The 72,089-nt window shown below is 45.4% G+C and overlaps 1 protein-coding gene across 3 annotated transcripts; it reads left to right on the top strand.

The window, feature by feature from the left end:
- Positions 1–34,282: 34,282 nt before the first annotated feature.
- CFAP36 (cilia and flagella associated protein 36) lies at positions 34,283–71,720 on the top strand. Of its 3 annotated transcripts, none has more exons than XM_068232428.1 (10): positions 34,283–34,465; positions 38,213–38,277; positions 41,460–41,561; positions 47,463–47,577; positions 54,672–54,759; positions 57,503–57,545; positions 57,627–57,702; positions 59,609–59,769; positions 65,386–65,538; positions 67,856–71,720. In XM_068232428.1, the coding sequence occupies exons 1-10, from the start codon at positions 34,285–34,287 to the stop codon at positions 67,943–67,945; spliced, it is 1,074 nt and encodes a 357-aa protein (XP_068088529.1). In that variant the 5' UTR covers positions 34,283–34,284; the 3' UTR covers positions 67,946–71,720. The 3 variants fall into 3 exon arrangements, with proteins under 3 accessions (XP_068088529.1, XP_068088530.1, XP_068088531.1); XM_068232429.1 differs by having other exon boundaries at positions 34,284–34,465; positions 59,612–59,769; XM_068232430.1 differs by lacking the exon at positions 34,283–34,465 and adding an exon at positions 34,617–34,692.
- Positions 71,721–72,089: the final 369 nt, after the last annotated feature.

Genomic DNA, 72,089 nt, shown 5'->3' with positions numbered 1-72,089 from the left:
ATAGAGCTGGTGGAGAGAGTAAAATAAAATACCGAACATCTTTCAGAAATTTACAGACAAGACATTTTTTTTCCCCAATAAGAGACAAATGACGATCACACAAAACATTCGTCAAGGTGTTGACTTGCATGCGGACCTGAACTCAGTACTTCCTCTTTACTGTAAAAGATAAGCAATATCATCATAACCTTTAAAGAAAAAGATTTCTTTGGAACAGCTGATATAAATCCTGTAATAAATCTGCAGTGTGTCTTCTTCCTGTTTCCATGGAAGCAGACATAGTGTTAACATTCTGTGTTTATAAATTAGCTGCTCTGCCGTTGCAGAGGAGATTCCTGATCTAACACAGCTGAGAGATCAAATTACAGTTGTGATTAGTCACAGATGAGAAGGGATTAGACAGACTAAACTCTCTAAATACATACAGGGTGCATTTCTCTATGTTTTCCTTTTGTCCTGTGCAAGAGTTCAGGTCCACTTTACTCAGGCATGGATGTCCATACCAGTCATGGCGGGTCATAAGAGCATACATGTAAAAATGGGTGACAGTTAAAATATTGGTAATCTTACTATCTTCCCTAACCTACCATATCTCTCCCACTAACCCTTCCCTACCTACGCTAGACACTAGACTCCCATCTTCCTACTCCTAACACTATCATTGTGCTACAGCCGATTGCTACTCGGATGGGAACCCTGAATGCCGCTTACTTACCACCACTGCAAGTTCCACCATTATCCAAAGTTTAGCTGCACAGTAGCCTGATGCTGGGAATACACCACACAATGTTCTGTTAGATTCTTCTGTTAGATTTTCTGTTAGAATGCATAATTAGATTATTTTCTGTAGAGACTGGTCATTATCTCTGGTGCATTGTCTTCTGGTTATCTCCTTATGAGTAGAACAATGCCTAATTGCTAGGCAGATCGATGGTCAGATAGATAATTTCCAACATGTTGGAATTTATCTATCTGGCAGGTAAATCTAACAGAAAATCTAACAGAAAATTGTATAGTGTATTCCCAGCATAACTTTTTATGCCGTTTAGGCCCCCCCCCACCCATTGCTGCCATTCGTAGTTTGGCTATATATTAGCCAAACCCCGAAGCCCTAATTACCACCGCTAAGCCTAATTTCAGCTATATAATAGCTGAACCCCAACGTACCTGACGCCACAATGACTCAGTAGACGCCACCATAGCTGCTAATTACATTTGTGGTATATGGCAGTGCCAAATGTTCTGAACGGTCCACGGGTCAAATGTACCTGTTTTGTCATAAAAACACATAACACTATACAACATGAATTGCAATAACTATTGTAACTATGGGGATATTTTAACCTTTTCCATCCTGTTGTTGGATAAAATATGGCTCAGCGTCAGCCCCTTTAGGTCAAATTGTCAGACTAAGACCGACACTTTGATCGCCGCTGGCTCCATCCTCCGCTGCTGTACCACCAGTGGCGTAGCTAAGAAGCTGTGGGCCCCAGTGCAAGTTATACATGGGGGCCCCCACAAGCAGGGGTGCCTCTAGTCATTTTGTCACTCCAGGCAAGAAAACCTTCTCCGGCCGTCCCTCGGCGCCTCCCACGATGCGTTCCACTCGGCGCTCACGTGACTTCAAACACTTCCTCCTTCAACCCGGAAGGAGGAAGTGTTTGAAGTCACGTGAGCGCCGAGTGGAACGCATCGTGGGAGGCGCCGAGGGACGGCCGGAGAAGACGTCAGAAGGGTAAGCTTGATCCTCCGCCCAGCCCGCACAGCACAGCATTACTGGGTGTCATCCGGATAACTACTATCCGGATCACCCGAAGATTGCCCGCCGCTGCCCAGACACTGCCCGGACTTAGATTTAAGGCGGAGGGGAGCGCAGAGGGGAGAGCCCCGAGGTGAGGGAGGGGAGGGACCTTTCCCCCTCCCCGCCGAATTGCTGCATGGCTTTCCCCTCATGCTGCGTCCCCTCCAACCCCCACAAAACGGCCCCGAGCGGGCACCAGGAGGGGGGCCGGGCCCCCCCCCCGCGGGTGCAGGGGCTGCAGGCCCTATTGTTACGCCAGTGAGTACTGGGATTCTACACACAGGACAGGAAGTGTTCTTAGCAGCCTGCCTGCATACCTTCTCTTCTGCCTGTGCATGCAGCTTATCATCTCTGGAGTAGTGATGAGTCGTTTGCGAACGAGCCGGCTCTAAGAGCCGGCTCTTTGCTGCGAACGACAAGAGCCGGTTCTCAGTTTTGAAAGAGCCAATGCCTCAGCCGCCCCACAGAGCTCTGCTTTGCTCTGCAATAAAGGGCGCTGAGGCATGTTGGGAGATGTAGTCCTCCTCTTGCAGCTTGTAGGAGTGTATGGGGCGGAGCAGAGCAGTAGCAGGAGGGATTGCCCCAGTCAGAGAAGCAGTCTGGAATTGTCATGGAGACGGGGGTGGGGCTTTTACTCCGATTCTGAGTGGTGTTTAGTGATATTTAATGAAGAACCGATTCAGAGCCGTAAGAGCCGGCTCTTTAATGGGAGCCGATTCAGAAGAGCCGATTCTCTGAAAAGAGTCGGAATTCCCATCACTACTCTGGAGCAGAAACTTCCCTTCTCCCGGGCTGTGTTGCTGTCTTGTGCGGGGGCGGGGCTTCAACACGGACACATCACATTCTTCTCTCTGTGACTGCATCTGTCCCCTGGCTGTCTCGCTCCAGTGTCTGTGTGCAGCCAGTGACACAGGTGGGGGGTCAGACTGTCGGGGGCATAAGCTGGCTGGCCGCTGGCTCCTGGTTTGACTGGCGTGGGGCGGAGTTAAAGGCTGGGCCACACGAGGTAAACACTTTACCTGTGTGGCTACTGAGAAGAAGGTGCACGGCTTTAAAGAAGGAGCCTGGCAGAGAAGAGCAGTATTGATTGCTCTATTGGCTGGGGAGAAGTGGAGGTGGAGGCACTGCTGAGCACATGGTAGCGTGCCGAGCACCGGGGACTGAGTCGGGAGGTAATATAATATAAAAAAAAAAAAAAACATGGTCATGGTAGCAGCACCACCTCATGGCGCTCCACCACCTCATGGCGCCCCAGGCAACCGCCTATACTTGCCTGGTGGGTGAGTCGCCCCTGCCCCCAAGCTCTCTATACATAACAATTGATACACCACACCAAAACCAATCAAGGACAACCACATACTGTGGTTGATTGTGGGCCCCTCGGGGTCCCTCTGGCCCAAGGGCTCCGATGCGGTGGCTACCTCTGCACCCCCTATTGCTACGCCCGTGTACCATATAATTTCAATCACTAGGTGTAGATTAATTAACCAGCAGCTGTGTTAGTCTCCAGCCAGCTAATCCATTGTGAGCTAGTGGCTTTTATTTGATAGAATGGCTTCCATTTCCCAGGAATGGACTCATCTCAGCCTATACATTACCTTTCCTTTGCTTATTTTTTTACAATATTAATTGATCAACTATTTAGTGAATGTTTTTTTCCCATCTGTGCAGTGAGGAGGAATGTCAATTGATCTCCCTGAGTGCTCTGGGGCAGAGGGCTGTGTGACATCATAGCATTGGCTAAATATCACTGGAAAGGCGGGGTTACCTACCAATAAACAGCTATATATAGATATAAGAAGTATTTCTGATGCTGAAACCGGGGTAATCAATGTAATAATGGGTATTCTAAATATTTTTTTATGTTCTGCTATTAGTCGTTACAGGTACTCTTTAAAGAGACTCTGAAGTCTCCCATAAATGAGGTTTTTACTTTAAAAACCTCATTAACATTATTGCCCCTCTTAAAACGCTGCAGAACCGCGGCTGAAAACACCCTCAATCACCCCTAACTCACCCCTTACTTGGCCGACAAAATCCACGACTTTCTTGGTTGTGGATTTTGCGGCTGCCTCTATCCGCGTCAATCAGCGCGTATCTTCGCCTCTCCCCCACCCCTCGCAGTGAAGGAAGACAGAGAGGGGCGGGGGAGAGGCGGCGATCCGCGCTGATTGACGCGCATAGAGGCAGAGCTGCTCTGCCTTTATGCGGAAGGAGCCCGCGATGTACCCCTGAGAGTTTGGGGTTATTGAGGGTGCTTTCAGCCGCGGTTGTGCGGCGTTTTAAGAGGGGCAATAATGTTAATGAGGTTTTTAAAGTAAAAACCTCATTTTTGGGAGACTTCAGAGTCTCTGTACATCCTTTCTGGTTGCTCTGGGCAGTTGCTCCACTTTCCTTTGCACCATTTCTTGTAAATCAGCCCCTTTTTAAGTTTTTAGTCTTCTCCCTTTCACTAATACACTTCTCCAAACATGATCCGGTATTGCTGCATTCAGTAGGATAGCTTACTTGACCTTAGTTGTCTTGGCGATCTGTGACCTATATCATTACATCAGCTCTTCTCGGGACTCTCGCAATGGCTGCTACGCAGTTTCCTTATTCACTCCTACCTTCAAAACAATCTACTTGACCCTTTTAAGTCTGGTTTCGACCTAAAACACTCCAGTGAAACCACTTTTGCCAAACTGTGCAATGACCTGTTCCGTGACATGTCTAATAGACGTACACTTTTCAGCAGCTTTTATGCTGGGCACTAGAATCTCCATTCTGCTGATATCTGTGACACAGAAATTCCTTCTATTTCTTTCTCAGGCTGACAGGCGAGTATTGTACTGTGTTAGCCTCCAATGAATGCAGAAAGCTTGGAGTGGGAATGATGTCATCTACTGCGGGCTCACAAAACCTGCAATGTTTCCATCAGACTTGGCATTTGACGGAGAAACCTAGTGTTCCTTGAAAACTGGTCCTACCACTCTATAAAGGGAATGTATAGTATAGTGTCAGTGTGTTTGATTCATTTGTTTATTATCTTTACCATTAAATAATACACATCAAGAAATTTTCTTCAGAAAAAATCTAATTAACAATGAAAGGACAACCAAAGTGAGAAGAATATGGAGGCTGCCATATTTATTTCCTTTTACACAATACCAGTTGCCTGGCAGCCCTGCTGATCTATTTGGCTGCAGCAGATTTTGAATAACACCAGAAACAAGCATGCAGCTAACCTTGTCAGATCCGACAATAATGAGCATGATTCACAAAGCTTTTTCACCTGTTTTCCTCTGTTTTCACCTTAAGCTATGTTAGCTTTTTAAAGGATACCCGAAGTGACATGTGACATGATGAGATAGACATGGGTATGTACAGTGCCAAGTACACAAATAACTTATGCTGTGTTTTTTTTTCTTTCTCTTTCTGAAAGAGTTAAATGGCAGGTATGTAAGTGGCTGACTCAGTCCTGACTCAGACAGGAAGTGACTACAGTGTGACCCTCACTGATAAGAAATTCCCCTTGTTATCTCTTTCCTGCTCTCAGAAGCCATTTTATGCTAGGAAAGTGTTTTATAGTTGGAATTTCTTATCAGTGAGAGTCACACTGTAGTTACTTCCTGTCTGAGTCGGGACTGAGTCAGCCACTTACATACCTGATATTTAACTCTTTCAGGCAGAGAAAGAAAAAAAGGAACACAGCATAGATATTAGTGTGCTAGGTACTGTACATACCCATGTCAATCTCATCATGTCACATGTCACTTCAGGTATCCTTTAAGATCACAAAGAGCAAAAATATAATATAATTAAGGCACAAAAAGTAATATTGAAATGAATGTAATCAACAACAAACGTTGAGTGATTATTTTGATTGTACATGTGCTGAAAGGTTATTTTTATCAGTTAGGTGATACGTAATTTATGAGAAGTTTTGTGAATAGAGCCCAATGTCAGAAACACCTGATCTGCTGCATGCTTGTTCAGGGTCTATGGCTGAAAGTATTAGAGGTAGAGGATCAGTAGTACAGCCAGGCAACTGGTATTGCTTGAAAGCAAAGAAATATGGCAGCCTCCATATACCTCTCACTTCATTGTCCTTTAATGGCCCTGATTTACTAAACTTTATTGTATGCTTACAACGCACATAAAGTTTAGTGACCTTATAATTTTATAGTGTAAGGGCCCATTTCCACTAGATACGAATGAGTGTGGATTTGCTGTACTGGAATTCGCATATCAATGCATTTCAATAGGCCTGTTTCCGTTATTTGCGAAATTAGCAGCCAGGAAAAATCTGGACAGCAGTGCTGTAAGTTTCTGGACAGTACATGAGGTTTTCGCATCCATTTGGCATTCATGTTTTTTGTTTTTGCAAGCATTTTTGTTAATGTCAATAAAAATGACAATAATAAATCAGCGATTACACATGTGAATTCATGTGTAAAAAATGGACTTAAACGTATGCAAATTCACATTTGTATGCGAATCTGCATGCTGCTAGTAGAAAGAAACCATAAATCAATTTATGCAGAACTAGTTAAATGGCCCGCCGGATAAAAAACGGTGCTAGGTCACAGCTGCTACCTCCCCTTGCAAATGTTCATGGCGCATCCCTCACCGCTGTCCAAAGTCCACCTACAGGGGCACAGCGACAGAGGAGGACGCAGGGACAGGCTTTTAATTATATAGGATAGGTATGTCTTACAGCTATTTCATGTGTTATCGGTACTGTATAGCTTCAGCTAAAAGTGGAGAAATGTAGGTCTGACTCACTAAAGAAATGTAAAGGGGTTGACCTATCTGTGAGACAGACAAAAATATAAACATTTCTGACTTATAGCCAAGTGGTTGGGACATCTCTCTCTCCTCCTAAGCAGAGCTACATATACATGGGCACATAGGGTCACTGAGAAATAGGCGGGCATGGGGGGGGGGTTAGTTGAAGGAGAAATACTAAGAGAGAGTGAGGTGGGTGCCATGGTGGGGGGTGGGGGACAATCCTGGCTGCAATTGGTTACTAAGATGGGTTACAATGCTGGTCACAACTGGTTACTACTAAGGGGGGGTGAGAATAGTAGCCACAATTATTACAAAGGGCGGGGAGGATACTTGTCTTATTGATCACCAAGGGAGTAAGGGGGGCAGATACTGGCTGTTCTTAATACCAAGGAGTGTGCTAGGTGGACAGTAAGAGGTTACTGGCTGCATTTGGGAACCAGGTGGGGTTAATGTCTTCAACTGAGGACCAGGAGGGTATTAATGGCAGCATTCGGAGACCAAGAGGGGTTAAAGGGAACCCAAGGTGAGAGGGATATGGCTAATCCAGCAACACCTGAGTCAGCTCAGTCATGCTGCATGCCTGTTCAGGGTCTATGGCTAAAATTATTAGAGGTAGAGGATCAGCAGGTTGGCCAGGCAACTGGTATTGTTTAAAAGGAAATAAATATGGCAGCCTCCATATCTCTCACTTCGGTTCCCTTTAAAGACTGCATTACTTGTCACAAGTGCAGCCAGTAGCCCTCATGGTCCCCACTTGCAGCCAATACTTTCCTGGGCTGACTTGAGTCTCCAGATTGAGAGGGTCTAAATCTGGGGTTGACTTATATCCAAGAATATACGGTATGTATAACACGTGACAGCAGCAATATGTGCGCTACATGTATAATGAGGGTTCCGCTATTTGAGTAACACTTTGCAGAACGTTCATTAATATTTAAATGTCAAGAAAAGGCAAATAACATTTATATTGCGCTTTTCTCCTGGCCTTTTCTCAAAGCGCCAGAGCTGCAGCCACTAGGACACGCTCTATAGGCAGTCACAGTGTTAGGGAGACTTGCCCAAGGTCTCCTACTGAATAGGTGCTGGCTTACTGAACAGGCAGAGCCGGGATTTTAACCCAGGTCTCCTGTGTCAGAGGCAGAGTCCTTAATCATTACACTATCCAGCCACTTGGCACTATCCAGCCACTGCAATTAATGCACAACAAAGATTCAGATCAGGCAGTTGTTTTTTTAAAACACACGATTGGTTCACACGATGGCCAGGGGCCCCGAACCTCTCTCACTGGCCGGGGCCCCAAGGCCAACACGCGATACCTGGAGAGGAGTGCAGGTGGGCCTGGACCTCTCACACCCAGGCTCTGGACCTCTCACATCCAGAAAACCCACCAACACTGCCTCCATACTGAATGCTAAATTCAACACACACAAGCAATAGAACACAGCAGTACATGCATCCAGCTACATTTAAAAGTGGTCAGCAGGTGCTCGTCAGCCAATCAGGATGCACTGTCATACACCCTTTACCTGCCATACCACATCTAGCAGCCATTAGCATTCAGGTGGGAGGCTTCAGTTGGACGCCATCGCAAGATTGCGTCGCTAGCAGGACCGCCCCATGCAGGTATCCCTCCCACAGGGGTCCCTCCCTAACCGCTCACCTGTCCACCATGTCCTAGAGCTGAAAGAAAACGTTTAAAAACACACGATTGGTTCACACGATGGCCAGGGGCCTCGAACCTCTCTCACTGGCCGTTTTTCTATTGCGTTTTATGCAAATCACTAGGAAGACAACAGGAAGCGGGAATACATTATTATTATTATTTAGTATTTATATAGCGCCGACATATTACGCAGCGCTGTACTGTATATACATATCTTGTCACTAACTGTCCCTCAAAGGAGCTCACAATCTAATCCCTACCATTGCCATATGTCTATATTATGTAGTGTAAGTACTGTAGTCTAGGGCCAATTTTTAGAGGGAGCCAATTAACTTATCTGTATGTTTTTGAAATGTGGGAGGAAACCGGAGTGCCCGGAGGAAACCCACGCAGACACGGAGAGAACATACAAACTCTTTGCAGATAGTGCCCTGGCTGGGATTCGAACCAGGGACCCAGCGCTGCAAGGCGAGAGAGCTAACCACTACGCCACCGTGCTGCCCATCAGCGTTATTAAAAAAGGCATGTTTTAAAACACTTACAAAACGGGATTTGCAAATCACACAAATCCTGTATTGAACTAAAAATAGTAGAAAAAAAACACAACTTTTTAAAAAGATTTTGCTGTCTTCAATTTACCTCCAGATTTCAAAAGTTTTAACAGTCAAGACCAAACATTTTTTAGCTCAATTATGAACACAAATGAATTGCATAGTTGAATCAAAAAACCTTTTTAGTGCCCTCTCATGCATGGCTTAGAAACTGAGTTTACACATGTATACAGCAGCAAGGCCTATATGCAATTAAAGTTTTCTCTTGAGTTTTCTCCCAGGTAATATTTGCATTATTAAGAAAATACTCAAAATGATTTCTAAGGTACTTTTTCATCTACTTTTTGGTACTTTTTCCATTAAAAAAAAGAAGTTGAAAAATTATCTCCTAAGAGAAAAAGTTTATTGCATGTGGGTTGGCGCTTCCCCCAGGGTCCCGTGAGCGCTACCAGGACGCCCCCCCCCCACCGAACTTTATAATGTCTCACTGCAGAGTCTTTATTCTTTATACTCACTGGCAGTCGATTTCGGCTGCATGCCTGATTTGGGCACCCGGAGATTTAGCCAAGATTCAGCCAAGCGCTACACAAATTAGTAAAAAGAAAAGGGTAATTCGGCCGCCAGCAATAGCCAGTGCCCGAGTTGTTACAACTTGGATGGGGAATAGTGATCAGCGCGGGCCCGCAGTTTGTGCAGGAGCAGGGTGAGCCATTTGCAGTCACAATAACATAATGCATGGTACTGTCACTACCTATGTTGTTAAATGAGGAAATGAACAGAGGCGCCAGGCTGAGTCATAGACACTTGTTGCTGTATGCTCCATTCCCTATTGCCTGAAGAAGCGTGGCCACACCTGTGAAACGCATTGCTTTGACCCTTTGGAGTGTATATATAAATAAATGTGCTTGTTGATATAATATCAAGCTGTATTTGTGTCTGTTTTGAGGAGGTAAGTCCACCACTGCCTCCCCCGTTGTTGTTTTTTTCAAAATTTTAGCTACTTTTATCCTTTTGGCTCCTCTGTTCATTTCCACATTCTTCGAGTCCACCCCTAGGTGCTAACCCCTTGTTTCCAGATCTACAGAAAGTGACTTCTTCATCCTGAGTGGGGACAGGTCTAATCTCCCCACCTGCATTTACAGTGGTTGCCTTAGTGGTAACCCATGTTTGTGAGTATTACTGTAGATACTTACCTCTCAATACCTACATCAATCCAGTACATACTGCACTATATTAGGCTCCCGGTGTTCTCTCTCGTTTACATGTCGATAAATGTGTCAGTTCACACTATCCATGTTATCACACATTGCATACTTCTTGCATACTGCTGCATGCATTCTCCTCAGGCACGTGCCCAGAGAGGAGCTCTGGGTGCTGAAGCCCCCCCCCCTTTTTGTGTCCCACTATCCCACTACCCAGGCCTTTCCCCCGGACCTTCTCCTTATTAGGAGTGTGGAGTCTGTGGACTGTTGCAGGCTTGCAGCAGACTTGCATTAAGTTATATTCTCTGGCCGCTGCCACTAGTGCAGGGACCCAGGCGCCAACAAGTAGGACCTTCCTCAAAGCTTTGGCATCTCCATGGCAACCATATCAAGTAATGTTGTTGCCATCCTGACGTCAAGTAACAGTGGAGATGCGGCTGCCAGAGGGAGAGACAAGGAAACCAACAGAGGAAAAGGGATCACGATGGGGGTGCAGGTGCATCCGGTAGGGCCCCTTTTTTAAATTTGAGCACCCCCTACTTAAGGATCCTATGCACGGCTCTGATTCTCCTGCACAAAACATAACTTACAATGAAAATGGCTGTAGATACATTACAATGTACACATGCATGTTTTAAAAAGTACAGTAGAAAAGGAAGGTCCGCAATGATGTCTCTTCAAAAAATGCTCAATATTTATTTAGGACATATCCTCAAAACAGTAAAAAGTACATAGCTGGCATGTTTCGGGCCAAACTGCCCTTAATCACAGTTAAAAACACAGCTCATCTCATCCAGTTTTATGGGTAATCACCAGCCAGAGTGAAGCATGGACCACCCCTCTCATGGGAGTGGCCAACAAACAAATACCAAGCCCCGACCCTGCGAATGCTACCATCCCACACATACATAAACATGCATTTAAAACTTATACAAATTGCATAAAGCAAAAAAACAGAAATAAGAACAACGTTACAAGATCGCCCAATAAAGGATGCAATAAATGAAGGTTGCATGTACTGTAGAAAAGAGAGAAATCGAGAGCCCAATATGGTGTAGTATGTCAGAGATATGAAGGGAAATGAATAAGTGAGATGTTATACTCACAAACATGGGTTGCCGCTCAGGCAACCACTGTATAGGCAGGTGAGGAGATTAGACCTGTCCTCACTCAGGATTAAGAAGTCGCTCTCTGTAGATCAGAAAAAATGGGGTAGGGTCACCCCTCCACCTGGGGTGGACTCAAGTATACTGGTAGGTGATCAGAGGCGCCAGCAGAATAAAATTAATAAAAAATTGTTAAAAATTGCCGGGAGGGAAAATGGTGGACTTCCCCTCAATAATTAGACACCAAGGTCTGTCATCAAATCAAACGAATACATTTATTCAATAGTACTAATAATAGTGGGGTACTATTGAATAAATGTATTCGTTTGATTTGATGACAGACCTTGGTGTCTAATTATTGAGGGGAAGTCCACCACTTTCCCTCCCGGCAATTTTTAACAATTTTATATTAATTTTATTCTGCTCGTGCCTCTGATCACCTACCAGTATAATAAATGAAGGAGCTAGATAAACCCCCTCTCTATGCCCTGAAACAGAAAACCGGACATATCACCCCCATGCACTTCACGAAAGTGTTTCGTTACGTTTGAGAAATTCCCGGTAGACCACGAAGCCCCTAAATAATGTTCTGCTATTCTCGCCTTCAGGGGTCTGGTGGTACAACCCACATATTGGAGAGAACATGATGTGCATGTTACCAGATAGATAACATTTTTCGTATTACAGTTGGTCTCGATAGATGATGTACAGCCTGTTAGGATCAGGAATCCTGACTTCTACCCATTAACGGCTAGGATGTCCCCAGTTGAAATCTTTCAGGACATGGTGGAATCAGAGATGTTAACCCATTCAGGTTCCGTCGTTTTCACGTGAGAAATGTTCACCTCCCATTAATTAGCCTATAACTTTATCACTACTTATCACAATGAACTGATCTATATCTTGTTTTTTCCGCCACCAATTAGGCTTTCTTTAGGGGGTTCATTTTGCTAAGAGCCACTTTACTGTAAATGCATTTTAACAGGAATAATAAGATAAAAATGGAAAAATTCATTATTTCTCAGTTTTCAGCCATTATAGTTTTAAAATAATACATGCCTCCATAATTAAAACTCACGTATTGTATTTGCCCATATGTCCCGGTTATTACATCATTAAAATTTTGTCCCTATCACAATGTATGGCGACAATATTTTATTTGGAAATAAAGGTGCATTTTTTCCATTTTGCATCTATCACTATTAACAAGTTTAAAAAAAAAATATAGAAATATCTCATCTTTACATTGATATTTAAAAAGTTTAGACCGTTAGGTAAATATTTACATGTTTTTTTTTCTATTGTAATGTTTTTTGTTTTTTTTTATAGTAAACATTTTATTTGGGTAGTTTTGGGAGGGTGGGAGCTAAACAATAGATTTATAATGTAAATGTGTGTTAATTTTTATTTTTTTTACATACAGTTGTAGTATTACTTTTTGGCCACAAGATGGCGGCCATGAGTTTGTTTACCTGACGTCACTCTAAGCGTAACACACGCTTAGAGTGACGCATCGGGGAGGGAACAGCCAGAAAAAGCACAGCTTCCGAGAGAAGCTGTTGCTTTTTCAGCGGCAGAGAGGAATCAGTGATCAGGCACCATAGCCCGATACAATGATTCCATGGCTACCGAATCCGCGGCCGGGAGTGCGCGTGCATGTGCGCGATCGGCCGCAGGAGCGTGCGGTAGCGCGCATGGTTCCTGGACGTAGTTTCTACGTCCAGGAACCAAAATAGGTTAAGGTTAGCTGCCACATCATCAACACAACATAAGTCCAATTTAACTAGAGCTGAAAATCAGGCTATTAAAAGTTTACAGAGCAATGAAAATGTCATCATACGTAATGCGGATAAAAGGGGGGCAGTGGTCATCCTCAATAAATCTGATTATAAGGCAGAGGCCCTGAGACAGATTGAGGATTCGACCACATACACCCGGTTAACAGGAAACCCCACACAAGAATATCAGAAACAACTACTCAGCCTTCTCAGGTATGGAGAGAGTCTTGGGGTATGGGAACACAAATTAGCGGGTTATTTGGGTGTTTTACACCCTACCATTACTGTGTTTCACCATCTCCCAAAAATCCACAAATCAGGCGCTCCCCCTGAGGGCAGACCAATTGCATAGGGGGAGCGCCTGAGTGACTGGGTTGACTCCATGTTACAGCCTCTAGTCAGGAGACTCCCTGGTTATTTAAAAGACTTTAAAAAATTGCTGACAAGTTTGGAGAGAGCTAGTTGGGAGAAGCATTGTAGTTGGCTCACCATAGACGTGAAGGCCCTGTATTCTTGTATTCTGCATCATTTAGCTCTGACGGCTCTACAGTACCACCTTGAGAGGTATTCAGATTATTCTTCTGACCTCCACGTGTTTATTTGTGCGGCCGTTGAATTCTTCTGACCCGCAACTATTTTATGTTCAATTGCGTCTTCTACCTCCAGAGGTGTGGAGCATCCATGGGAGCTAAGTTTTCCCCATCCTTGGCCAATCTTTACATCGGATGGTGGAAGGAGTTCCATATCTTTGGGGGTGGGGGTCGCCTTCAGGACTGTGTTGCGTGGTACGGGAGATTTATAGACGACATTCTGGTCATCTGGAAAGGAGATCCATCTCTAGTGGACACTTTTATGACATCTTTGAATGACAATCAGTGCACCCTGCAATTCACACGTACCTGGCAACGAGATTCTATCGACTATCTGGATCTCACACTTATGGGCGACATTGATTCTAATACCATCTACACGAAAACCTACAGAAAAACATGTGCAGGTACCCTTTCCCTGCGGGCTAACAGCTGCCATCCGGGGCACACCATCCGGGCAATTCTGGTGGGAGAATTCATTCGGGCCCACTGGAATTGCTCGGATGAGGAAACTCTAACACATGAGTTTTCCATAGTTGAGGGTCGCCTGCGGGAGAGGGGTTACCCTAAGTGGATCATTGAGAAAGGTAGACGACGAGCCCTATCGATCCCCAGAAGCCACTTGATACGGGGTTCTGCCTCTAGAACCAAGTCTGTTGATAAGCCTGTTTTTCTCACCAGCTACAGTTCAGAGTTTCAGGATGTTAAACGCATCATCGAGAAGTTTTTGCCCATTTTAGAGGGCGAAGGTGACATACAGCCTTTTCTACAGGAGGGTGTAAATTTCGCTAGTAGGCGAGCCCCTACGCTCGGAAATGTTTTATCCCCGAGTCTGTTTGGCTCTGAAACCAGAAGCACCACCTGGCTTACGTCAAAAGGGTCGTATAGGTGCGCAGTTCCCACCTGTCATTATTGTATAGTTCATAAAAGAACAGACAGTAGAATCGCTTACGAATGGTTATAGGTCCTCTCTAAAACATTTTATCAACTGAAATACGAAAAATGTTATCTATCTGGTAACATGCACATCATGTTCTCTCCAATATGTGGGTTGCACAACCAGACCCCTGAAGGCGACAATAGCAGAACATTATTTAGGGGCTTCGTGGTCTACCAGGAATATCTCAAACGTAGCAAAACACTTTCGTGAAGTGCATGGGGGTGATATGTCTGGTTTTCTGTTTCAGGGCATAGAGAGTGTCTTTTTACCCAGGAGAGGAGGCGATCTACTATCAATAATTCGTAAAAGAGAGGCCTTATGGATATTTCGCCTAGGGACTAGAGCCCCAAAAGGACTTAATGCAAGGTGGGATCTGGCTCTAGTGAAAGGTTAAATTATAGTTAATTTCATTTTTGTATCTTGGGAGGAATTCTGTGCATGCCTGTGTTTATCTAGCGCCTTAATTTATTGCATCTTTTATTGTACGATCTTGTGACGTTGTTCTTTTTTCTGTATTTTGGTTTTATGCAATTTGTATAAGTTTTAAATACATGTTTATGTATGTGCAGGATGGTGGCTTTCGCAGGGTTGGGGTTTGGTACTTGTTTGTTGGCCACTTCCATGAGAGGGGTGGTCCATGCTCCGAAAGCAGGAGATTTGGGCGCATGAGACAAGTGGACAAAAAGGGCGCCCCATTCACTCCCATTATAAATATCGTTTAATGGGCGCCGAACAGGGAAAATAAGGTGCCGGAGATTATGAACGTTTTACAAACGGCGCCTGGAGATTTTTATGGTTTTATAACTGTGCTTGTGATGATTTAACTTTACAAAATGAGCCCGTGACGAATAACGTTTATAAAGATACTAAATCACTATTTCTAAAACATTTCTAAAACATTATTATCCACCCCAAAAAATTATTTTCATTTTTTTATTTACATTTTTTATTTATTAATGTTTGTAAAACATTATTATCCATAGAGGGTCTTAGGTTTAGGCACCACCAGGGGGGTCTTAGGTTTAGGCACCAACAGGGGGGTCTTAGGTTTAGGCACCAACAGGGGGGTCTTAGGTTTAGGCACCAACAGGGGGGTCTTAGGTTTAGGCACCAACAGGGGGGTCTTAGGTTTAGGCACCAACAGGGGGGTCTTAGGTTTAGGCACCACCAGGGAGGTCTTAGGTTTAGGCACCAAAAGGGGGGTCTTAGGTTTAGGCATCACCAGGGGGGTCTTAGGTTTAGGCACCACCAGGGGGTCTTAGGTTTAGGCACCAACAGGGGGGTCTTAGGTTTAGGCACCAACAGGGGGTTTAGGGGTTAGGGATAGGTACAGGGTTTTTTTTAACAAATGTAAATATAAGTTTCAGTTTAGAAACAGGGAAGATTAACGTTTTAAGAATTGCCGATCTCATACACATTATTTAATGATTTATAAATTCTTAAAACACTATTTGTAAACGAAATTCTACACAATATTTTTATAAACGATAATACTGCTTATCGTTTACACCACGCACCCTTTTTTCCCGACGCCCTTTTTTGATGTACGCCCATGCTCCACCCTGGCTGGTCATTACCCATAAAACTGGATGAGATGAGCTGTGTTTTTAGCTGTGATTAAGGGCAGTTTGGCCCGAAACATGTCAGCTATGTACTTTTTACTGTTTTGAGGATATGTCCTAAATAAATATTGAGCATTTTCTGAAGAGACATCGTTGCGGACCTTCCTTTTCTACTGTATTTACCTTCTGGGCCAGGCAACCAAGGGTCCAGCACTGTCTCTTACAATTGCAGTAGAGCGGTGAACTTTTTTTGTATACATTGCAATGTTTTAAAAAGCATGCACTATACTGAACCTGCATATTGTGAACGGGTCCTAAAACACTATCGTCCTTGTTTCACCCAGCCCCTCTATGTTCTAATATTCTGCTATTGCTATCCTCCCAAAGCACTAACGGCAGCAGAAATAAGTTCTTACCCCTCCACAAAACCTCTCAGCACCACTGATCTGATTACTAGAACAAAACACAATGAAGTGACTCCTAGATCACAAGACTGCTCTTCTACAGGGCCTGGCTGATGTTTATACTTGATGATCAGGAGCAGGGCATCTACTATCCACAATATGCTTTTCAGAGTCCATGGCTTGTTCCTGATTGGGGGAGTAGAGCATTGTAGGTTAGCCCGACAAATATGGATGATAGTGATAGCCCTATTCCAAAGAGAGGCACTTGTAGCAGTTAAAAACATGCATGAAATTCCAATGCTGTTTGTGCCATCTAGTGGATAAACTTCATACTACAACATGTTGTAAAATAATGTACGCCTAGCCAGCAATGTATTAGATAGAAGAAAGATGATGGATGGAACTGCATACCTCCCAACTTTTTGAGATAAGAAATAGGGACGCTTAAGTCATTCCCATGCCACACCCCTAATCACGTCCCCAGCAAATCCCTAGTCATGCATATGATAAAGATTTCATAAGAAAAAATATGTTTTGAAACCACACTCATCCTTTCTATCCTGGTTCATTTTCCTCCACATTAATATTTGAAAATAAGAAATATATCAATTTAAAGGATGGTAATAAAGTTTAGAGTCAATTAAACACATATTTCAGTAGATAAAATACATATATTTACATAGATCTGTACGAGTCCTGAAAGAGGGACAAATGAGGTAGAAAGAGGGACAGGGATCCCAAAGAGGGACTGACCCTCCAAAAGAGGAACAGTCGGGAGTTATGGAACTGGACGGAAAGACAGATATATAAATATACCTGCCACCCTTCTTTCTGAAATGGGTAGAAAAAATATGCTTGTTGAAGTTGAAGGACATTAAATGCTGTATTCTTATTTATGGACTGTTACAAGAAGTCTCAGAAAGACAGAATTACTTTCACGTTGGCCAAAGTGAGAGGTTGAGAGCCTATTACAATTATACATTTTTCTCATTACTTTCTGATATCTTTTGTTACATTGCTGTATAAATACCTTTATGCACTAAAATAATACAACATTTTTCTTATGGCTGTTAGCTTTTCAATCATGGGATAAAGTGAATGTAGCAAAAGGCATTAAAGGCACTGATTAAAGAGAACCCGAGGTGGGATTTAATTATGTTAGTGGGGCACAGAGGCTAGTTGTGCACACTAACGCCAGCCTCCGTTGCCCCATGGTGTGCCTCCAGGACCCCCCTGCGCGCCGATATCCCCTCCGCAGTGCTAGCGACACACAGTGTGTCGCCAGCACAATGTTTACCTTTGCCGTGTCTGTTAGCGCCGCTCCCCCGCCTCCGTCCCTTCCCTCCCGCTGATTGGAGGGAAGGGACGCAGGCGGGTAGCGCCGATACAGTGGAGGCGGGGGAGCGGCACTGACTGACACCGCATAGGTAAACATTGTGCTGGCGACACGCTGTGTGTCGCTAGCACTGCGGAGGGGATATCGGCGCGCAGGGGGGTCCTGGAGGCACACCATGGGGCAACGGAGGCTGGTGTTATTTTGCACACAACCAGCCTCTGTGCCCCACTAACATAATTAAATCCCACCTCGGGTTCTCTTTAAGTTATATGGTTATCTCATGCATTAGCTCTCCTTACAGTTAAAGAAAAAAGTGACACCCATGATAACCTAAAAAAAAAAAAAACACATATAGAAGTAGATAAATACTAGTTATACTTACATAACGTATTCCTGTGAATTTTATAAAGGAAAAGCAGAGAATCCTATTCTAGACAGTTTTCATCTAGGTTACCTTTGAATGAAGCTAATCCTGGCTTAATTTCCTCCCTCAGGCTCTGTTCACATCTAAAATCGAAATCGCAAATCCAAGCGATTTGCAATTTTGTGCGCAATTTTTTTAGCGCCTCACTGCACTCCACAGCGCGCTGCATTTTTTAAAAAAAGAGCTTCTTCAGTTCACTCCCTGACACAAGTCAGGAAGTGAACTCTTTGGCCCGGAAAATAATAAATACAATGTATTTATTCTTAAAAACGTGAACGCAATCGCTGCACAAAATGATTTTGTGAGTGTTTTGCATTTTTCCTATACCTTCCATTGAGGCAAAATCGCTTCAAAAATGGTACAGGCAGTGCTTTGCTGAGCGGATCGGAAACGAACCGTTTAGATGTGAACTCTCTCATAGGGAATCATTGCACAAGTGTTTTTAGGGCAATTTAAAAATCGCGGCTGCGCTTGAAAAAATGTCAAAAACGCTCTAGATGTAAACAAGCCCTCACTCTTTTTTTTCTCCTCTTGCTAATTGTATATTCATTAGCTGCCCTCCTCCCAGAGTCTTCAGACACTCCCACTGTGGTCTATACTAGGAAGTGCACTGTCTTATGTCATTAGAAGGAGGGGGCAATAAAGGGAAGAGGAGGAATATATTATAGATAAAAAGACTCCCCCTCCCCCCCCCCCCCCCCTTCCCCCCAGCATGCAACTGTTTTGCCAGCCAATGGCAATTATGGCAATTAAATGGCCAGTGCTCCTAAGTTATATGATAACTCCAAACCATAACAGTAGAAAAAGTTTTGAAAGAATTGAATGCAGGATTCGCATCTTTATCACTTAATACACTCAGACCAGATGCTGTTGAAATTTGATTTTTTTTTTATGGGGACGATCCCACTTTAAAGTAAACCTGAGACGAGCAAAAGAAAAATGGAGCATGGATCCTCCAGCAGGCGACACAATAACTTTGCAATCTGGGGCATACTGCGCATGCACAGTCAGTGCGCACTCCCGTCACTGGCAGAGTACCAGCAGCAGCACTTCAAGGGAGCATGCGCGTCCAGACTGCTGCGTCTGCACACTGACTGGTGAAATTACCGGGCTGCCTAGTGGACCATCCAGGCAGCGAAGGTAAGGGACTGATCAGCCTGAAGAGGGCAAGTGGAAGGCCCAGGTATGTATACATGTGTATTTTTTTTACTCTTCTCTCTTCTTTTCAGGTACCCTTTAACTGCTTGATGACCGTGTCACGCCGATGGGTGTGGCCGCGGCGGCAGCCCCAGGCCCGCCTAACGCTGATCGGCGTAAAGTCCTGGGGCAGCAGTGCGCAGGCTGCGCGTGCATCTCCTGCTCGGGGGGCGGAGCTCCGCCCTGCCTTTAGTCTCTGACTGGCAATCGCCGCTCGGGAGACTGTTAGATGGCAAAACTGACGTCTAATTGCATAGTACAGTGCTGCGATCAGCAGCAGCGCTGTACTGGGGACAGCCGTGTGACATGGCTGTCCCCCTGGGAGACCTGAAGGTGATCGGCTGAAGCCTATGACAGCTGATCACAATGATTGGCTGGCGGGGGAGGGAGGGTCCAGGATAAAGGTAATAAAAAAAATAGTACAATGTATTAAAAAATAAATAAAATATTTACATAAAAAAAAAAGAAATAAACACGGGGGGCGATCAGACCCCACCAACAGAGAGCTCTGTTGGTGGGGAGAAAAGGAAGGGGTGGGGGGAATCACTTGTGTGCTGAGTTGTGCGGCCCTGCAGCTTGGCCTTAAAGCTGCAGTGGCCCATTTTACATAAATCTGTTTAAACTGCACCCTGCAGACTACCGCTATACCGCTGCACATCTAACTATTAATATGTACCACTGAGTATACTGTGTGTTTTTGTATGACTATGCCTTATAATGTATGATTGTATGACTACGTTTTGTTTTTGTTTTTTTTCTCTTTTGTTGATACTATGCAAATTTCTTATGTTGATACTACTCTCAATCTCTCTCTGAGCATTTGTATGTGCCAAACCCAATTCCGTGCACGACCCAGTCGTGCGTGGCGATTAAAAGATTTCTGATTCTGATAAAATGGCCTGGTCAGTAGTGGGTTTAACACTGCAGTCCTCAAGAGGTTAAGGAGAAAAATAAGTCAGCTTTGTAATAAAACCCCCATTATTCTGCATTGTTCATAGGCTAGTGTGCAGATGGTCATGTCAGCTTGAACACAATTATTGCTATCTCACCTTTTCAGTGGATCAAGTCAGAGCAATGCTCTGCCTGATTCACCTCTAAGTAACATTTGGTTTTTTTCTGCTCCTCTTTTGCTATGTCTGTGATAAGTCTTCTGAGTTCTTCCAAAGGAAAATAAGATTTTCAACTTCAGCTGGAGTTTCTGTCTACAAGATGTTTTTTCACTAGCACAAATAACAAGGTGAAGGGATACTCAGATATTTGTATGTACAGAGTACTCCATTTAGTAAGCTGTTTTGCCAACTGAAGCTAGGTAAATGGGTATTGCCTGCCCACTTTGATTCTACACATGCAGCAATTCCTTTTATTGCTCAGTATTCCATTTATGATTATGATAATCCCCTTTAGGAGGCAATGGCAATACCTTTGTCGTCAAATAGATATTCCTTCAGGAGTATCTTCCATTCAGGATACAACTAATGATATAACCACCCTTACCTCAGATGGAATTGCGCATACATGGAAAGTGTGTGGCAGAATGAGCAAAAGGAGACTACAGTTCTGCTACAGCTGAAACAGATATTGAAGGGGACACAGTGGCTAGGCTAAAATCCAATGTACTGCTACCACGTATCAGGCACAGGGACAAGAAGGGTGTTGAGCAGAGGTGAGCTAAGCATAATGTATGAGGCCCCTTTTACATTAGGGCACTTTTTTGCATGACGTTTCCTTTTCTGCACGCAGGGAAACAGAACACTACAGAAAGTGTATGAGGCCTAATACATTAACGACTTCGCAAGTTCCCAATTCACCACCAATAGCATGTTACCATGCGACTTCAGTGGCGATGTAGCGGCAGCAGAATGCATGGAAGTCAATGCGTGATGCAGAAATGTTAAATTTGTAGGCAGCGGTGGTGCAGCGTGCATGCGCCGAACAACGCTAATATGATGGGGAAACATAGCTCGATTCATTTTTGCTCAAATTGCAATCGCCGGCCTTCTACACCTTACGGTTCAAACCACAATCATGCCAAAAGCGTGGTAGTGGTGAAGGGGGCAGAGTTTCTGCCATTAATGAATTATAGGAAGGCAAGTAAGTGATTAACCTTACCACCCGCTGATCCCTGCAGTAATAATAGACAGCCTTACATTGCAGAAAGTAGTATTTAAAAGAAACCTGTTAAATTAATTTAAAAAGTTACTAAACAGATATTTAGCCAAGTAGTGGGAAGCCTCTCGATGCTCTCTACACCACACCACTGCTGCCTGGGACCCGCCTCCTGATGACAGCCATGCTCCCATCCAAGCACAGGCCCAGGCCATGCATGCCCAGCAGAACAAAGCTACTCGCGCAAGCAGCTGTGTTCTACTGGGCATGCAGCACCTGTACTAATATATGGACCGGAGCATGGCCACAAGAAACGTATTTGATAATTTTGCCTAAAAATATGTTTGGGGAACACAGCGCTGAAACAATCCGTAACGGACTGCGCAGAACGGCTACACCCATCTTCAGAAGCACTCCTGCATGCCAGTACTTCCGAAGGCTGTCTGAGGAGTACCGAAGACACAGCTGTTTGCATAAGCGCTGGAGTGACGGGACAGACCGAGACGGCTCTCTGGTATCTTGAGCCTTCCCTCTGCATAGGTATGTATCTAACCTAAAGTGAGTTTCTTCACTTCAAACACACTTTAAACATGTAGCAATTGTATAGGTCAGAAAAAACGGAGCTCTGCAACAGAATAAAGAGTTACAAATAAAGGTAATAAGATTATAACGTTTTCCTCTAGCAGGTAATAAGATTATCACTTAGGCGCATCAAGTTAATATTAGAAGTGCTTAGAAAAAGACTTAAACAAAGGAAAACTACGCCATCATTAGAACCACTACACGCTTTCGCTTTGAGGAGCACATCTGGGATATAGTTGTGAATAGAGATGTCGCGGACATCAAATTTCCATTCGCTAATGTCGAATCCAAACTTAAAGAAAAAGTTTGGATTCGTGCGAACTGGGCAAACCTCCATAGACTTCAATGGGCAGGCGAATTTAAAAACATACAGGGACTCTTTTTGGCCACAAGTGATGGAAACTTGTTTCAAAGAATCTAACACCTGGATAGGGGCATGCCGGAGGGTATAAATGCCAAAAGTCCCACCACAAATTACGGAGTGAATACAGAGTCAGGTTTTAATCCCCAATGGGCAGAAATCACAGTACATTCCTACGTTTGAGGAATGAAGGGCTGCTTTTAAATGTCCAGGGTGGTAATGTAAGAGTTATGCCTGATTCACACTGCCAGACCAAATGCTGCATTTACCAAGATTGAGCGCTAACAGGTCTGTAAGGCCCTTAGGTGTGTGTGTGGTGCTGCATGCGCGCTCAACTGAACCGACCAACGTGGCGTATAGCAGAGGCCAGGATGGGAAGTTAATAATGGAGCTATATGATGAAAACAGACTGACAGGCTCAGTGTACAGCCTAAATTTATTTTACTAGGGGTCAGACTGCTATAGGATACAGAACTAAGGGTCAGGCTGCTATAGAATACAGCACTAGGGGTCAGGCCGCTACAGGATACAGCACTAGGGGTCAGACTGCTATAGGATACAGCACTAGAGGTCAGGCTGCTATAGGATACAGAACTAGGGGTCAGGCTGCTACAGGATACAGCACTAGGGGTCAGGCCGCTACAGGATACAGCACTAGGGGTGAGGTTGCTATAGGATACAGTACAAGGGGACAGGCCGCTATAGGATACAGCACTAGAGGTCAGGCTGCTATAGGATACAGAACTAGGGGACAGGCCGCTACAGGATACAGCACTAGGGGTCAGGCCGCTACAGGATACAGCACTAGGGGTCAGACTGCTATAGGATACAGCACTAGAGGTCAGGCTGCTATAGGATACAGAACTAGGGGTCAGGCCGCTACAGAATACAGCACTAGGGGTCAGGCCGAAACAGGATACAGCACTAGGGGTGAGGCTGCTAAAGGATACAGTACTAGGGGACAGGCTGTTATAGGATACAGCACTAGAGGTTATCTGCTATAGGATACAGAACTAGGGGACAGGCCGCTACAGGATACAGCACTAGGGGTCAGGCTGCTATAGGATACAGAACTAGGGGACAGGCCGCTACAGGATACAGAACTAGGGGTCAGGCCGCTACAGGATACAGCACTAGGGGTGAGGCTGCTATAGGATACAGTACTAGGGGACAGGCCACTATAGGATACAGCACTAGAGGTAAGGCTGCTATAGGATACAGAACTAGGGGTCAGGCTGATATAGGATACAGCACTAGGGGACAGGCCCCTATAGGATACAGCACTGGGGGTCAGGCTGCTATAGGATACAGCACTAGGGGACAGGCTGCTATAGGGTACAGCACTAGAGGACAGGCTGCTATAGGGTACAGCACTAGGGAACAGGCTGCTATAGGGTACAGCACTAGAGGACAGGCTGCTATAGGGTACAGCACTAGGGCATAGGCTGCTATAGACAAGACACAGAACATTTATATCACGCTTTCTCCTGGTGAACGCAAAGCATCAGTGCTGCAGCCACTAGGGCGCACTCTATATGCAGTATCAATGTTAGGGAGTCTTGCCCAAGGTCTCCTATTGAATACATGCAGGCTTACTGAACAGTACACCTGCACTAGGGGACAGGCTGCTATAAGATACAGCACTAGGGGGCAGGCTGCTATTGGATACAGCATTAAGCCTCATGTCGCTATAGGATACAGTGCTAGAGGTCAGGCTGCTATAGAGTACAGCACTAGTGGACAGGCCGCTGTAAGATACAGCATTAAGGCTCTGCCCACTATTGGATAAGGCAGTAGGGGAAAGGCCGCTACAGGATAAAGCACCATGGGACAGCCTGCGATAGGATCAGTGGCGTAGCTACAAACCTATGGGCCCTGATGCGGAATCTGGATGTGGGCCCCCCTCCCAGCAACACTCGACGCACACAAATCCCTATAGCCAGCTATAGGTCCCTTCAGTATAGGTAGCCAGGCATAGGTAAGCCAGTATAGTTGCCCCCGGTATAGGTTAGCCAGGTAGGTGCCTCCAGCATAGGTAGCCAGTATAGTTGCCCCCAGTATAGGTAAGATAGGCAGGCACCCCCGGTATAAGTTAGATGGGTAGGTGCCCCCAGTACAGGTTAGCTAGGTGGGTGCCTCTAATATAGGTAGCCAGAATAGTTGCCCCCATCATAGGTTAGATAGGTAGATGCCCCCAGTATAGATTAGTTAGGTAGGTGCCTCCAATATAGGTAGCCAGTATAGTTGCCACCTGTATAGGCTAACTAGGTAGGTAGGTGCCCCCAATACAGGTTAGATAAGTAAGTGCCCCCAGTATAGGTTAGATAGGTAGCTGCCCCCCAGTATAGGTTAGATAGGTAGCTGCCCTCCAGTATAGGTTAGATAGGTAGGTGCCCCCCAGTATAGGTTAGATAGGTAGGTGCCCCCCAGTATAGGTTAGATTAGGTAGCTGCCCCCCAGTATAGGTTAGATTAGGTAGCTGCCCTCCAGTAAAGGTTAGATTAGATAGCTGCCCCCCAGTATAGGTTAGATTAGGTAGCTGCCCCCCAGTATAGGTTAGATTAGGTAGCTGCCCCCAGTATATAGTTAGATTAGGTAGCTGCCCCCCAGTATTGGTTAGATTAGGTAGCTGCCCCCCAGTATAGGTTAGATTAGGTAGCTGCCCCCAGTATAGGTTAGATAAGGTAGCTGCCCCCAGTATAGGTTAGATAAGGTAGCTGCCCCCCAGGATAGGTTAGATTAGGTAGCTGCCCCCAGGATAGGTTAGATTAGGTAGCTGCCCCCCAGGATAGATTAGATTAGGTAGCTGCCCCCCAGGATAGGTTAGATTAGGTAGCTGCCCCCCAGGATAGGTTAGATTAGGTAGCTGCCCCCCAGGATAGGATAGGTAGGTGCCCCCCAGGATAGGATAGGTAGGTGCCCCTTAGGATAGGTTAGATTAGGTAGCTGCCCCCCAGTATAGGTTAGATTAGGTAGCTGCCTCCCAGTATAGGTTAGATTAGGTAGCTACCCCCCAGGATAGGTTAGGTTGCTGCCCCCCAGGATAGGTTAGGTAGCTGCCCCCCAGGATAGGTTAGGTAGATGCCCCCCACGATAGGTTAGGTAGCTGCCCCCCACGATAGGTTAGGTAGCTGCCCCCCACGATAGGTTAGGTAGCTGCCCCCCACGATAGGTTAGGTAGCTGCCCCCCAGGATAGAATAGGTAGGTGCCCCCCAGGATAGGTAGCTGCCCGCCAGGTTAGGTTAGGTAGGTGCCCCCACCCCAATAATGGAGGGGGGAGCCGGAGCCGCGGGGAGGGAAGCCCGACCTCTCCCTCCCTTCCTCTCCCCGGGCTCCCCCCTCGAAATTCTGAGTGAGCGTGCAGGGTAGCGGCGCTATACTAAACTACTCACCTCCGTCCCAGGTTCCAATCGTCGCTGACTCGCTGGTCTCCTCCCGCTCCGCATAGATGCTGATACACACGCTGCTGCGTCAGCGTGTACGCAGCGTGTGTATCAGCATCTATGTGGACTGGAGCGGGAGGAGACCAGCGACGATTGGAACCTGGGACGGAGGTGAGTAGTTTAGTATAGCGCCGCTACCCTGCACGCTCACTCAGAATTTCGAGGGGGGAGCCCGGGGAGAGGAAGGGAGGGAGAGGTCGGGCTTCCCTCCCCGCGGCTCCGGCTCCCCCCTCCAATACAGCGCACACCAACAGGGCAGCGAGCGGCACAGGCAGCACGGGTATGTGCCCCCCGGGCCCCTCCTCCGCCTCTTCAGGAGCCGGGCCCGGTCGCGAAGGCGACTGCTGCGACCCCAGGCCCTACGCCCATGGATAGGATACAACACTAGGGTTCAGGCCACTATAGGATACAGCACTAGGGGTCAGGCTGTTATAGGTAGAGTTGGGCCGAACGGTTCGCCGGCGAACGTGGTTCGCGCGAACTTAGGTGGTTCGCGTGCGGGTGTCGCACGCGAACGTTTTGCGGCAAAAGTTCGCAAAAAATCGGTTCGCCCCATAATGCACCTGAGGGTCAACTTTGACCCTCTACATCACAGTCAGCAGGCCCAGTGTAGCCAATTAGGCTACACTAGCCCCTGGAGCCCCACCCCCCCTTATATAAGGCAGGCAGCGGCGGCCGTTATGGCCACTCGTGTGCCTGCATTAGTGAGAGTAGGGCGAGCTGCTGCAGTCTCTCATAGGGAAAGATTAGTTAGGCTTAACTTCTTCCTGGCTGCATACCTGTTCTGTTCAGTGAGCCCTCAGCCCACTGCATACCTGTACTGTGATCCTGCCACTGCATACCTGTTCATTGATCCTGCCACTGCATACCTGTTCAGTGATCCTGCCAGTGCATACCTGTTCATTGATCCTGCCACTGCATACCTGTTCAGTGATCCTGCCAGTGCATACCTGTTCATTGATCCTGCCAGTGCATACCTGTTCATTGATCCTGCCACTGCATACCTGTTCAGTGATCCTGCCAGTGCATACCTGTTCATTGATCCTGCCACTGCATACCTGTTCAGTGATCCTGCCAGTGCATACCTGTTCATTGATCCTGCCACTGCATACCTGTTCAGTGATCCTGCCACTGCGTACCTGTTCAGTGATCCTGCCACTGCATACCTGTTCATTGATCCTGCCACTGCATACCTGTTCAGTGAACCCGCCACTGCATACCTGTTCTGTTCAGTGAACAGTTTGGTGTGTCAGTGTGAAGCAGTACCTTAATTACACTACCTGATTGATGTATACACATGCAAGATGTTTTAAAGCACTTTAGGCCTGTCATTTAGCATTCAATGTGATTTCTGCCCTTAAAACGCTGCTTTGCATCAAATCCAGATTTTTCCCGGGGACTTTTGGCATCTATCCCACTCCGCTATGCCCCCCTCCAGGTGTTAGACCCCTTGAAACATCTTTTCCATCACTTTTGTAGCCAGCATAATTTTTTTTTTTTTCAAAGTTCGCATCCCCATTGAAGTCTATTGCGGTTCGCGAACTTTAACGCGAACCGAACCTTCCGCGAAAGTTCGCGAACCCGGTTCGCGAACCTAAAATCGGAGGTTCGGCCCAACTCTAGTTATAGGATACAGCACTAGCGGGCAGGCTGCTATTGGATACAGCATTAGGGCTCAGGTCGCTATAGGATACAGCACTACTAGTGGTCAGACTGCTATAGGATGAAACATTTGGGGACTGGCTGCTATAGGAGATAGCACTAGGGATAAGGCCGCTGTGGGAGACGACACTAGTGGAAATATACAGCATTAGTGCTCAGGCTGCTATAAGATACAGCAATAGGGGTCAGGCTGGCTGCTGTAGGATACAGCAATAGGGGTCAGGCTGCTATAGGATACAGCAATAGGGGTCAGGCTGCTGTAGGATACAGCACTAGGGGACAGGTTTTATTTATTTATTGTATTTATAAAACTGGCAGCATGGGGGTGGATGGTTAAGGGACTACTATCGTGAAAAAAGTAGGCAGTTAAAATCTGACAGAATCGACAGGTTTTGGGCCAGGCCATCTTCTCATGGGGTATTCTCAGTCAGCTTTCGTGTGCGTTTTCTGCACAGAAACACTGATTTCAACTAAGAACTCATGTTAATCAATGGGCCAGGTGACACTTGAACGCAGATTTGTCGCGCAGAAAAAAAACTGACATCTTGCACAATTTGTCAGGTTTCTCTATTAATTACATTAGCTGCTATAAAGCAAGGGTCACTCCTGTCTTTGAGGCAGGGAACACACTTGACTGTTTTCGTGCGAGTTGTAGGCCCCATTCACACTAGAGCGTTTTGCCGGCGATTTCAGCAAAACGCTCAAGCGCTAGCACTTTTTAAAGCGCTAGTGCTATAATACCCTTCTTACTTGGGCGATTTGCGCAAATCGGCAAGCGTGTAGCCTGCACCATTTTCAGGCGATTTCCCGGCGATCGCGTTTCAGTGGTATAGAAGCGCTTAACGCGATTGCGGGAAAATCGCTGCAGTGTCCAGTGATTTTCCCAGTGATTTTTCCATGTTAAATCGCGGAAAAATCACTCCCGCAAAACGCCAACGGTAATCGCTGGCGTTTTGCGCTTTTAAGTGTGAATGGGGCCTTAGGCACAGAAAAACTGAGAACTCATGTTAATCAATGGGCTAGTTCACACTTAATACGTTCAGGCGCAGAACAAAAACTGACATTCTGCATGATGACTCCGCACATTTTGTCAGTTTTCTCTATCAATTACATCAGCTGCTGTGAAAAAACGCGCGTTTTCCTGCATAGAAACACTTGGTATGCAGAGAAAGTATGCAGAAAACTGCGTGCAGAAAAGCTTAGTTTTCAAAAAAAGTGTAGAAAACTGAGACAAGTGTGACCCCTGACTCAGGGTTTTCTTTGTTTTCAACAGCATTTCCTGAACAGCAGTTGCAAAGTCTAACTGACAAAATAGTGTGCAAGTGAGTAGGGAGGCTGGCTGGTATCTACTATTTTGGCAGTTAAACTGCTGCTCAGGAAAAGCTGTTGAAAACAAAGAAAACCCTGAGAATCCACAAAGCCTGGCCCAAAGCCTGTTGGTTGTGTCAGATTTTAACGGCCTACTTTTTTTTGAGATAGTGGTCCTTTAATGTTAGGCATGGGGGGGGGGGGGGGGGTTAAAGGGGAACTGATGAGAGAGGTATATGGAGGCTGCCATGTTTATTTCCTTTTAAGCAATACCAGTTGCCTGGCAGCCCTGTTGATCCTCTGCCTCTAATACTATTAGCCATAGGCCCTGAACAAGCATGCAGCAGATCAGGTGTTTCAGACTTTAAAGTCAGATCTGACAAGACTAGCTGCATGCTTGTCTCTGGTGTTTGTCTCAATTACATCAGCTGCTGTGAAAAAACGCGCGTTTTCCTGCATAGAAACACTTGGTATGCAGAGAAAGTATGCAGAAAACTGCGTGCAGAAAAGCTTAGTTTTCAAAAAAAGTGTAGAAAACTGAGACAAGTGTGACCCCTGACTCAGGGTTTTCTTTGTTTTCAACAGCATTTCCTGAACAGCAGTTGCAAAGTCCAACTGACAAAATAGTGTGCAAGTGAGTAGGGAGGCTGGCTGGTATCTACTATTTTGGCAGTTAAACTGCTGCTCAGGAAAAGCTGTTGAAAACAAAGAAAACCCTGAGAATCCACAAAGCCTGGCCCAAAGCCTGTTGGTTGTGTCAGATTTTAACGGCCTACTTTTTTTTGAGATAGTGGTCCTTTAATGTTAGGCATGGGGGGGGGGGGTTAAAGGGGAACTGATGAGAGAGGTATATGGAGGCTGCCATGTTTATTTCCTTTTAAGCAATACCAGTTGCCTGGCAGCCCTGTTGATCCTCTGCCTCTAATACTATTAGCCATAGGCCCTGAACAAGCATGCAGCAGATCAGGTGTTTCAGACTTTAAAGTCAGATCTGACAAGACTAGCTGCATGCTTGTCTCTGGTGTTTTTCAGATACTACTGCAAAGAAATAGACCAGCAGGGCTGCCTGGCAACTGGTATTGATTAAAAGGAAATAAATATGGCAGCCTCCGTATACCTCTTACTTCAGTTCCCCTTTAAGGTTAGGCGTGAGGGAAGGTTTGCTGGGAGAGGGGGAGCAGTTAGGTGTCAGGGGGTGGGTTCTGTATAAGAGTAGGGTAAGGGCCTGTTTTCACTTGTGACGCATGCGTCACTTCCTGGTGTGCGAATACTGGGACGAATCCCATCAGCTGTGCACCGCTATGGGATTTCACAGCCTCCCACACCATTTTGGATGGCAACGTCGGCCAAATCGCTAGTGTAAGCGATTCGGCCGGTGGTGCCATTATACCCTATAGAATTTGGCGATTTGCCTGCAGGGAAACTCTGCGGATTTGGTGCGGTGACCGCACCAGTGGAAACGGGCCCTTAGGCTTAGCTACAGTACAATATCGGTATTAAATAGATATTTTACAATCCTTCTTTACACTTTAATGGTAGAATATCAGTCTGTAAATTAACCGATATTCTACTGTCAAGCTTTCCTGGGTGCCCAAATGTCCATGTGCCCTTTTTACCTACGCCATCACTAATGGGCAGGTTGTAAGAGAAGTAGTATTAGTAGTACAGTAATAAGAGTAAGCATGAGAAATAATACAGGCCATAGCACCGAGCTAGAGGTTGCAGGAACACGCAGCAGGCAGTGGCGTAGAAACAGGGGGTGCAGAGGTAGCCACCGCATCAGGGCCCTGGGGCTAGAGAGTAGTGTTGGGAATTCCGGCTCTTCTCAGAGAATCGGCTCTTCTGAATCGGCTCCCATTAAAGAGCCGGCTCTTACGGCTCTCAATCAGCTCTTCATTAAATATCACTGGACACCACTCAGAATCGGAGTAAAAGCCCCGCCCCCGTCTCCATGACAACTCCAGACTGCTTCGTTGACTGGGGCAATCCCTCCTGCTACTGCTCTGCTCCATACACTCCTACAAGCTGCAAGAGGAGGACTACATCTCCCAGCATGCCTCAGCGCCCTTTATTACATAGCAAATTAGAGCTGTGCGGGGCGGCTGAGGCATCGGCTCTTTTAAAACTGAGAGCCGGCTCTTGTCATTCACAGCAAAGGGCCGGCTCTTAGAGCCAGCTCGTTCGCGAACGACCCATCACTACTAGAGAGGCCCCATGGGGCCCACTCTCAACTACAGTATTAGCCCTTTATTGGTCCTGTGCTGATAATATTCACTTATATAGATGATATGAATAGTAGTGATAATTAACAAACTGTTTCCCATCCCCTTCTTGCACCTCTGACACTGCGGTTGTCCTTGATTGGTTTTGGTGTGCCATATCAGTTATGTATAGCATGCTTGGGGGGCCCCAATGCAAAACTTGCACTGAGTCACACAGCTTCTTAGCTACCCCACTGGCAGCAGGGATAGACAGAGCAGTAGGTAGCAGGGTGCATAGCCGGCCTTTGATATGAGCGACCGGAGCGGTCGCTCAGGGCGCCAGCTTCCAGGGGGCGCCTATAGCTGGTTACCTATACTGAGGGCACCTACACCTGATTTCCTATACTGAGGGCACCTATAGCTTTACTGAGGGCTCCAACACCTGGCTACCCATACTGGAGGCACCTACGCCTGGCTACCTATGGGGAGGGTGGAGACCTTCAACTGACTTCCTATACTGGGGGCATCTATGCTTGGCAACCTATATTGAGGGCACCTACACATGAGATCCTATACTGGGGGCACCTATACCTGGCTACCTACCTATAGTGAGTCTGAGGGCATTTTTTTTGGGGGGGGGGGGTGCACTGTGGCTATAACGTGTGGCGCAAATTGTCAATGCTGTGCTATCATTCTAAATGGGGGGAAGGCAGCTAACTGTCCCACTGATTGTTTTTATTAATATTCCTGAAAGGTTCTAGCCTTCATTTTTAAAGAGAACCCGAGGTGTGTTTAAAGAATGTTATCTGCATACAGAGGCTGGATCTGCCTATACAGCCCAGCCTCTGTTGCTATCCCAAACCCCACTAAGGTCCCCCTGCACTCTGCAATCCCTCATAAATCACAGCCGTGCTGTGAGGCTGTGTTTACATCTGTAGTGTCAGTCTCAGCTGCTCCCCCGCCTCCTGCATAGCTCCGGTCCCTGCCCCCGTCCCTTCCCTCCAATCAGCAGGGAGGGAAGGGATGCAGGTGGGGACTGGAGTTCTGCAGGAGGCGGGGAGAGCAGCAGACTGACACTATAGAGATAAACACAGCCAGCTCTGACAAGCTGTTTGTCAGCAGCGTGGCTGTGATTTATGAGGGATTGCAGAGTGCAGGGGGGCCTTAGGGGGGTTTGGGATAGCAACAGAGGCTGGGCTGTATAGGCAGATCCAGCCTCTGTATGCAGATAATATTCTTCAAACCCACCTCGGGTTCTCTTTAAGTGTATTCAGGATAATGCACTCTTTCCATCCATTCGTGGTTATTAATAGTATTTTTTCTATTATACATGACACAGAGATCTGAGCATTTGGCGTGATGTGTCACAACGTCAAAAAGGTTGAGAACCACTTTTCTAGGAGATATCTCAGGAGAAAAGGGGAATTGCATATGGGCCTGAGTGTGTGTATACGTGCGTGTGTGTATATGCACGTGGGAAGAGGATGGGGGGGGCACAAAAATCAGGTTTCGCTCAGGGCGCTGTGAAACCTAAGGCAGGTGTTCCAACATTATAGCATACCCGACAGAATAGCATACAAATGCTACTGAGCATGTGCAAAGTCATGCAGGGCAGACATTAACCCCATAATAGGCATTAGCAGCATTAACCTTTTCAACCCCAGTTAGCTGCCTGTGTGCTGATGTGCAATCTCCACTATCCAAGTGGACATAGAGTTAGAATAAAAAGTTGTCCGAGCGAAGCGAGGATCGAGCCCGCAGCCCAGCGAGCGAAGCGAGCGGGCAAGGGGACACTGATTCTACTAACAAGGGGTGTATATCACTTTAAATGTATGCTGTTTTGTCAATGTATGCTAGTTAGTTGGAACACCGGCCCTGGCAGGGTGTAACAGGCACATCACTGATGGGCAGGTGACAGAGGGTTTAATTGACAGCAGAAGATAGCAGCGTTACACGAAAGCAAACTTTTGTTTTTCTTAACATCTTAGTAAGGGGGCTTTTAGGACCATTGTAGTCCCTTACACACCCCAATGAGTTCTGGGTCACCATGAGCTTGCTGGTTAGTCTGTGCCTCTCGGATTTACAAGCCCTACTCCATAGAGCCAAATTAATCCATGCCATGCACTGATGAGGATCAAACAATCTGAAACAGTCCGTATGCATGTTGGATTATTATGGCTCTGTACATATTAACAAGCTGACACATCATTGCATTCCAGCGGTTCTGGAGGTGTGTTTAGCTTCTAAGGGTACAATGGTTAATTTGCATATATTCAGCAGTGGTGCCTGGGAGACATCTCGAGCTCACTCCAACCTGAATTATCGCAAATTCTTTCTGTTTTAGGAAAGCAAATTTTTGTTTTTCTTAACATCTTAGTAAGGGGGCTTTTAGGACCATTGTAGTCCCTTACACACCCCAATGAGTTCTGGGTCACCATGAGCTTGCTGGTTAGTCTGTGCCTCTCGGATTTACAAGCCCTACTCCATAGAGCCAAATTAATCCATGCCATGCACTGATGAGGATCAAACAATCCGAAACAGTCTGTATGCATGTTGGATTATTATAGCTCTGTACATATTAACAAGCTGACACATCATTGCATTCCAGCGGTTCTGGAGGTGTGTTTAGCTTCTAAGGGTACAATGGTTAATTTGCATATATTCAGCAGTGGTGCCTGGGAGACATCTCGAGCTCACTCCAACCTGAATTATCGCAAATTCTTTCTGTTTTAGGAAAGCAAATTTTTGTTTTTCTTAACATTTTAGTAAGGGGGCTTTTAGGACCATTGTAGTCCCTTACACACCCCAATGAGTTCTGGGTCACCATGAGCTTGCTGGTTAGTCTGTGCCTCTCGGATTTACAAGCCCTACTCCATAGAGCCAAATTAATCCATGCCATGCACTGATGAGGATCAAACAATCCGAAACAGTCTGTATGCATGTTGGATTATTATGGCTCTGTACATATTAACAAGCTGACACATCATTGCATTCCAGCGGTTCTGGAGGTGTGTTCAGCTTCTAAGGGTACAATGGTTAATTTGCATATATTCAGCAGTGGTGCCTGGGAGACATCTCGAGCTCACTCCAACCTGAATTATCGCAAATTCTTTCTGTTTTAGGAAAGCAAACTTTTGTTTTTCACAAATAATAATAATCAGGACACAGCAGCGGTGAGGTTGAGCCTGCTGCAGGCACAGCGCTAGAGGGCAGACAGGAGGCAGCAGCAGCACCGCAGTCAGCACACAGCAGTGATTGCAAGGCGCGTGCCCGGTAGTGTCCCACATATTGCCATGACGTCGGTTTCCAGGGAAACGTATTCCTCCCCGACCCCCCTGCGCGCTCCCGCGTCTCCCTCTATCCGGGCCAGCATGGCGGAGGATGCGGAGTGGGTGCTGGAGAGCGTCCTGGCCTTCCTCGGCTGCCCGGTGTGGACGGAGCCAGTCACCGACTTCATAGAACAGAAGTGCTCAGGTAGCGTCACCGCACATCCCGCACATCCCGCACTCCGCTCCCAGAATGCTGCGCTCACCACACACGGAGCATCATGGGGGATGCGAGGCTCAATCTCAGCAGCAAGAGCGGGGCATGCTGGGACGGCTCGTTACACTCCACGGGCCCCGTAACTATAGTCTTTGCTAGGAGTTGCTGTATGATCTATATGGTGGGGGCAGAACATTGTGGGCGAGTGGGCAATAAAGGTACAGCTGGGGTACAGGTATATATACATAGTTATAGCTAGTGCAGAAAAATGGGTAATAATAACTGCTAAAGCCAGGTTAGCAGTGGTTGCTTTAGGAAAGTACAGTGAAGTTGATGGGTATTAGCCTATTAGGAGGGAGAGGAGGGGGATTGAAGCTAAGTAAATCCTGGTGCACGCTTTCTAGGGCCTCGTCCACATCTACTCAGCGCAGATGGCAGTGCGATCAGAACGTAACGCGTACAATCGCACGCCATCTGCACTGCTACCCGCTGCATTGCTGATCCCATCCATTGACAGTGATGGGATTAGCTCTGCGCTTGCAGGCAAAATGCAGGCAGCAGTACGCAAGCATCGTACTGCTGTGCAGCGCAGTATGCCGTTCCTGCATGTCACCACGTCATACGCGCTTCCAAATGCGCATGACTCATTAAATCCAGCTTGCACCTTAAAGGGAAGGTGCAAGCTGGATAAAAAAAAAAAGATCTACTTACCTGGGGCTTCCTCCAGCCCCTGGCAGCCTATAACTTCGCCAGGTTGGCATCTCCTGTGCCTGCGAGAGTGCAGGGCCGTGCCCCTCACGATCACACTGACGTGAGTTGGAGCGTTCTGCGCAGGTGCAGAAGATGCCAACCTGGCTAGGGACACATAGGCTGCCGGTACTAGAGGAAACCCCAGGTAAGTAGATATCGGTACTTATCCGTTAGCCGGGCGCATCCTCTAGGTGGCGACAAAACTCCACCAGAGTTGCATCTTTTCCTACTATCCATGTCGGCCTGGAGGGGGAATAGTAATTAGCGCCACCTGCCGGATGCGCCCGGCTAACGGATAAGTACCTAGATATCTTTTTATCCAGCTTGCACCTTCCCTTTAAAGAGAACCTAAACTGACCTGTAAAAAAATTAATTTCACTTACCTGGGGCTATTACTAGCCCCCTGCAGTTGTCCTGTGCTGTCACTGAATGGTCCTCCTTTCCCCCGCACTGCGCACGACGGCCACTGCGCATGCACGGCCCTGGCCGCACTCATCCTCGATCACGCTCCGGTCATCTGGAGCATTCTGCGCATGTCCCAGGTAAGTATAAACACACCGATACTTAAGGTCTCTGGTACACTTTGACCAATCACTGGCCAATTTTACCATCTCCGTGTAGTACGAGGGTCAACAGATATTGAATGATATGAGCAGATTGTATAGGTAAACACTCGTTCTACGAAGAGGTAAAATTGGTCAGTGATTGGCCAATAAAAATTGTATTTGTGTACCAGGATTAACACAGGTACACCAGAGGAGATGGATAATGGTAAAGGTGGCCATACACTCGACCATTGAATAGATCCCTCTCTGATAAAAACTATTGCTGCCAGCATACTGTGCACAGATTTCCAATAAGATTTCAATCTATTGTAAATCTGTGGTGCTGCCTCTGCCTGCTGGGCTCCCCAGGCTGTGCAGAGTGTTAGCAGCGAAGCTTATGCTCACCTGTCTTCCAGAGCAGTCTTGTGGCTTCTCTCTATTACCGCTGGGCGCCTGTACTCCTTGATTACTTACATGCAGTCAGGGGGTTCAGGCTCCCGGCAGCGATAGAGGGGGGGGGTACATATTTTACATTTTATGATATGTGCAGTACTGCAGCGTATATATAGAAAGTTTTGTTGTGAAGGTGATAGATTAGTGTTAGCTACAGTGAGTCCTGGATCCCTCTAGATCGTTTCTTTTGAGCGTTTAGGCAGTGTCCATGTTTCCCTATAGCCTCTTTCACACTATACGCTGAAAAACTGAAGCTTTTTCACAATGCACTGCTATGGAAAAATAAAGACAAGACAAATTACATTTATATTGAGCTTTTCTCATGGCCCTTACCTGGGGCTTCTATCAGACCCCTGTAGCTGTAATGTCCCACGCCGTCCTCCTACGATCCTCCATTCCCCGCCGCCAGTCCCGGTCTAATTACCCCTTCAGCGAGACAGCGGCTGTTTGGCGGTGGCCGTGCGCGTGCTTGCTCCCGCCTCCGGAAGCTTACGGCGCAGTAAGAGAAAACCTCGTACTGTGCCTGCGCAATAAGCTCAAAGAGACTCAAGCAGGAGCACGCACTATTCGTCCTGCTAGACGAATAATTGACCGGTGCCAGCGTCGGGGAAAGGCAAATCGTAGGAGGATGGCGGGGGACATGACAGCTACAGGGGGCCGATAGAAGCCCCAGGTAAGTGTCAGCAGTTTTTTTTTTTTTTTTTTTAACTCCACAGAACCCCTAAGCTACGTACACACACATATGCAGCAACTGTCGTCTGAAATGGCCAATAACGACCGTTTCAGCTGGCGATCGTTGTGTGTACTGCAGCTGCCAATTGATATTGCTCAGGCATTTTTAAAGATCTGTCCTGTCAGATTTTTAACGACCCCCGACTGATTGAAGCCGATCTGCTGATTGTCGTCCCTCTGCCCCCCTCCATAGAAACAGAACACTTTACTAGACTCAAGGCTACGTATGTGTCTGTACAGCATCTTTCCGTGAATTGTTACCCAAGGAATTTTCTCGATTTTTTTTTCCCCCATGGGTGACATCTATGGGTGACATCTTCCGTCTCCTTCCCAAAAGGAGATGGGCGGCACCTTACCTCCTCCCTGCTGGGAATAATATAGAGCGCATCTCAACTTTGGTGTTCCTTATGATACAGGGCCCGCATGTGAGTTTTAACATTAGATTTTCCCATTCTACCCACTAAGGCCTCTTTCACAGTGCGACGTTAAAGTCGCACGTTAGAAAATGTTCCAACGCAGACTAACGCACAGCAATGCAAACTCTGTGCGACATTCACAGTGCACACGTTGCGTTGTGTGTAACGTGTAGCGATATTTAGAAAGTGCTGCATGCTGTGCGTTTAGCAATACATTTGCTGCGTTGTGTGTTGCACATGCTCAGTAATGTTTTTTTTTTTTAAATGTAACGCATGCGCCGTTTTTGTTCCATCAGTATGCGACAAAAACCGTGCACCAAGAGACACATAACGCAGTGCAAAATAACATCCAATTTTATAACCTACATGCGCTGCGTTAGGGGCACGTTGTGCGACTTCATCGCATCAAACGCACCATCCCACTGTGAAAGAGGCCTAAGTGATGTATTTTAGGTGTTGCTTCTCGCTTATATGGAGATAATATTTTCAGATAGGCTTCTGCTGTAAAAGAGCCAAAATTGTGCTGTGTTGAAGCTTTGAAGGAAGACATGGCAGACTTGTATCAAATACAATTTCCTGTATATATTGCATATCTTTCATTAGTTGAGAAGAAATTGAAGCTATGGTCACCTAGATACAATCTATACCTTGGCTGTTAAACTCCCTGCAAAGCCCGTGTGGTAGCTTGCAGTGCTAAGCGTCTACCTTACCAGCTGTTGCTTATCTGTATATTTATCTGTTTACCATAACGACATGTTTTATGAGTATTGCCTACATGGATACACCTGTTTTAAAGTGCTAGGTGTGTGTTTTAGCTTGTTTTTGTTTGTTTCTGCTTGTAGTTTTTGATGATGAAGAAGAGAACAAGTTGTCATATACAGAGGTACATAATGAATACAAGGAATTGGTAAGTGGATGGATAGGAAACCAGCTAAAATAATACAACTGTCTGAATACAGGTAGTCCCCGGTTAACAAATGAGATAGGTTCGTTCTTAACCTGAATCTGTCCCATAAGTCGAAACTCCGTGCCATGTCTGTCCCCTGTACCTCCTCTATGCCCCCCTGTGTCCCCAATCTATGTCACCTCTGTTCCCCTGTGCCTTCAGTGTCCCCCTCTGTCGCCCCACTGTGTCAACTCCGTCCCCCTTTCCACTTAGTGTACTGCAGCAAAACGTAATTTTACTGGTTTAAATACATTTTTTTTTCTTAGAATTTTTGTAATTGATTTTTAAAAAAAACAAAAAACAAAACTATAAGGTCTTTTTGAAAAAAAAAATGTTTTCACAGAATTAAACTTCATATTTTGAACCCGAGGTGGGTTTGAAGAATATTATCTGCATACAGAGGCTGGATCTGCCTATACAGCCCAGCCTCTGTTGCTATCCCAAACTTTCCTAAGGTCCCCCTGCACTCTGCAATCCCTCATAAATCACAGCCACGCTGCTGACAAACAGCTTGTCAGAGCTTACTGTGTTTATCTCTATAGTGTCAGTCTGCTGCTCTCCCCGCCTCCTGCAGAACTCCAGTCCCCGCCTGCATCCCTTCCCTCCCTGCTGATTGGAGGGAAGGGACGGGGGCAGGGACCGGAGCTATGCAGGAGGCGGGGGAGCAGCTGAGACTGACACTACAGATGTAAACAGAGCCTCACAGCATGGCTGTGATTTATAAGGGATTGCAGAGTGCAGGGGGACCTTAGTGTGGTTTGGGATAGCAACAGAGGCTGGGCTGTATAGGCAGATCCAGCCTCTGTATGCAGATAGCAGTCTTTTAAAACACCTCAGGTTCTCTTTAAGCATCAGCGGGTCATTCAAAGTACAAGTCGAAGACTACCTGTACTGAGTCCTGCTAAGAACTCTCCTCCACCTTGTTAGCACATTAAAACCACTGCCGTTAACAACTTGCATTTATCAGCGATCGCTGTGTTCATACTTTGTATCCCTGTCACATCCAATCAGAGTGAGAAGCAGGCTGTGTGGCTCTCCCTATTGGCTGCCTGGCTCTCCCCAAAGGCTGTCTGTCAAGTTACCACACAGAGACAGCATGAGGAGAGACCATTATGGCTGCTGTGAGCTGGAGAAAAAAAACAAAACGCTTGTTTTGGCCGGTAATTGAAATACGGAAACCTTTGTGAATTGACATTTCTTGACACTTAGCAAGATAATTACTGCACAAGTCGGTAATTTCCCTCACTAGTCAGAAACTGATTTTCTGTGCGGAGATAGGTTTAGTGAATTGTAACTTGGGAAGGTGATCGGTAAAATCAGCGGTTTTCAGCATTACCCAATGTGGTAATGCTTTGTGAATAGAGCCAATGTAGCTGTAAAGCATGGTACTACAAAATTATATGACTTGTTTACCTCCTTATGCCCCCTGTGTAAAACTCCAGTCCCCCTCCCCTGTCTTCTCCACTCCCCGTGTGTAAAATCAATTAGTGGCATCGTGGCTCACCTCGCCAGCGATTCCAGCAGCGAGCGCAGACCTCTCCTCTCTTGGACGGCTCCCCCTAGTGACGGCTTCTGCTAATCGTGAAGGAGACATGCATATATTCTGAGAAATTTTGTACATCTTTATTCAGTCCTGCAAATAATTCAAATATTTTGAGGCTGTATCTCTTTATCAAGGAATAAGTAACGCAGGAATATGTGCATGTAAGGGATGCTTGGAATGTATGTGTGTGCTTTGGCGGCAGCATTCCGAGCTTCCTCTACATGCACGTATTTCTTGCATTGCTTACTCCTTCATAAAGAGGTACTTTGATCATTGGAAATGTTGGAATTATCTGCAGCATTGAATAAAGATTTGTACCATTTGAGAGTGCCCATCCCTATACCTTTCCTCATGGAGAAACCATTTTGCTGCTGTTGTGCCAGGTGTGTACCCAGAAACCTCACATAACAGCAGATGCAACAACAAAGTGTGCAAAAACGCTGTTCAGTCATCAAAAACCGCTCCCAAATTAGACAACAGGAGAGTGTGGGAACATGCGGATTCACTACCACCCAAAAAAAATAAATTCGATGTTTGTCCCTCAGACGGGTAATTTCAGGCGTATGCTGTATGATATATATGGTATGATCTTACACTGCAGCATGGGTTTCCTGTGACTAGAATAGTTTACGGTTACAGCCAAGACCCATTTGTGTGGAGATATGTAGAAGAAAAGACCAGATCTCTTGAAGGAACAATGGTTTTTAGCTTGGATTCATGTTGCTGCTGACAGAACTAACTGACCGGGGCTGTACTGGAAACCCCTATATGCAGCCCAGATTAACTGCCGTGCCATTTTCAGATGAAGAAACCTCTATATGGAAAAATATTTATCGGAGATGATAAATTGAAAAACATCATGGCCACAAGCCTAAAAGTGAATCATTCTAAGGCGTGGGACCCACTAGCAGCGCTTATCTGAGCGCTTGTGGTTTGAAAAGCACTTGCTAATGTAATGCTATGGGTGTGATCTCACTTGAGGGATGTGATTTTTCTAAAAAATCTCCCATAGCATTACACTAGCAAGAGCTTTACAAATCACAAGTGCTTAGAAAATTGCTGCTAGTGGGTTCCAGGCCTTATAATGTTAGAAAAAAAATATAACGTATTTTTCAGACTTTAAGACGCTCCTGACAATAAGACGCACCTAGGTTTAGAGGAAAAATGGGGGGGGGGGGAATACTAAACCTGGTGCATCAATGGTGAAGGGGCATCTTGTCGATTATGCCCCCTTGAGTCTCCCTGTGTCCTGCTCTATGCCTCTTTGTGTCCCCCTGTGCCCTCCTCTGCATGGGCACAGTACAGGGAGTACCTGACATTGTGGCGGGTTGGAGGTTCGTTGGTTGGACACTCACTCACTCACTCTCTCTCTTTTGGGGGAGAAAAAGTGAGTCCTATAGTCCAAAGAATACATTCTGTGCAAATGATGCTACTTTCTAAAACAAATATTACAAGCCTGTGAAGTCCTCCTTTACTGAATAGAAGAATCTCATTATTTTTCAGTCAGCCTGGTAAAGGGATAATGTTGTATAAAGCACATTAGACTGTATGACCATCATGCTTGGATTGCTATAATGTGTCTTATGTACTCTTTTCACAGGTGGAGAAGCTGATTCAGGGTCATCTGAATGACATTGGAATTGATGGGGTCCAGTTTCAGGAGGCATGTCTATCTCCTCTGGCACAGTCTCCAGATGTCAAGGTGACCACCGTCTGATTACATTATCACATGTAAGGTGCCCATACATTGGCAGAGGGGGCAGTAGATTTGATCATTAGATAGAGCCCTCTCTGAATCAGAGAGGAATCTATTGCTGTCACACCCTTGCACACAGATTTTCAATAGGAAATCTGTAGAGCCGCCCCCCCCCCCCCCCCCCCCAGGTCTCCCCCATCTATATGTACCCCCCGGCTGTGTAGGCTCACTTGTTCACCGTTGTGCTTCCTCCCATGTCCTGCATTTTTCACCATTGCCGCCTTGGGCACCTGTACCCCGTGACCTCGCCGCATGTTTACAAAGTGGCTTGTTAGTTTTGCTGCCTTGGGGGTACTACCCCCAGCATAACAGAGTAACCAAGCAGCTCGGGTTGAACCTAACCAATAGGAATGTATAGGGGGCTAAAAGAGACTAAAAGCCCTCCTACTAAGAAGCAATGCTTGGTGTAATTTGCCTTCTTAAAACAGAAGGAAACTTGCAATACTTTAGCTATAAGTGAACATTTGTGGTTACCCACAATGCACCACTACTGAATATGCAAATTATCTATTTCTGCCCCTGTAAGCCAGGCTAGCATCCAGCAAGTCTACTGTATAACTTTAAATTGTACACAGCCACTGCTTGGTTACTCTGTTGTACTGGTCCAAGCCCTATCCCATACAGCCATATCAATCCCTGCCATGTGCTGATGAGGGCCAAAAGTTAGAAACAGGCAGTGTACATGTGGGGTTGATGTGGCTGTGTAAAATTTGAAGCTATACGCTTGCTATACACCAGCAGTTCTGGATGCTAGCCTGACTTACAGGGAAAAAAAAGAGATGTTGCATATTCAATAGTGGTGCATTGTGGGTAACCACAAATGTTCACTTATAGCTGAATTATTGCAAGTTTCCTTCTGTTTTAAGAAGGCAAATTACCCCCATCAGGAAATCTATTGAACCGCTGTCGATCTACCGCCGCTTCCACCCCGCTGCTGATTGATTGTTTTCCATCTGGTGCAAATGATCGATTCTTGTTCAAAAGCTACAATCCACATTGGCACATCGATTTTGCAGCAAGTTCGATCAAGGTAATCAGATCTGCTGGGGATCGACTGGAAAAATTCGGTCTCAACACCTGTGCCCATTGTAACTTGCATTGTTTTGAACTTCTGTAGTTAAAATAAAATGGTTGATCTCTCAGATTGTGTTATTTCAAATTTGCATCATTAAAATATGTGTAAAATAAGAATTCCCTATATGAGCTTGCAGTGTGCCGTAATTCCTTCCGGAAAGTCTTTCCCAGTTAGAGGATAATGTAGATTAAAAGATAATACAATTGTAAGCTGCCCATTGACCTTACTTATGTTAATCTGGCTGGAAGATGCTTTGTGATGTTACCTTCTGATGTGCTACAGACACTCTAATTGACGTGTGAGGGCCCTTACCAGATATGTCTAAAGCCTCATCTACACGGGTAGATGAGGCTCCGATCCCGCGATTCGATTCCCCGCTCGTCCCCGCCAGCGCTGCTTATCTTCTGTTCGATTCCCTGCCATTGTCCCCTCGCGGGGAGCGAGCAGGGAATCGGCGGTGGGGAGATCCGTCCTGTTGGATCTTATCAATCGAGCCGCATCAGCGGCTCGATTGATAAGCCACATCGCCGCCTCATCTACGCGTGTAGATGAGGCTTTATGTTCTACACACACTCAACCAAACCGTCTGATTGTCCTCTGATTTTGGTCCGTTGGACAACAATCAGGCACGTTTACACGTTGCAAACAACTAAACGAGTGACTGATAACAGGCAGGTTTCCAGATCCATCCTACAGATCAACTCACACGACTGTTGGGCTAATATCGTGCAGTTGACCGTGTGTACAATGTCATTTGAACAAAGTACTTGTTTTGAATGCGACCATAACGTGTTGCCCTTTGTTTCGATTGCCCACGCAGTATGTTATTGAGTTGCTCTCTCGGTTGGCGCGTGGAAAATACAAGTCTAAACGGTTTGTCTTGGTGTTGGTTGTGTACTTTGTTGGATGTTTGTATGTACCTTAACAGGTTTATGATATGCAACAGATTTAATAATAACCTGTGTCCCTTCCACAGCACACATCACTCGGACAAGATACTTACATCACTGGGAGGGGGAATTAAATTACCTTCTTTTGGTCATAGTGTCCTTCTCTTATCCAAATTAGGAAGCTTTATTTTGTTAGCATGCTGAGCAGGGCTGTGGAGTCGGTCCAAAAATCCACCGACTCCACAGTTTAGGATTCCACCGACTCCGACTCCTCGACTCAGACTCCTCTAATTTGCATATTACCATTTTGTTGATTTAAAGGTATGTAACATGAAATTCGTCTCTTAACTGCCAACGCTTAGGAATTTTACAAGACAACTGAAATGAGAAGGATATGGAGACTGCCATATTTATTCCCTTTAGTCATAGACTAAAACTAGTCCTTGTTAAGAGTACTTGTAAAAGGTACAGGCCGGAACAAAGAACATCTATCAGGCCCTAGGCAATGTAAGTGTGGGTACATGTAAGAATGATGTGCAGGTGCTCTGCAGGGGAATGAGGAGATTCTTCCTCTATTACACATTCTACATGCACAATCTGAACAAAGTTTATGGGTGACAGACAACACCTCTGTGTTCAATGTGCACAGCATTCTCAGTGGATTCCCTGCAGCTCTGTGGGGAGTGCATATGTAGAGTATAGTACTACTGTGTAACAAAGTAAACCTGAGACAGATGAAATTAAAGTTTTATACAGACCTGGGGCTTTCTCCAGCCGCCTTCAGGATAATCAGTCCCTCGTTGTCCTCCTCCACCACCTGGATCTTCTGCTATGAGTCCAGGTACTTGAGCCAGTCGGGCGTAGTGCGCATGCACACACTCCGCCGCCAGGAGCATACTACACCTGTGCAGCACTATTGCGCAGGTGCAGAATGTTCCTGGCTGTGGGAGCGGCATGCGGCCGGACAGCGCTGACTGGCTGAATTACCAGGACTCATAGCAGAAGATCCGGGTGGTGGAGGACAGCGAGGGACTGATTAGCCTGAAGGGGGCTGGAGGAAGCCCCAGGTATGTATAAAACTTTACTTTTCATCTGTCTCAGGTACCCTTTAATTTGTAGTCACCAAACCAAATTTTAACATATCAAATTATTTGATTTCATCAGCAAAGGGAGTGCATACATTTGCATAAATCAGCATCAGTGCAGAATTATTTCCATCTCATTGACCATCTCTATTAGTGACACAGCTACACATCAGGCTTTATTCTTACAGCATAGATGTTATTTAGTATATATAAGAGATTCCTGTGTACACATCATATATACAGTCACAATCAGATATGTATATCTGACCTTAAAAATACGGGGACTGCTTGATTGAAGCAGCACAAGTAACTAATTTTGATTGGTTTATTTCATTTTTGTGGACTAAGCACAGCTATTACTGTATATATACTGTATATATACATTATTTTTAATGACTATTATCTGAGAAATAGAACATTTTATCATATTTTCTATTTTAATTACAGTTACAAATTCATTAGGAGTCGGAGTCGGCGCATTTTTTCCCGACTCCGACTCCAGGCACCCAAAATTGCCCGACTCCACGACTCCGACTCCACAGCCCTGATGCTGAGATAAGCTTGTTACTGTATCAAAAAAACTTCCTACAATCCCGCTGGCTTTGCACAATTTTTGCAGTTACGCAATGGCACCCAGCCCAATTAAAATAAAAATGTGACATATATGGATCTATTTTAGATTTAAAAAAAGGGGGGGGAGGCTTACATATATTTTTGTAGAATTTTTCTTTATTTTTGGATGTTAAAACCCCCTTTAAAGGGAAGGTTCAAGCAAAATAAAAAAATGAGTTTCACTTACCTGGGGCTTCTACCAGCCCCATGCAGCCATCCTGTGTTCTCGTAGTCACTCACTGCTGCTCCAGTCCCCTGCTGGCAGCTTGCCGACCTCAGAGGTCGGCCGGCCGCATTGCGTACATTTTTACGCATTCCCGCTAGTGCAAGAACATTATCACATACATTTTTACGCGTTAGTAGTTCAATGCGTAAAAATGTACGCATTGAACAAGTAACGCGTAAAAATGTATGTGATAATGTTCCTGCACTAGCGGGAATGCGTAAAAATGTACGCAATGCGGCCCGCCGACCTCCGAGGTCGGCAAGCTGCCAGCGGGGGACTGGAGCAGCAGTGAGTGACTACGAGAGCACAGGACTGCTGCATGGGGCTGGTAGAAGCCCCAGGTAAGTGAAACTCATTTTTTTATTTTGCTTGGACCTTCCCTTTAAAGTGAACCAGATACAAAGCACCTTCATGTATTTTAACATATATATCAGTGGGAACATTAGAGAAAACACCTACCCTGCTCTTTGTTTCATTTTTAACTGCTCAGCCTAATTCTAATCAGCCCTGATAAAATCCTCCACTGAGCATTCAGTCTGGCTTTGCTCAGGAATCATTATAGCTGAGGCTGTCTTCTCTGATGTCTTTTCAAGCCCAAGCCTGCCCCCTTCTGGCTCTGCTATAATGACTCAGCTATAATTATTCCTGGGCAAAGCCAGACTGAATGCTCAGTCGGGGTTTTTATCAGGGCTGATAAGAAGCAGACTGAACAGTGAAGAATGAAACAGAGAGCAGGGTAGGTGTTTTCTCTAATGTTCCCACTGATATATATATGGTAAAATACATGAAGGTGCTTCGTCTCTGGTTTACTTAAAGGCTTCATATACATGCTATATGTTTGTCGCCTGAGGTAGCTGCCTCTCCTGAGAATCTAGCATGTGTACGGTGGCCCTGAGGTGTCGCCAAGAGATCTAGGCTAAGGGTGTTGTTCAACTCCTTACCCCTCCTACTCTTTTGTGTGCCACACGTCATCACTCCTTCCTGCTCCATAACACCAGGCTTGTGACTTGTAACCTATACAGCATTGGCCCTGAACTATCGTTTAAGGGCTCGAGCCCCGATTCCTGCAGGCGACAGTATTCGTGCCTGACTATCGGCTGAGGCGGTCATTGTTGGCCACCTCGGCCAACTTAAAGAGACTCTGTAACAAAATTTTCAGCCTTAGTTCTTCTATCCTATAAGTTCCTTTGCCTGTTCTAATGTGCTCTGGCTTACTGCAGCCTTTCCTAACTGCACAGTGGCTGTGTTATCTCTGTTATATGATCTAATCTGTTTTCTTCTGTCGGCACAGTCGGGCTAAGGCTGGAATGTGTGGAATGTGCAGGGCTGCTTGTGATTGGTAGAAGCTATACACACCCCCTCCAGGCCCCCTGCAGGCTCTGTATGACTCACACACTCTGCTTATGTGAGCCTATCACAAGCTGGTTAGTTTGTTTGTAAACACTGCCTAAAACTGGCAATTACAAGCCAGGTTTGCAGCAGAGAGTGGCAGAAACAGCACAGAGGGGCCCAGGAGAACATAATGAATAAAATGGTATGCTTTTTGCTGTAAAAATTTTTAGAGTACAGATTCTCTTTAAGTCATGCGTGTGTATGAGGCTTCATTCATACCACACAACAGAACAACAGAAGTCTGAAGGAGAGAGGGATATCTCCTGCATTTCTACACACTCCTATACCACATGTATACAGACACTGCTGTAGAAAAGCTGGCCTTTGGTCATATGAACAGTATTCTAAGGGAAAGAACAGGCATTGTAGCTTAGTTTAAATTATTGCCATAGGTTACATGAGCAGTATTGTAAAGGAAATAACATGCATTGTAGCTTTGTTAAAGTTAGCAGTTATGTGCCATTTACTATATGTGGTTGGTAGGGGAGCAGATGTATAAATGCTCTTGGAACTGTCTTAACATTTCATCTCAATAGTTTCTCTTTTACTCCTCATTCTGAATTACAGAATATCCTGCAGCCTTTGTTAGCGGTAGAAGACTTTGCAAGTTTCAAAGAAATGATGGTGCAGAGGAATATTGAACTACAGTTACAAGCTATTCAAATTATTCAACAAAGAAACGGTAATGCATCATGCCCTGTATCTAGCTGTGGCCAGATCAAAGAAGATGGGGAACATATGCCTGAATAGATACTACAGTACTAGCTTTCTTGAACCTGAGTACTATATCATTTAAAGCATGATTCTTGGATTCTTATGAAACCTGGCATATCAGGAATACAGTGGCTGCTGTCTTTCTTTCTTTCTTTTAAAAAACTGCCAATTACTTGGATGTCTGATCAACTAGCATTTAATGATGGGGGTCTGTAGTGACTGATGTTCTTCCAGGGGGTAGATAAAAACAAACAGGAAAGACCCGACAACCCCTTTCAGGATACCTGAAGTGACGTGACATGATGAGATAGACATGTGTATGTGCAGTGCCTAGCACACAAATAACTATGCTGTGTTCCTTTTTTTTTCTTTCTCTGCCTGAAAGAATTAAATATCAGGTATGTAAGTGGCTGACTCAGTCCTGACTCAGACAGAAATTGACTACAGTGTGACCCTCACTGATAAGAAATTCCCCTTTTTATCTCTTTCTTGCTCTCAGAAGCCATTTTCTGCTAGGAAAGTGTTTTATAGTTGGAATTTCTTATCAGTGAGGGTCACACTGTAGTCACTTCCTGTCTGAGTCCGGACTGAGTCAGCCACTTACATACCTGATATTAAACTGTTTCAGACAAAAAAGGGAACACAACATAGTTATTTGTGTGCTAGGCACTGTACATACACATGTCTATCTCATCATGTCACGTGTCAGTTCGGGTATCCTTTAAGGTGCGTACACACGCACTACTGTAATGAACGACGGGTCCGTCAGACCCTCCCGCTGGGCGGGCGTTCTCCAGACAGTAGTGCGGGTGTACAGTCTGTCTGCAGACTGATAAGGCTAGAACGCCCGCCCAGCAGGAGGGTCTGACGGTCCAGTCATTCGTTACAGTAGTGCGTGTGTATGCAACTTTATGGTGTAGTATGTAAAGTAATGTAGAAAGTAAAGAAAACAAAGAATTCTTACCAGTGTTTTTGTTGTGCACATTACTTGTGGCCTCCCTGATCCCATATATGTGAGTTGTGTTCCACACTCTCTTCTCTGCGGAGTGCCTCTCATCCCCGTCATTCTCTCCTCCCCAGCCAGAACCATATTAGAATTTTAACTTCAGTGAAATAAGTTCCTTTTTGCATTAATATATGTGTGCTCCGTTCTCATACCTACTATAAAATGTATTTTGTTTATATAACCTTTGCTACCTTGCTTTAGTGCCATGAAAGTGCCTGATCCCTTTCTGCCACTTGACCTCACCCCTTCTCCTCTTTAGAGATGGCCCGAACCTCCGATTTTCGGTTCTCGAACTTCCGCAAAAGTTCGGTTTGCGCAAACTTTCACGAACCGCAATAGACTAGGGGGGCGAACTTTGAAAAGTAGAAACCCTTATGCTGGCCACAAAAGTGATGGAAAAGATATTTCAAGGGGTCTAACACCTGGAGGGGGGCATGGATGAGTGGGATAGATGCCAAAAGTCCCGGGGGAAATCTGGATTTGACGCAAAGCAGCGTTTTAAGGGCAGAAATCACATTGAATGCTAAATTGCAAGCCTAAAGTTCTTTAAAACATCTTCCATGTGTATACATCAATCAGGAAGTGTAATTAGAGTACACTGACCCCCCGAGACACTCATATAGCCGGCAGTCATTGCTTCGTTTTGATATGCAAGCCCCTTCACCGCGGCAAAGTGATGATCACAAAGTGGAATTGGCACATGTACATGCCTTTTGTGTTGTTGCAGAAAAAGTAGGCAGGCATGTACACGCACCAGAAAAAATTATTACAGCGGCTTTCAAAATTCAGGAATCCACCTGGAGTCCTGGACCCTGTTGATGGTGGCAGAGAAGGCAGTCAAGCGGCCTGCGGGCAGATGTGCTGTGTGGGGAGCGACTTAGTCTTGGGGCAGGCAGTCACACGGCGTGCAGGCAGAGATGCTGTGTGTGGGGACGGACTTAGTCTTGGGGCGGGCAGTAGGCCTCCGGGATCCATGCCTCATTAGTTTTGATAAAGGTGAGGTACTGAACACGTTTGTGACTTAGACGACTTCTATTCTTAGTGACAATGCCTCCAGCTGCGCTGAAGGTCCTTTCTGACAGGACGTTTGAGGCAGGGCAAGACAGAAGTTGGATGGCAAACTGGGACAGCTCTGGCCACAGGTCAAGCCTGTGCACCCAGTAGTCCAAGGGTTCATCGCTGCTCACAGTGTCTACATCCACACTTAAGGCCAGGTAGTCAGCTACCTGCCGGTCCAAGCATTGGTGGAGGGTGGATCCGAAAGTGCTAAGTCCGACATTACCATGAGATCGCTGGAGCGTCCTGTCCTTGCCTGCGTGGACATGGGAGAAGGATTACTGGCAGTGGTACCTTTATTGCGTTGTGCAGTGGCAGGGAACCAGAGAGGAATGGGTCGTTAAAAACAGAAACAGCTTTTATACATACCTGGGGCTTCTTCCAGCCCCATAAGCCTGGATCGCTCCCACGCCGCCATCCTCCGCTTCCTGGAACCGCCGGTACCGGCCCGTCACTTCCGGCGGACATTTGCCCGTATCACAGGGGCTCCCTCCATACCCGTACGCATGCGGCTGCGCAGTAGGCAGCCTCATGCGTACTTATAAAGAGGGAGCTCCGTGTGATGCGGAGAATCGGCCGCGTCCACTGGCCGACTCACGGCAATGACGGGACCCGGTGGCGGCGGATCCAGGCAGCAGAGGATGGCGGCGTGGGAGCGATCCGTGCGTATGGGGCTGGAGGAAGCCCCAGGTATGTATAAAACCTTTTTCTGATCTTCTTGCAAGTGCTGAATCCTTTCTACCTTCAGGTGAGTTGGTAACATGTCCACCACTTTGTGCCTATACCGAGGGCGTGTACGTGATCAAGGTCATGGTTCCTTCACTGCGACTCACCAGGTTGGTCACCTCCTCAAAGCGCCGCATGAGCCTCCATGCATTTCGCATGAGTGTCCAGTTGTTGGACCAGAACATCCCCATCTTCCCAAATTGTGTCCTTCTACTGAAATTGTAGAGGTACTGGGTGACGGCTTTCTCCTGTTCTAGCAGGTGAGAGAACATGACCAGTGTCGAATTCCAGCGAGTCGGGCAATCGCAAATCAGGCGTCTCTCACCGGCAACTTGTTTCTCCGCTGAATCTTGGCAAAGTGTGCCATGGCCGTGTAAGACCGCCTGAAATGCCCACACAACTTCCTGGCCTGCTTCAGGACGTCCTCTAAGCCTGGGTACTTTGACACAAATCTTTGAATGACTAGATTCAGCACATGTGCCATACAGGGTACATGTGTTAGCTTTCCCAAATTCAACGCGGAAAGGAGATTGCTGCCGTTGTCACACACCACGTTGCCGATCTCCAGCTGGTGCGGGGTCAGCCACTGATCCACCTGTTCGTTAAGAGCAGCCAGGAGAGCTAGTCCAGTGTGACTCTCCGCTTTGAGGCAAGACATGTCCAACATGGCGTGACACCGTCGTACCTGGCATGTAGCATAGGCCCTGGGGCTGTGTAGCTGGAGAGGAGATTGCAGCACCAGTGGAGTTGAACTGCCACTCAGCCAAGGAGGAGGAGAATGACGACAGCGAAGAGGATGTAGCAGGAGGAGAGGAGGTGGCAGGAGGCCTGCCTGCAAGCCGTGGAGGTGTCACAAGTTGGTCTGCTGCACAGCCACGTACTCCCTGCTTGCCATCGGTCACCAGGTTAACCCAATGGGCTGTGTAAGTAATGTAGCGGCCCTGACCGTGCTTGGCAGACCAGGCATCCGTGGTCAGGTGGACCCTTGACCCAACACTGTGTGCCAGGGATGACACCACTTGCCTCTCAACTTCACGGTACAGTTTGGGTATCGCCTTTTTAGAGAAATAATTGCGACCTGGCATCTTCCACTGCGGTTTCCCAATGGCCACAAATTTACGGAAGGCCTCGGAGTCCACCAGCTGGTATGGTAACAGCTGGCGAGCTAACGGTTCCGCCAAGCCAGCTGTCAGATGCAGGGCAAGGGGGTGACTGGCAGAAATTGGCTTCTTCCACTCAAAGATTTTCCTTCACAGACACCTGGCTGCTGTAGGCAGAGGAGCAGGAACCGCTCAAGGTCAGAGGAGGGTGGTTGTGAAGGTGCAAGGGAGAAAGCAGCTGAAGATGCTGCAACTGAAGTAGGAAGAGGAGAAGGAGGGTGGCTTTTCTTTTGTGTGCTGCTGTTGCTCAGGTGCTCTTCCCATTGCAGTTTGTGCATTTTCTCCATGTGCCTTCGTAAGGCACTTGTCCCTACGTGGGTGTTGGCCTTTCCACGGCTCGATTTTTGGAGGCAGAGAGAACAGATGGCATTGCTCTGATCTGAGGCAGACACATTAAAAAATTTCCAAACCGCTGAGCCCCCCCCTGGGGTGATGGCACTATGGTGGCATCAGCAGCTGACGTTGAAGGGCATGTTGGCTGGCTGTACATAGGTGGCGATACATGGCGCCGGACACTGCCACCAGCTGTTTCTGATGACGAGCTCCCCCTGTTTCTTTCAGGAACTCATCTCCTCCTACTCCTTTCTGACTCCCCCTCTTAACTGTCCCCCTGTTCATCTCCTCTATTGGGAACATACGTGGGATCCGAATCATCATCATCATCATCGTCCTAATCATCCTGCCCAGCTTCGCCTGCCTCAGACACCTCCAAAACTGCACCAACAGCAGGTACTTCATCATCCCCCTCCGCACACGTTACGTCCATAATGTCGCCTAACTCAGACATATGAGGTGGTGTCACTTGCTTAGCGCCTTCATCTGGTTGTAACAATAATGGCTGTGCATCAGTGATTTCCCCACCAAATAACTCCTGGGAACTGTCAAATGTAGCGGATGTGGTACTTGGAGTAGCGCTGGTGGCTGCGGAAAATGAGGTGTTCTGTGTTAAATAGTCAACCACGTCCTGACGATCTTGGGAGTTGATGGGACGTACCTTCTTCTGAGCACTGTACTTTGGTGCAGGGCCGCACGAAATCACATCAGCACGACCTCGCACAGACCTTCCGGGTGGCCTTCCTCTGGGTCTGCCTCTACCTCTGCCTGTTTTGTCCATATCAGGGGGGGTGAAGTGAAAGGTATGCACTGACTTGAGTAATTCAATATGCAGTCACACAGGTGCAGTTCACAAGTATGCACGAAGTGGTATATCACACTGCGTGCACTCACGTAGGTGGGTGGGTGCACTGATGTGAACAACAGGTAGTAGTAGGTATATGCAGTGATGGGTATTGCAATGTGCACCTGTCACACACAGACAGGTACCGAACAGGCACAGTGACACTGCGTGCGTTTACGTAGGTGGGTGGGTGCACAGTGATCAACAGGTAGGTATATGCAGTGGGTATTACAATGTGCACCTGTCACACACACACACACACACACACACACACAGGTAGTAGTCACTGAATTGCTGGGCAGGGCTGGCAGTGGCACACACAGTAGGAATTAGCAAGGCTGTCTATGCAACACAAGTGTCAGTGGGACACACAGAAAAAAAATAGCAGAAGAACAAGAATTAGCTCTCAAAAGAGCTGTTGTGGGGTGCTATTTTAGCAATAAGAATCAGCAAGGAGCAAGCTAAGAAGCCTACAAGAGCCTAACTAAGCTTCCCCTATTAGAGTCTGCAGCAGCTATCCCTTCACTAATTACTGCAGGCACACGAGTGAGTGAAAAGCCTGACGCTGCCTGCCTTTTATAAGGGGAGGTGGGGCTCCAGGAGGGAGTGTAGCCTGATTGGCTACAATGTGCCTGCTGACTGTTATGTAGAGGGTCAAAGTTGACCCTCATGATGTACTATGGGGGCGAACTGAACTTCCGGAAAAGTTCGCGGTTCTCTGCGACCGCGATGCCGGGAACCGTTCGCCCGGCAAACCGTTCGGGCCATCTCTACTCTTGTGACGCATTGCTCACCTGCCAGCACCCTGCACCTGACTGTGTGAAAATCGGTGCAGAGGCTGGAGTGAAGGTTGCCTGGCAGCAGCATGCCATCTAGAGCAGAAGGAGAATTAAGACATAGGACTACTGATTGGACCTATGGCCCATGAGTTGCAATGGGATTAGTAGAGTCAGCAATAACTGTTAGACTTTCTTAAACCATTAAAGTAAACCAGAGATCAGAAAATAGAAAGAACCCATTCTTACCTGGGGCTTTCTCCAGCCCTATAAACACGTTTGAGTCCCTCGCCTTCCTCCCCTGGTCTGCCGTTCAGCCGCGATCAGCCCCGGTAATAGGCTCAGTTGCGTCAGTTCGGGTCTACAGTACTGCACCTGCGCGGGAGGTCCACGCATCCACAGAAGACAGACTGAACTCAACTGAGCCTATTACCGGGGCTGATCGCAGCTTAATGGCAGACCACGGGAGGAAGGTGAGGGACTCAGACGTGTTTGTATGGCTGGAGATAGCCCCAGAGAAGTAACGGTTCTTTGTATTTTCTGATCTCTGGTACTTTTTAAGTACACATTTCCCAAAGTTGTATGAATTATTGCAATTTATTTTCATATGCATTTTCCCTTGCTTATTTCTCACTTTAAAAGATTGCTTAAATATGCCTTTTCTCCCTATGAAAGAAACATCATTGTTCTTGACTTTAGCTTAAAGTGTAATTACTGTCAAAATTTCACATTTTGATATAGAACAACACCAGATAAGGCTGTTGGCAAACCGAGGAGTAGCTTCTCTGTGACAGCTACATTGATTATAAGTAGAGGAATGCTCTTCTACTCACTTTCTGAGCAGGGTTATAAACATGCAATATGGCTGCTTCCATTATTAACTTTCACCTGGGGAAAATTGTGATTTTGCAGAGATGGCATTACTTTGGGTTAATAAGATAACTGTATGGGCAACACGAAGCGTTGCTTTGAAAGTGTGGGTTCCTAATGTGGCCTGACTGGTTCCTGAATTCTTCTGTGTCTTATGTTTACTTTTCTGCCTGACAAACATTAATTTCTATACATAGCTTTATTAGTTCCTTTGTATATCTTTTCTTTTTGCTGTAAGACCTTTGCAGGTCCTTTTCTGCTCTATTTAGCAGTTATTCTTTTTTTATGCAGGCGCACTTCCAGAATGTTTGCAGAATGGTTCAGATATCATTTCTGATCTTGAGCAACAAGAAATGAAGCTCTTATCTGAAGCATTAAGGTAAATATTAATTTCAAATACTGTTTTAACATTTGATACATAGTTCATATAGAGTGGGGTACAGTACCGGATTAGATGGACCTATTTTTTTTAGTCTCAGGCTAGGTTCACAGTGGGGCGTTGTGTTTAGGGGACGTTATAGGGCACATAACGTGCCCCTAACGCAACGCCTGGTGCTCTCTGATGTGGACGTCAGAGTGAGCCGAGTTGTGCAGCTCACTCTGGCGTCTGTGATGCTTACTCTTGGACGCATGGGGCATCACGTGGTCCCGCCCGGCCAATTGCCGCACAGAGCGGCGCTCCAGGAAGTAAACACTGCACGTCACACCGTGCAGTGAATATTAATTAGCCATGTGCCCGGCCGCTCTCCCCTCCTCCCCAATATGACAGAGCATGTGCAAACAGTCTAACGCTGCTTAGCCGCCTATAACGTACAGCATGCAGTACTTTCTCTTGAGGTGCAGCGTTACAATGTAACGCAACGTGGGCACTGTGAACAGCCCATTGATTTTTTCATTACTGTGCGGTGGGGCTGCGTTACAGGCTGCACTAACGTGCGCCTGTAACATCCCACTGTGAACCTAGCCTCAAGCAACCTAAAAGCACACAAATACAGCATCAGCCGATTCCCCCATCTGTGCTGGATAACCGAGACTACTGTACTTAAAGAGACTCCGTAACAAAAATTGCATCCTGTTTTTTATCATCCTACATGTTCCAAAAGCTATTCTAATGTGTTCTGGCTAACTGCAGCACTTTCTACTATGACAGTCTCTGTAATAAATCAATGTATCTTTCCCCTGTCAGACTTGTCGGCCTGTGTCTGGAAGGCTGCCAAGTTCTTCAGTGTTGTGGTTCTGCTATGAACTCACCCTTTCTGGCCCCTCTATGCACACTGCCTGTGTGTTATTTAGATAAGAGAGAAGCTGCTCTAATCAGCTGGATAAATCGTCCTCTGAGCTGGCTGGGTTTTCACATACTGAGGAATTACAAACAAGGGCAAAGCTGTTTGCAGGAAGAAAAGAGCAGCCTGAAACTTTAGTGTATGGGGGAAAAAAACACACAAATGATCTCTTGAGATTCAAAAGGAATGCTGTATACAGCCTGCTTGTGTATGGATGTATTTTCTATGTGTGGACATGCTGTACATCAATCTACTTCCTGTTTTGGTGGCCATTTTGTTTGTTTACAAACAAACTTTTTAAAACTGTTTTTAACCACTTTTAATGTGGCGAGGAGCGGCGAAATTGTGCCAGAGGGTAATAGGAGATGTCCCCTAACGCACTGGTATGTTTACTTTTGAGCGATTTTAACAATACAGATTCTCTTTAAAGCAGACCTGAATTCAGAAATTCCTCTCTGCTTAAAAGATACGCAACAGCATAATAACCTTTAAAGAAAAAAAATGTGTTACAGCTCATACAAATCTAGCAATCAATCTGCAGTGTCTACTTCCTTCTTTCATGGAAACAGTCCTATTGTTAACATCCTGTGTTTACCAAACAGCTCACTGCCCCGGCAGTCAGCTGAAGCAAAAGAGGAGAATGATCCGCACCACCTTCAAGAGGTAAGCTTAATCTGTTTATTAAAGTAACCAATCACAGATCATATACTAATTAGAGGACCTGATGGGAAACAGCCTATTTAAATATCTAGTCACACATATATTTAAATAGGCTGTTTCCCATCAGGTCCTCTAATTATTATATGATCTGTGATTGGTTACATTTGTATATATATTTGGGTGTGTTTTGTATGTCATTTTAGAACTAGGCAGCATGAAGATGGGCAGGAGCCGGAAACAGTGGACTGTCCTGCCATAAAGTTCTTTTTAAATTTTGTATGTTTTCTCTTTAATAAACAGATTAAGCTTACCTCTTGAAGGTGGTGCAGATCATTCTTCTCTTTTGCTACAGTTTAAGTCCCTTGGTGTCTGAGACTATGTGCTCTGCACACCTGACCATCCGAGATTGATGGGTGACCAGTGAGTGCGACTCCACACCGAAAATTGTTGCCCCCAGTCAGCTGACACAGCTGGGAATCAGACAGGCTAAACTCTCTAAATACATACAGGGTGCATTTCTGTATGTTTTCCTTCTGTCCTGTGCAAGAGTTCAGGTCCACTTTAAGTGTAGTTCAAACTACAGTATTTCAATAAGGCTCATTTTAGCTCTGTTTCAAAATACTGGCATCTGATATTATGCGCACAAATAAAGGGCGTATTGTGTGCTAAAGTGCTGATAAGATCTTCACAGGGATGATAAGCAATGCTGTCACACTACTCAGAATCAGAATCAACTTTATTCGCCAAGTGCGGCGGGAGCCGCACCCGGAATTTTTTGTGGACACACGGCAATTGGCATAAAAAGCATCAAAAACAATTGGCATAAAAAGCAACATCAACATGGTACAGATAATGGCTACATAGACACAACCGCAGTTTGACAGACAGTGACAGCAATTGGCAAACAACACATGGTACAGATTCTTAGCTACAGAGACACCCAGACGTCAGTTTAACAGACAGTTTAACAGACAGCTGCAGTTCATAGTTCAGGTTGGCAGGACTATCTTATGTAAAGCAGACATACTGCTACTTGTTGTGAGTATAAGCAGGATAGCCAGGGCAACTGGTATTGTTTAAAATGAGATAAATATGGCAGCCTCCATATCGCTCTCACCTTGGGGTCACTTAAAGCCTTGATACATGATCATTTACATATGAATATCTGGTGTTTTGTAGGCTTTCAAAAGAAGAATATGAGATGGAGCAGTTACGGAGGAAGGTAAAGGAACAATTAAGTTATTAAAGAATGTAAAAAAAAAAATCTTTTTTAGATGTTTTTCATTTATTATACTTTTTTCAGGAAAAAAATGCTGCCTGTGTAAAAGAAAATCACTCCAAGACTTCCTCCTCTGGAGCAGTCGCCTCACCACAGAAAGGTACAAATCTGAAATCTCTGTGTAACATGTCTTCTAGGAAGAATAGCTATTGGACTTTAGCTTCAACTCACAAAGCCTTAAGGGCTCTTTTCCACTATGAAATGCGATCGCGTTTCAATTTCCACTATGCGATTGAGCTACTATACTCAGTATAGTAGAGCTTAATCGCACCCAAATTGTGGCAGGACGACGATTGTGCTTGGACCAAAATCACATTGCAATTGGACCTCACTAATAGAAAACTAAAATCACTGACTAGTGAGGTAAATTACCAACTTCCACATGGAAAAATAAAATCACTGACTAGCGAGGTACCCGTATTTTTCGGACTATAAGACGCTCCAGACTATAAGACGCAATGTCAAATTGCTAGATTTATAAAAGTAGAATCTGCGGAAACTACTGTTATATAGGATCACCATTTTCATTGGAAGTTCCTGTTTCTGCAAAAGTACCATTATTCAGTGTTGCCTTAGTGCCAGTTGCCATATTTATGAAGTGGCTTATAGATCGCCAAACAGCATTTGCCGCTCTCAGAGTGGAGAAGGCCATTATTATTATTTTTTTATATATAGCGCCAACATATTCCATGGTGTTGCACAAAACAAATAGTGTGGAGCATAGATACATGAGGAATTTAAGACTCAGCACAACAAGACATGCAGCAATACAAATAAAACATACATACATAGTTGATGTGTAGTTTGAGACATCACTAATACTGGTACATGTAAATATGATAAATTACAGCAGAATAAGAAAGTCCTCTCTATACTATGACATTTAACTATCAGCATTCTCTTAGGGAATATATGGCACAAAACGGGGCCTATTCCAGGCCATGTTCTTCACTGTATCCAGTACTGCTAGCACTGGAGTGTTTCTAGTCACTGGTTTCCTCTTTCTCCTGAAATTCAGAGCCGCTGGCTACATTTAAGAGTAAAGGACAGGCACGCCTAGTTGGCTAATCATACACCCAGGCTTCCAGCTTGCATGATGTCACCCAGTTGATGTTGGCATGCTGTGTGCATTGTCTAGCCCACATGTATCGGAACTCCAGTCCTCAAAGGTCCTATCAGTTCCAGTGTTTAGGATGGACTAAAAAATGGAGATGTGTTCTACTTGATAAACCAAACAAATTTCCTGATTCAGCCCCATCAGTTAATTTGAGCTGTGCCAAAAATGTGTGACAACCTTGGCCCGTGAGGACTGGAGTTGACATCCCTAGTCTAGCCCATGGAAGCTTCTCTTGATGCTCCTGCTGCCAATTACATGCCTCTACTTACCAGAGTCAGCAATGTGGGATTCTTTTAGGGCAAAGTACCACAACTGAGAAGTAAACCGTCTTAAAAAAGAGTTGGATGCTCACCTTCGGTAAGAGGAGAAATACGGTAGTCCTTTTGAGACTCCCGTATGGACTTTGCCCACTAACCATGGTTCTTAACTGACTGCCATTGGATCCTTTCTGCACTGAAACAATTCATCATCACATTCTGTTAGATAACATGTAGCACCTCACAGTTCCTATTGATCTACAGAGCATTGTCAAAGTCTTTGTCCAGTATTCCGAGCACAGGAATCGCTCTGATCATTGGGGCTCCTCCTTTCCACCATAACCAAGATGCTGAACGTCTTTATATGTGAAAGGCAGACACACCAAATTAGCTGCTCTTGCACACAGGCCTCCAGCTTGCTTGATGTCACCTGACTTCCCTGCCTGCTCTGTGTCCTGTATCTGGCTCAAAAAAATCTCCAAATACCAGTCACATTCTGGAGGTGGTATCTGCAGAACCTAGAAGAGCTGGTTTCAGGTGAATAGGCTTATGGGACAGATTTACAGTAGGTTTTCATCCCGCACAAATTCTATGCGTTTTCCCTTCACATCATTGGTATCATTTTTGTCTAGCAGAACCAGTACATTTGGAGGATAAAAGGCCGTCACCGAAAGGAGAGAAAATTGTATACCATCCGGAAGCTACTATAATTCCAGAACTGAGCAGTAAGGAAGCTGCTAACACTTGGATGGAGCAAGCAAGAAAAGAAGCTGGGATACAGGGATCTGTCACTGTAAGCTTACACCCACTCTACAAATTAAGATAACTCTATTTATTCTGATCCACAAGCAGTAAAAAGTCATGGTAACTTCCAGAGATTAGTTACTTTGTCCATCTCTGCTTGGTAATTCAACAAAGTACTGCTACTTGAATATGCTAACTGTAACTAACTTACAGTGATGTGAAAAACTATTTGCCCCCTTCCTGATTTCTTATTCTTTTGTTGTTTGTCACACTTAAATGTTTCTGCTCATCAAAAACCGTTACCTATTAGTGAAAGATAACATAATTGAACACAAAATGCAGTTTTAAATGATGGTTTTTATTATTTAGTGAGAAAAAAAATCCAAATCTACATGGCCCTGTGTGAAAAAGTGATTGCCCCCCTTGTTAAAAAAAAAACCTTAACTGTGGTTTATCACACCTGAGTTCAATTTGTGTAGTCACCACCAGACCTGATTACTGCCACACCTGTTTCAATCAAGAAATCACTTAGGGCCCTTTTCCACTAGCAATCGCTAGCGTTCACGCTGAACGCTAGCGATTGCTGAATCGCAATTAGCGGCGATTCCCCGACGTTCGCGGCCGCGATTTTGCTATGCTATGCACTGCATAGCAAAATCGCGGCAAAAGTCGCTCCGCGGCGCGATCGCGATCAAGTAAAAAACGAATCGCGGTAGTGGAAATTACCTACCGCGATTCCTATGTTAAAAAGCAAACCGTAGCGATTGTAAAATCGCTAGCGGTTTGCGTTTTTGCGATTCAGCCAGCGCAAACGCGCTGGTGGAAAAGGGCCCTTAAAGGGGAACTTCAGCCTAAACAAACATACTGGCATTAAGTTACATTAGTTATGTTAATTAGAATAGATAGGTAATATAATATTTTACCCACCCCGTTTTAAAAGAACAGGTAAATGTTTGTGATTCATGGGGGCTGCTATCTTTGTCATTGGGGCAGCCATCTTTTTGGTTGAAAGGAGGTGACAGGGAGCACGAAACACAGTTCAACTGTCCTGTGTCCTGATAACCTCTCCCAGCTGCACGCGCTAGGCTTCAAATGTCAAATTCAAAATGTAAAACAAAAAATTTACACCAAAACAGCAGAACGAGAACAACAACATCAGAAATCCCATCATGCTTTGCACAGCATCAGGGAAAAAAATGCCCGGGCAGTTTTCTTCTGTGCAGCTAAAATGAGGCTTGTATAAGAGAAACAAAGTTATGATGCTGTGAAACTGTTAAAGAAACACTAGGCCTTTTCAGTGCTGCTGAGTCTATTTTTAGTCTGGAGGTTCACTTTAAATAGGAGCTATCTGACCCAGAGAAGTAGACCAAAAGCACCTCAAAAGCTAGACATCATGCCAAGATCCAAAGAAATTCAGGAACAAATGAGAACAAAAGTAATTGAGATCTATCTGGTAAAGGTTTTAAAGCCATTTATAAAGCTTTGGGACTCCAGCGAACCACAGTAAGAGCCATTATCCACAAATGACAAAAACATGGAACAGTGATGAACCTTCCCAGGAGTGGCCGGCCGACCAAAATTACCCCAAGAGCGCAGAGAAAACTCATCCGAGAGGCCACAAAAGACCCCAGGACAACATCTAAAAAACTGCAGGCCTCACTTGCCTCAATTAAGGTCAGTGTTCACAACTCCACCATAAGAAAGAGACTGGGCAAAAACTGCCTGCATGGCAGATATCCAAGGCGCAAACCACTTTTAAGCAAAAAGAACATTAAGGCTCGTCTCAATTTTGCTAAAAAAAACATCTCAATGATTGCCAAGACTTTTGGGAAAATTCCTTGTGGACCGACGAGACAAAAGTTGAACTTTTTGGAAGGTGCGTGTCCCGTTACATCTGGCGTAGAAGTAACACAGCATTTCAGCAAAAGAACATCATACCAACAGTAAAATATGGTGGTGGTAGTCTGATGGTCTGGGGTTGTTTTGCTGCTTCAGTACCTGGAAGGCTTGCTGTGATAGATGGAACCATGAATTCTACTGTTTACCAAAAAATCCTGAAGGAGAATGTCCGGCCATCTGTTCGTCAACTCAAGCTGAAGCGATCTTGGGTGCTGCAGCAGGACAATGACCCAAAACACACCAGCAAATCCACCTCTGAATGGCTGAAGAAAAACAAAATGAAGACTTTGGAGTGGCCTAGTCAAAGTCTTCACCTGAATCCTATTGAAATGTTGTGGCATGACCTTAAAAAGGCGGTTCATGCTAGAAAACCCTCAAATAAAGCTGAATTACAACAATTCTGTTGAATTGAGTGATGAGTGTGCCAAAATTCCTCCAGAGCGCTGTAAAAGACTCGTTGCAAGTTATCGCAAACGCTTGATTGCAGTTATTGCTGCTAAGGGTGGCCCAACCAGTTATTAGGTTCAGGGGCAATTTCTTTTTCACACAGGGCCAGGGGCGTACCTACAAATCCCCGGGCCCCCCTGCAAAAAGTGGGGGGCCCCCCACTCAGGGGCAGGAGGGGTCGCAGCATAAGAGAAGAGTGGGAGATCGGTGGGGAGGGGGAAAATTCACCCCCCCCCCCTCCCTCACCTCGGGCTCTCCTCTCAGCGCTCCCCCTCCTGCAAACATTGGTGGCAGCAGCGGCGGTCGCGGCGGGATGAATACATTACCTCCTTCTCGCTGGAGGACTTCCGTTCTCAAAGAGCCTCTTGCAACTTCCTGTGTAAACAGGAAGTTGCTCTTTGAGAACGGAATTCCCCCCCCTCCCCACCGATCTGCCACACTCTCCTCTTATGCTGCGACCCCCTCCTGCCCCCAAAAGTCCCTGAGCGGGCCCTAGGGGGGCCTCGAGGGCCCCCCCCACGACGGCAGGGGTCACATCCCCTATTGGTACGCCAGTGCTCAGGGCCATGTAGGTTTTGAGGTTTTTTTCTCACTAAATAATAAAAACCATCATTTAAAACTGCATTTTGTGTTCAATTATGTTATCTTTGACTAATAGTTAACGGTTTTTGATGAGCAGAAACATTTAAGTGTGACAAACATGCAAAAGAATAAGAAATCAGGAAGGGGGCAAATAGTTTTTCACATCACTGTATGTAGTGCTAACTGTCCATTTTCTCCTCCATCTCAGCTCTAAGTTGGCTGTCTGTTTATTCTGTGTTGGACAATCCTATGCCGGAAGGCTATATATGTAGATTGCTGATGGTGAAGCCGTTACAATGTGCTAATACACAGGTGTCAAATACACTCTCCTTGTTATTTTACGTGGCCCTCAAGAGCTTTAAATATGCATCATTGTAAGCAGACCGCAGACAGGCTTTCCTTTCAGAGGAGCACACCGGTGACTGTTTCTGGTTGAAACATTGTCCCTTTGAGCCGGGGTACAGAAAAAATCCACGGGACCCCTTTGCAAAATGAACATGGTACCCCCTCTGGGGATCCAAACGCCCTTGTGTGGCTGGTAAAAATCCTCCCCCTCAACTTACCTAAAAGACATAAGCCCCATCTGCACGAGGCTATCCGGCGGCTCGATTAGCCGCCGGATCGCCTCTTCCGCATCCCTGCGCATCCCCGCTCGCCCGGGCGTGCATCGGATTCGATTCGTCGCTGCGCCGCTTATCTTCCACTCGATTCCCTGCCATTGTCTCCTCGTGGGGAACGAGCAGGGAATCGGCGGCGGCAAAATCGGACCTGACGGATCTTATCAATCGAGCCGCATCAGCGGCTCGATTGATAAAGAACATCGCTCCGTGTAGACGGAGCTTTATGCTGGATCCACACCATACAATCCAGCATGTCCAATCTGAGAATCGAACGATTTTTTTATCAATTGTCTGACCGATTTCTGTAGAAACTAACAGAAATCGGTCATAAAATTGCTCAAAAAATCGTTTATCAGATCGGACATGCTGGAAATAATCGATCGGCCAGGTTAATCGGTCGAAAAATTGTATGGTGTGGATCCAGCATAAGGCTTGCATTGGGCCACATTTTATCTTGATCTTTTTCTGCCGATGCAGCACTGGGGCAGGTAAATATTAGACTGTTCCACTGTGCTACTCTGTGGGAGGGGGGACACTAGCCCTTCATGTTTGCTTTAGTTATGCCACTTAGTTTGAGATTGTTCAATCATTGTTAAATGTTTATAAGCAAATTGGCCCACAACTTAGACTAGGTTTTAGATCTTGGCCCCTTTCATGATTGAGTATGACACCCCTGCTCTAATACTGATTCTGAGTCTCTGGTACTGTAGATGTATAGCCAGTAAAGTCAGAAACACCTGGACCGATATGCAATTAGCTTTTTATCCTGAATTTCTCCTAGGACAGGGGTCGGCAACCCGTGGCTCCGGAGCCGCATGCGGCTCTTTTTCACCTTCGCCGCGGCTCCGGTGTCAGTGGCTGCGGCGCGCGTGTGACGTGTGCTGTCGCTGGCCGGCAGCCTATCAGAGCGGCCGCCGGACCAGTGCAGGGCTTCGGGCGGCCATGTTCCCGTAGCCCTGCAGTGTTATGCAAGGATTGTGGGAGTTGCGCGCCACGAGGTCGGGACAGGAGGAGATCGTGACAGGAGGTCTTCTGACTAGGTGAGTAAATGGGTTTTTCTTTTCAGATTTGTGCATATGGGGGTCATATCTGCTGAAGGATTGTGCATATGGGGGTCATATGTGCATATGGGGGTCATATCTGCTAACGATTTGTGCATATGGGGGTCATATCTGCTGAAGGATTGTGCATATGGGGGTCATATCTGCTAACGATTTGTTTTATAATGGTTTTGCGGCTCCCAGTTTTTTTCTCTTTTTGGAAACGGGTCCAAGTGGCTCTTTGTCTTAAAGGTTGCAGACCCCTGTCCTAGGAGATATTTTTTCATCTTCTATTTAAAATAACTTTTCAGCATTTTGCAACTGAAAATGTACCACAAAGTATGTGAAAAAGTACTTTCAAAATTATTTTGAATGTTTTCTTTCTTGTTGGTGGTTACTGTGGTTGTGCAATATAATCTTGTACCAGCTCAGATATCCAGATCCTGGTGCACAGAGATATCTTAATACGTTGATTTGGCTAGGCATTTATTGCAGTATTTTTGATGTTTTTAATCTGCATGTTTATTTTAAATCTTGTTGAACCAGAACCAAAAGAATATTAAGGATGGTGATCCTTGTTGTATCCAAAGAATTTTTGGGTTGGTGCTTTTGCTGTGCCAGTAGCTGGGATGGGTGGTGTTTGCTGTGCTAAATTACTTAGGAGTTGTTGGTTTTTGTCATGTCAGAAGAGTGTTGGGGTTGGTGGTGTTTGCTGTGCCATAAGTGGGTTGGGGTTGGTTGGTGTTTGCTGTGTCAGAAGGGCATTGGGTAGGTGGTGTTTGCCGTGCCATAAGTGGGCTGGTGTTGGTTGGTGCTTGCCATACCTTAAGAGAGCTGGGGTGGGTGGTGTTTGCCGTGCCATAAGGGGGTTGGAGTTGGTGGTGTTTGCAGTGCCAGGTATGGTGGTGTTTTGTGCATCACTGATTTATAATCCTGCAGTGCCTTGGTAGGCAGAAAGAATGGTGTGGAGAAAAACCTAGCAGTGCTGATGCAAAGCGATGAAGATACATCTGTATTTTTGTAATAGAGAACCTAATAAAACACTTTTCTATTTTAATAAAACAATTTTCTGTATAGAACTTAACACAGACAGAAAAGGATCAACTGCGAGAACGTGCTGAGTATCTGAAACAGAGAAGAGCAGAACTTTTAGCAAAGAAAAACGATTCTAAGAAGAAAATCTCTAGTTCTGAAGAGCATGATGAAGAAACTGCTCCAAGTTCCTTGCAGGTATCTGGGTTATAATTATTAATGCTGTGATTATTTCTGCTTTTTTTGTAAAGAGTGGTTGTCTGAGTTAGGATAGTATATCAGCTTGAACTAGTCTGGTCATTTTTCCTACGAACTCTGTGAAGTTGCTTGCGTGGCATGGTGCTTTCTTCCACAAAACTGCTGCTCACTTGAGTGTTTTTCTCACCATTATGAGCAAACTGGGACTGTTGTGTTTGAGGATCCCAGGAAATCAGCTGAGAAATACTTAGAAATACTTAATACAATACTTGCCTGTATGGCACTAACAATCCTCTCACGGGCAAAATCACTGAGATTAAATTTTCCTCTACATTCCGTTGATTGATGTGATGGTTTTATAAACATATCAAGAGGTGCCCAAAAATTGTGTAGAAATAAAGTAAAATAACCCTTAAAAATAATTGTATGAGAGATTACCTACCATTTGGGATAAGGTGTCAAGTGAAAGTTGTTTATGTTTAACCAGTTCCCTTCCCTGGGGGTTTCCCCCTAAAAAAAAACCAAGCAATTGTCTACATTTCACAGGTCTCCCATTCATTAGCCAATAACTTTAGCAGTACTTATCACAAATGATCTATACCATGTTTTTTTTGCCACCAATTAGGCTTTCACTGGGTGGTATGTTTTGCTAAGTATTTTATTTTGAATGCATTTTAAAGTGAATATGAAGAAAAAAAAATGAAAAAAGTCATTATTTCTTAGTTTTCAGGCATTACAGTTTAAAAATAAAAAGTATTACTGTAGATCAAGCCCACATATTTTATTAGTCCATAATTCTTGTGCCCCCCTCCACTCACCTCCATGCTGCGATCGGGCAGCATGGAGGATTAGCATGTAAACAGCTCACCTTGCCTCGTACCAGTGCGCGATCAGCTTCCCCTCTGTGCATTATCTCTGCCTGTGTCACTATGTCGAATAGACTGGGTCCCGGCTTGATTACGTCATCAAGCCGGGACCCGATCCGTTCGGCATAATGATACAGGCAGCGTTAATGCACGAAGGGGAAGCTGATCGTGCTGGAACGAGGTGAGGTATATTGTTTACATGCTAATCCTCCATGCTGCCCGATCGCAGCATGGGGGAAGAAGGAGGGGAGGAGGATGCTGCAATTACAGGGGATCGGGCAGGGGGTTGGAGGATCGGACCCCCGGGAGGGCATTCTTACATAGTGTAGTTAGAGGGAGGGGGGTTAATGAGCCCAGACGCGTGCTAGTATGCACACTGTGCTCATTAAAGTGAACTGACTTATATTCACGTAATGTGGCTTTCAGGAGCCACTTACAATGACGTGAATCTACTGTAGGTAGGATGCGTAGTGGTTTTTCATCTTTGCATGTTTTATATGAAGAAAAACATTTACAGAGAACAGTTCTCACTGAGGGCATTACTATGGAGGACTGTGCCCAGCACATCCAGCATACAGAAACAATCTTCACTGGCTGTAGTACTGTGACTGGAATCTCTTCAGAATGATAGAAAGCAGAAATATAGCTTTAAATGTGTGTAAATAATCATCAGCTGAAGCTCTGTGTTCCTGAATTTTTACAAAACAGCTGGTAAACAACGCCTTTTTTCACACAGGCTGTGCTGAGAGACCTCTGAAATGTTTTTAGTGTTGCTGGCTAAAAGTTCTATAGGTATGTGGGGTTTACAGAAAAACAGTTTCTTTGATAGTTGTTCTTTAATGTATAATGTATTTCACTGCGTCACTCCTGCTTCATCAGGTAACTGTCTGGCTACTGAAGTTAAAGCTTGTGGAGCGCCTCAGAGCCACTGATGAAGCCAGTGTGCTGTGGTGAAACGCATCATAACTAAATCGCTACACACTTTCTGTTTGGGTTGCCTACAACTGTGTTTTGACAGATAGAAGTTAAGCTTTCCTCAATTTACTATAATGTAATATTTTTACACCTTTTTTGGTCACTTCCTGATACATTTATATACTGACTATAGTTCCCTTAGGACCACCTGGGTCCCATATTATGTCCCCTCAGCTGGGGCCTACCACCACTATTCCCTGTTTTGAACACAGTGTTTTCCAGAGAGACCAAACATCCTTAAACTGGTTGGCAATTTGAACGTTATAAGCATATCTACAAATCGTGCTAGTGTTCAAATTCGGGACCACGTGGCTCTGAACTCCAAATCCACACGCTGACAGCAGAGCTTCCGTATCTCAGTCAGGAATTGGCTGCTAACCCCAGCGTGGCAAGGTGTGGTGTGGACCAGAACCGCCCAGTCCAGAAAGGGTTAAGATGGAGAACCCTTGCAGTGATCTATGTATTTTATTTTCCAGGGTAAAGAGCTGACTGAGGAAGAAATGAGGAACCTGCAACGGAGGAAGCAGTTAGCAGAGAAGCTGAAAGAAGAAGTTATCAACAAATGAGAAGCTTATCGACACATTGCACGTTTCTTCCATTTAGTCTATTGCCAAAGCTAATTCTATATATATATGTATATTTTGTATGCCTTAAATATTTAACCACTGTGTCTGAGAAATCTTCTCAGAGGAAGGAAAGAGCCATGCCGTTAAATGTGATAATAGGAATTCGAAGATTTACGGTTTGGCAGCCATTTTGTTCTCTGAACAGTATTTAGTCTGTTCGTTCACCAGTGGGCAATGCTTTTTGTACGGTACCCCAGTTCTGGTTGAATTATGAGTGCTGGGAAAAATGGAACAACAAAATGGCTGCTTCCAGCATGTTCACTTAGGGGACCTGTTTATAAAGACATGACAGTCGGATTATAGTTCACCATTTCTTTGTTTGCTTGTTTTCAAAATCAATCACTTAAAGATAGCTATATTTATAAATAGGTGATCTTCTGTAGTTGTAATCAGTACTAAAAGGTGCACATTACCGGTACTATACTTTCCTCAGATGCAAAAATTCAATCAGATATTTATGATCAATTATACAGACAACCACACAGTGTATGGAGAAAACGGATTCTATAGATGATCAGAAGAGAAGTTGGTCGTTTAGAATGTTGGATTTCACGATCATATCTGAAGAAAGAACGTGCCATAATCTTTATGGGAACAATTGTTTATGCGAACAATTGACAGTTACCTTCTGATTACTTTCAATCCTGAAAATCCAATTGGATGATTACCCTTGATGAAAATATTGTACCATTAAGGGTCATTTACACTATATCAGTTGCTGTCAGTTGTAACTGAAAGGAGAACTGATTTGGAAGGTAATGTCCATGTTTCCCTATGGCCTCTTTCACACTATATGCTGAAAACTGAAGGTTTGTAACAATGCACTGCTGAGAAAAAAAATGCATGAAGTGTAAAAAGGCCCTTATGGGCACCTTTTAATCTTCCACGGTAGCTACCCTAAAGTGGGGATCTGCTGCTTCATTCACTTAAGTGGAGCCTTAAGCTGGCCACTAACAGTCCAATTACTAGCGAAAAATCTTTCGAGCGATCAGAAATTCTGATCGGATTGGTTGTAAATCTCCATTGGTGGACACAATCGATTATGAACGAGTGAAAAAAATATCGCCCGAATAAATTTTCGTCTAAAGCTGGCCGCTAACGGTCCAATTTCTAGCGAAAAATCGTTCGAGCGATCAAATTCTGATCGGAAGTGAAATATTGTAATACATCGTTCACTACACCATCAACAAACCAATCTTTGCTTCCTATCTATCACAACCAACAAGAAAATCCAAATTTTGGGTTGACGAAAATTCATTCGGACGACATTTTTTTCACTTGTTCATAATTGATTGCGTCCACCAATGGAGATTATTTACAACCAACCCGATCAGAATTTCTGATCGCTCGAACGATTTTTCGCTAGAAATTGGACCGTTAGTGACCAGCTTTAGATTGCATTTAGCGGACAACCGTATGCCTCCCCCTCAAAGAAAATGGATGCCATAGACTTTTTTGCAGCCACAAATCACTTCTTCATAATGTGGTAATCTCTAAAAGTGATGAATGGTTTTCAAAAAGCGCACTTTTGTCCTCCACTCTGGCCCACTTGCTATTTGGCAATTTTTTTAAAATGGAGATCACACCATAAATTTATGATGATTGCTGCTACTGTATTTTTCGGACTATAAGGGCCCGTTTCCACTAGCGCGAATTCGCATGCAGACAACGCATGCGGATTCGCATAGGCAATACAAGTGGATGGGACTGTTTCCACTTGTCAGTTTTCATTTGCGTTTTTATGTGCAGGATTTTTCTGCACGGTAGACCCTGCAGAATTCGCCTGCGTGTGGAATGCAGGCGAATCGCAGGCAATGTATTTAATAGGGAAATCGCATGCGTTTTTTGCATGCGTTTTTCCCCGCGATTTCGCGTGCGATTTCGCATTGAAAGTAATGTAAATTGACACAGGCAGTGACATGGTTAAAATCGCACATACCCTGCCTATGCGAAATCGCGGCAAAAAACGCATGCGGATGCGATTTTGTCAGCGGTGATATGCGGCGATTCCGCACTAGTGGAAACGGGCCCTAAGACGCTCCTGACCATAAGATGCACCTAGTTTTAGAGGGCAAGAAACGGGGGGGGGGGGGGAAATATATATATATATATATATATATATATATATATAACCTGGTGCATGATTGGTGCAGGGGCATCTTGTGAATTATGCCCCCTTTGTACATCATGCTCTTTTATACCTCTTGAGTCCCCCATGTGTCTGCCTCTGTCTTCTTTGTGTCCTCCTATATGTCCCATTGTGTCCTCTGTTTGTCCCAGTGTCCTCCTCTGCATGGGCACAGTACAGGGAGTTCCAGACATTGCGGCGGGTTGCAGGTTCAAATTGGCAGGTGTTCACAAGTCAGGAACTCCCTGCATTTGGACTATGAGACGCAGGGACTTTTTTTCCCCACTTTTAGGGGAGAAAAAGTGAGTCTTACAGTCCAAAAAATATAGTATTTGTTTGTCATTAGAAATAGTGGCCATTACAGAAAACTGGCAAATAGTCATAAAAGTGGAGCTCATTTATGCCGATTGTCATTTTAAAAAGTGACACTATTTCTGCAGAAACGGCACTTTTCTGGTAAACAGCTGATAGCCACTGTAACAAACAGGCTCCTTTATGATGCTGTGCGGGAAGATTATAAACATGCTCTCAGGATATTGTCAAGACTTAATATTTATTGCCAGATTTGTGTACTTTACTTAGTGGCCATTTTCACGCCGCTGACTGAGATCTCCATGCCTGTCTGTCATTGAGCACTTATCTTGCTAGCCTTGTTTTGCTACCAGATTGTACACTATAATACCTTCACAGGAGTGGGAAAGTACACTATAATACCTTCACAGGAGTGGGAAACAGAAGCCTGCAGGACTATAGTACTATCACAGTAGTGGGAAACAAAGCCTGCAGGACTATAGTACTATCACAGGAGTGGGAAACAGAAGCCTGCAGGACTGTAATACCTTCACAGGAGTGGGAAACAGAAGCCTGCATAACTGTAATCCCATCACAGGAGTGGGAAACAGAAACCTGCAGGGCTGTAATACCTTCACAGGAGTGGGAAGCAGAAGCCTGCAGGAGTGGGAAACAGAAACCTGCAGGATTATAGTACTATCACAGGAGTGGGAAACAAGCCTGCAGGACTGTAATACCTTCACACGAGTGGGAAACAGAAGACTCCAGGACTTTAATACCAGCACAGGAGTGGAAAACAGAAGCCTGCAGGATTGTAATACCTTCACATGAGTGGGAAACAGAAGCCTGCAGGATTGTAATACCTTCACAGGATTAGGAAACAGAGGCCTGCAGGACTATAGTACTATAGCTGGAGTGGGAAACAGTAGCCTGCAGGACTGTAATACCTTCACATGAGTGGGAAACAGTAGCCTGCAGGACTGTAATACCTTAACGAGTGGGAAACAGAAGACTCTAGGACTTTAATACCAGCACATGAGTGGAAAACGGTAGCCTGCAGGATTGTAATACAAGCACAGGAGTGGAACGCAGAAGCTTGCAGGACTGTAATACCATCAGAGGAGTGGGGAAACAGAATCCAGCAGCAAGTCATTGTCATCTGTAGTGTGCAATGAGTCACTCTGTTGGTAGCCAGTTACATGTAGCCTGTACATTCTGAAGATGTCACTTTAGGTACATTTTAAGATAACATTGTATATGCTTTGTATAAGTCATTAAAACTATTTTTATGTTAAATGTTCTTCTTATTTGAAAACTTATATTCTGTTTACTGTTGATATTTATAATGAGATACAGTAAGTTAATCTTGTCTATACAACCTCTCTGAAGTGTACCTGTAGTGCAGAAGCAAAATTATGAGGGGAAACCCTACACATCCAAGAATTCCAAGTGTATAGATGGCAATGCTCCTCCTCCAATACTTCTACCCTGCCCTCTGCACCAATCAGAAGGAAGAAATGGGGAGCCCATCGGATTGGTAGGTAGGTTGCAGCATCATTGAAAAAGGAGGCGTGTACTGGGGGATACATATCCTGGAGGCACAGCTGCTCCTGACCCGAAGTAATAGGAAGATGCCTGGAAGACAGAGATCCAGGCAGGTATGCA

The sequence above is a fragment of the Hyperolius riggenbachi genome, chromosome 4 (assembly GCF_040937935.1).
Source record: "Hyperolius riggenbachi isolate aHypRig1 chromosome 4, aHypRig1.pri, whole genome shotgun sequence".
Lineage (NCBI taxonomy): Eukaryota > Metazoa > Chordata > Amphibia > Anura > Hyperoliidae > Hyperolius > Hyperolius riggenbachi.
Note: the sequence above shows the minus strand (reverse complement) of the source record. Positions and strands in the feature narration are given on the sequence as shown.

What these genes read in the sequence shown, in the direction of transcription:
- CFAP36 (XM_068232428.1), top strand. Translation starts at nt 34,285, where the DNA reads ATGACGTCGGTTTCCAGGGAAACGTATTCCTCCCCGACCCCCCTGCGC. An exon ending in CATAGAACAGAAGTGCTCAG is followed by an intron (nt 34,466 to 38,212) that starts GTAGCGTCACCG and finishes TTCTGCTTGTAG; the next exon opens with TTTTTGATGATGAAGAAGAG. An exon ending in CACAGTCTCCAGATGTCAAG is followed by an intron (nt 41,562 to 47,462) that starts GTGACCACCGTC and finishes TCTGAATTACAG; the next exon opens with AATATCCTGCAGCCTTTGTT.